The 72,089-nt window shown below is 32.7% G+C and overlaps 3 protein-coding genes across 5 annotated transcripts; 2 read left to right on the forward strand and 1 right to left on the reverse strand.

Moving 5' to 3' along the window:
- The first annotated feature begins 10,286 nt into the window (after positions 1-10,286).
- On the forward strand, positions 10,287-16,504 carry LOC114195860 (ferrochelatase-2, chloroplastic-like). Its single transcript, XM_028086278.1, has 10 exons — positions 10,287-10,752; positions 11,405-11,732; positions 11,863-12,006; positions 12,573-12,674; positions 13,245-13,348; positions 13,443-13,569; positions 14,521-14,673; positions 14,999-15,099; positions 15,179-15,380; positions 15,824-16,504. Exons 1-10 carry the CDS (start codon positions 10,634-10,636, stop codon positions 16,046-16,048), a joined length of 1,605 nt encoding a protein of 534 aa, XP_027942079.1. The 5' UTR covers positions 10,287-10,633; the 3' UTR covers positions 16,049-16,504.
- A 5,569-nt stretch (positions 16,505-22,073) lies between these two features.
- Positions 22,074-28,448, reverse strand: LOC114164626 (TOM1-like protein 5). Of its 3 annotated transcripts, none has more exons than XM_028049361.1 (11): positions 28,222-28,448; positions 27,659-27,746; positions 26,891-27,009; positions 25,766-25,844; positions 25,431-25,529; positions 25,227-25,340; positions 23,880-24,040; positions 23,499-23,574; positions 23,330-23,415; positions 22,926-23,087; positions 22,074-22,822 (listed from the first exon to the last, which is right to left on the reverse strand). In XM_028049361.1, exons 3-11 carry the CDS (start codon positions 26,989-26,991, stop codon positions 22,405-22,407), a joined length of 1,296 nt encoding a protein of 431 aa, XP_027905162.1. In that variant the 5' UTR covers positions 26,992-27,009; positions 27,659-27,746; positions 28,222-28,448; the 3' UTR covers positions 22,074-22,404. The 3 variants fall into 3 exon arrangements, with proteins under 3 accessions (XP_027905162.1, XP_027905163.1, XP_027905164.1); XM_028049362.1 differs by having other exon boundaries at positions 28,168-28,435; XM_028049363.1 differs by lacking the exon at positions 27,659-27,746 and having other exon boundaries at positions 28,222-28,431.
- Positions 28,449-54,879: 26,431 nt separating this feature from the next.
- On the forward strand, positions 54,880-60,509 carry LOC114162493 (DDT domain-containing protein DDB_G0282237-like). Its single transcript, XM_028046405.1, has 10 exons — positions 54,880-54,951; positions 55,587-55,738; positions 55,922-56,094; positions 57,262-57,680; positions 57,856-58,182; positions 58,340-58,782; positions 58,893-59,052; positions 59,135-59,296; positions 59,379-59,467; positions 60,075-60,509. The coding sequence occupies exons 2-10, from the start codon at positions 55,626-55,628 to the stop codon at positions 60,223-60,225; spliced, it is 2,037 nt and encodes a 678-aa protein (XP_027902206.1). The 5' UTR covers positions 54,880-54,951; positions 55,587-55,625; the 3' UTR covers positions 60,226-60,509.
- Positions 60,510-72,089: the final 11,580 nt, after the last annotated feature.

Here is a 72,089-nt window from a genome sequence, read left to right on the forward strand (position 1 = left end):
ACACATAATACATTACCAATAAATTTTCAGAAGTCGCGAGGACTCCTGCACCAAACACACAAAAATAGTGCAGTCCACGTTGCGCCGCCTGGCGGTAGTTCATCGCCGCCAAGCGGTTCATGCGCGAACCCAAAACACATGCAACACTTGATGCATCGCCTGGCGGACATGAAGGTGTCGCCAGGCGATTTCTGAGCAGAAACCTAGAATTTTGACAATAATGTAACATAATCCATTCAATATGAATAAAACATGCAAGGATAGCTCCCCTTATCTGGATTCCTTGCTCAATAATCGAATTTGGTATGTGTCCTTGAACCAAAAACTCTCTTAGCCTTTTCTTTCAGTCCCACAATGGCTTCCACCTCAATTCTTCTCTACATACAGCAATGACCCAATGACCCACATGAAATGCAATCCTCCTTTCCAATTCCTTTCTCTCTCTCAATTACTACCCTAATTAATTGTGATTAACCCTAAAACCGAAAATGTCCTTAAGTTCCATGTTAATGGCTAATCAATAACCATTATTTGGTTGTCTCTCGGCCCACTAGGTTGCCTTCCTTGGTAGCTAGGGTTACTCTGCCTTCTCATCTCCATGCTAAAAGAAATTTTGGCAAAAAGAAAGTTAAATTCGTTCTTAGCAAGGTTTGAACACACAACCCCTCAATTACAAAGTCAATGCGTAACCAATTCAACCAATTCATGTTTCATGATAATTACTATAATTTTAGGATTACATTATCACTAATCATGTTCAAACATAACACTAAAATAATACACATATTAAAATATCACCCAAGTCCTCTCACACAATCAAGTACTTTTAACCATTTGAACTAGTACTTTTTCACGTCATGACAATTTGCATTAAATGCCATAAAGGCTCCTAGTGCCCGCATTTATTAAATAATTATTTAAATTTCCCAGGTCTTACATCACCTAACAGTGTTCTTGAATCGCCAGGTGACACATGCATTATGTACATATTTTCTAGGTTCTGCCTAAAACTGCATGGCGACAATGAAGGCCCGCCAGGCGATACAAACTGGATTGGTTCATTTTTTGCAACTTTATGGGTTTTGTTTGAACGTACACCTTTGGTTTTAGGTAGTTTGATGCATGATAGATGAACCTTTGTTAAATTCTGCATGTTTGAGTCCTTTAAATTGATCAAAGTAGGTGCAAATACATTGTTTTTCGTATTTTTCACGCAACAGGGACCATTGGGAGGTGGTTTCCTACCGCCAGGTGCCAGGTCTATAGTTTTCTATTAGTGGGCAGTAGGATCTAGTCGCTGGGCGACTACATTTTTCTAGTTTCTGCAGTTTTTGTAAAACTATGTTTCCCGATTCGTTAACCATTCGATTTAGCTGAAATTTTAACAGGTGATCCATAATATATTGCTCTTTACTTTGAACGTTGGAGATTTGAATTGGAAGTTTGTAGCTAGAAATATATGTTACTTATGATTGTTGGTTTGATTTCCCTAAGAGTATGACTAATATTAGATGTGTAAATGTTAGGCCTTGATTGGTGAATGCATATACATGCATACATACATAAATACATCCATATATATATATATATATATATATATATATATATATATATATATATATATATATATATATATATATATATATATATATATGTGTGTGTGTGTGTGTGTGTGTGTGTGTGTGTGTGTGTGTGATTGATGAGTATGTTTTTTGGTAGTACTTGTTGAGCCATGTTGAATATATAAATCTATATATGTTAGCTTGAATGCATAATGTTATAGGTGCATGAAAAATGCCACTATTAATGATATCACAATGATCAAGTGTTGCATGATCATGATGGGTTTTGGGCAAGTATGAGAGCATGATGATTTTGGTTTCACTTAAGTGTTGGCATGGGAGTACATGGTTGTGCATACTACAAATTTATATTATTGAACTATATAATATGTTGAAGTGTAATCTTGAGTTAAGTTGCTAAATATAGACCTGTAAAATAGTAAACTACACTTATACATGGACTGTTTGAGGATATAAAATTGTGTTGGGATGCTAAACCAGTAGCTGGCACGTTACTGATATAGCGTCAAGCAGCGCGGGGAAGGTCGTCAGGCGATAGAAGTACCAGGGATGTTCCTAGAGCTAGTGGCGCCTGGTAGTGAGGTGCGAACCACCAAGCGATAGCCTTAAAATAGTGGCTCTGAAATTTGTCTAGCGCCTGGCGGCGAGAGAGTTCCGCCAAGCGGTCTACGTTGGGATGTCGCCTAGCGGCGCTTAGGCAGTGTCAAGTGATAACGTAGAGGGCAGTGGGCTCTTTTGGCTTATGTTTTTTGAGTTGGTGATGTTTGGACTTGGACCAAGAGATGCTTGACAGTGTCATGAGCAAGTAGGTTCATGACTGGTGATATACATGTGGTTAATATGAGCAGGGAGGTTCATATTAATGATGCTCTCGTGTGAGGATACGAGCGGGGAGGTTCGTATGTTCCGTGCTCACACTTGGGGGTTGTTGCGAGTGGGGAGGTTCGTAGCTGGATGGATCACATGTGTTGGACAACGGACGAGGAGGTCCGTAGACTTGGACTACGAGAGGAGAAGTTCATAGAGGTTGGACCACGAGCAGGCAGGTTCGTGAAAGCATGATATATCCTGGGTTCATGGTCAAATAATTGTGTTGAGTTCTTGTGTTAGTAGTTTCATTTGTATAATGAGGCGATAATGCAGGGGCAGGGCTTGTATGCTTTGGATGTGCGTAGTCTACAAGGCTTTGGGTGATACCTTAAGGATGGACTTTGCTGGAGCATTCCTTGAGTTGTTGCTCAGAATGTTATCCCTTGAGTTGTAGCTCGAGATAGAGGGTAAACACGTGACATTCCTTGAGTTGTGGTTTGGAAGACATCCCTTGAGTTATGGCTCGGGATGGAGGATGAACATTGGACATTCCTTAAGTTGTGTCTTGGAATGATGTGTGTTACCGGTGTGAGTGTGCGAGTTGTGGCTCATACTGAGGGTCTCCACTCGATTGAGCAATTGCAGGTTTTGGCCAGTGATGTGCTAATCTTGTGTCGAGAGTACGAACTATGGCTCGTATTGGAAACTCCACATGGTGTTGCAGAGTGTGGTCTGTAGCATGATTTCCCTCACATGTTCTACAAGTTGTGGCTTGTATGTGGTGGCAGCAAATGATATCTTAAGGTTATCATCTAAAGATGTAGAACGTGGATGAACATGGTGGTGACCATGGTTTATGGAATCAGAGGATAGTGTTCTCTGATGAGTGTGTGTGTGTGTACATTGATTTTGTGATCATATATATATATATATATATATATATATATATATATATATATATATGTTAGCTCACCTTATCTGCTTATGTTTGGCGATGATCGTGTAATTCGTTATACAGGAGCAGATGATGTTGCAGGTGGTGCTGGTGAGGCATAGAGCCGGAGAGAGGCTAGTGTGGGAAAGCTTTTACAGAGTTTATTGATATTTTATGATGTTGGAACCTCGGAGTTAATTTATGATTTTCTTATTCTATCACATTTTTATAAAGTTTTAACTTCCCGCATTTTGGGAAAGATAGTTAAATAAATGCAACCTTATTATTTCTTTTATTTTATTTGATTAAAATAGTAATATTCGACTAAGATGTTACAATAATAACCTCCAATAAATAATACATATGGTGGAGGTTTTGAAAACCCTCTCTAAGTACTAGGGGATTTTTTTATGAACCCCTAGAAAATTTGTATCTTTATTTTTTTATTTCTCTCCCTTTTTTCCTAATTTTTAATTAGATTATTTAGATTCTCTCCCTTTCTCACTGAGTTAACCAAGAGGAAAAAAATGTAGCCTTTGTGAGCCTCCATTGTTTTTGTTTCAAGTTCAAGGTAACCAAGATCTTCTTGCTTCTAATTTCGTCTCTTTATTTTTGTTGTTCTTTCAGTTTCATTTTCCTACTATCAATTTTGTCTCATTTCAATTTCAATTTCGTTTTTGTTTTCGTTTCCATGTTGCTATCAATTTTGTTTCCTTCTTTTCATTTCTTTTACTCATGCCCTAAGTCACTAATTATTTTTCCACCATCAAGTAGTAAAGTTGATCGTGCCACAGTTACCAGAATTAGAGTGTGATTCCACAGCCACCGTAACCATCGTAACAGTGTAATCCCTACTTTTGTTCAGTTACTCCTCTTTGGAGCTCCATCTTAGATTTTGTTCTTAAGTTTCACCACTTTGCCATTTTTTCTTTTCCATCTTTTCCTTTTTTTGCCGGGGTAACTTGGTAGGTTATTCGCTTTCTTTGTTGTATGCCTTCACACCTCTTTCTTGTCCCAACCGTGTCCCAACCACACCATGAACTAAGTGCAAATCCCTCAATACACAATACACAACCATACAAAGCCCACCATGTCGCTTACTCTACACTAAGGAACCCCTTAGTACACAGTAAGCAGCCATTAATACTCAGCAAACTGCTTACTCTATACTAAGGAACCCTTTAGTACATAGTAAGCAGCCACCAACACTCTACAAGTTGCTTACTCTATACTAAGGAACCCCTTAGTACATAGTAAGCGGCCATCAACACTCAATAAGCTACTTACTCTATACTAAGAAACCCCTTAATACACAACAAGCGACCATCAATACTCAACAAGCCGCTTACTTTATACTAAGGAACCCCTTAGTACACAATAAGCGACCATTAGCACTCAATAAGCCGCTTACTCTATACTAAGGAACCCCTTAGTACACAGTAAGCGACCATCAATATGCGACAATCAATATCCCACAAAGCCACGCACTGAACACTATGAAGCTTCATGATAAACAATGACCAACCCTATTTTACCCAACTGATCACCTAACACAAAGAACCTGACCTTCAAACCCCACATGACTGCCTACCGGGTACCAGGTACTAAGTACTCAAAACAACCCCCAAAATATGTGGTACCTGATCCAATCCATCCACAGGCCGCCTATAAGAGCCTATCAAGGGTTACTTTGGTAATTTCACCCATTTTTATTGGATCCAGAACAATTGAAGAGGTATTTTGGAATCCAAAGGCCCATTTCAGGTAGGATCCACAAGTAAAAAGGTATAAATAGCACAATGTTCTATGCATTCACTGTGCATTAAAATATTCTCTGAATCCCTGACATCACTAGTGTTAACTTAAGCATTGGAGTATCTTTTGCAGGCACACCTATACCGTCATCGAAGCTTCACCGGAATAAGAGAACGTCAAGTCAGCAGCTGGATACTAGAGCACCATAGGAGATTTGTGGACTACAACTTAGTCCTATAAGAACATTTCTCCCTAAATACTTATCATTCACATTTCTTCATATAAGTGATATTAAGAACATTTCTCCCTAAATACTTATCATTCACATTTCTTCATATAAGTGATATAAGTGAAACCAACACTTGTAAAAAATAATATTCCATTAATTTACTCTAGATTTTCCAGAATAATTAATCTTTATTATGTGTAGAGTAATTTTCCAGAAAAAAAAAATTGTGTAGAGTAATTTGTCTTTTATAAAAGTATCCCGAGAAAATGAAGTTATGGCTAATTCTGTTTTAATATTGTTTGGAGGAGAAGATGCCAAAATGAGGAAACTGAATGATCTACATATGTTTGATCTCAAGTCCTTGAAATGGCTTCCACCTCACTACACGTAATTGTGTTTATACTTTGTTATAATTGATTTTTGTTTTTTGCCAAGTTCAAAAACTAAAGATTCGAATTTTATGTGACAATCTATTGATAAAGACTTGATTTAAATATCTATTTGCTTTTGATAAGTAATGTTGTTATCTCACTTACAAGGGAGCAACACCTTGTCCAAGATTCAACCATGTGGCAGCTCTTTATGATGGTAAATTCTATTTATATTTATATAGATTTTGTTTCATGAACGTCAATGCAATAACGTGGAAGTTTTAATTTTTAGTATGAAAATTGGCCTTACAATGTTATTGCAAACAACTTTGGTAATCCTATTCCTATAGACCTAGTCTTAGAATATGGAGTGATAATGACTATTTCTTTCCATTAACAAAATGAATGGAAGTTGTTTGGTTCCTTAAGAAATACCTAAAATATTATTCTGAAAAATCTCATATAAGTGTATTATGAAAAAGACTATTCTTTCATTCGATTACCCATCCTTTCTCATCTACAGCTTTTAGTTTCCTCTGCTATAAGAACGGAACTATCAAATTCTTTACTAATTGTTTTATATGCTTGTTCCCATAATTTGATTGTTAATTGGTTTCTAGCAGAACCAACAATAAGAACTCTACTGGATCTAGATATTGATTTACTTTTATATAACAATAAGTTGTAGGAAATACAATAAGCATAGTTTTTTTTGTACTTAGAATTTGCCTCTGCCAAGCATAGTTTCTTTTTGTCCTTAGAATCTGACTTTGCCTTTTCTCACTATAGTTCAATGAACATGCCCAACTGGTATGCTCCTGCATTATTATTGTTCTCAACAATTCTGTGTAGTTAGTTTTCAGCCAAAATAATCTTTTGTTGTTATCCATATATATGCTATTTTATAATTATATTAATAACTACAGTATAACACTCTCCACCTTGTACTTTTTCTGTGCTTTGTAATCAATTAGCTCTATATCTTCGACTAATTTCAAAGATATATATAAATATCAACATAAGAATGAGAATCTGCTTGGACAGTGGTAGTCAAGTGCCAAAAGAAAAATTATTAACATGTGTTCTAACCTATACGTCCAAGTTTCTCATAACCATGACAAATTAGTTTTTCTTTTCTTGCACTTGGATTTAGTCCTGCAAATTTGGTTGTGTTGCAGGCACTTATAGGTATTCTTAGTTTGACGTGATAGAAGAATGTTACTTGATCAACCTGAAGATCCATGATTGAAGAACATTATTTGATTTTTATTTTGTCTAATTTTATGATTGTGAATAAAGATGTAATTTTTCTAGTTTCACCGAAACTGTGTTATTTTATATTATTTTACCTTCATATCGTAAACTTTGTACTTTTTTCCTGGAATGAATGTTATATTCACGATAATACCACATTTTTAGAATATTTGTATTTTTTCATTTTTTATTGTTTCATGTATTTATGTGCATTAGAAAAAAGTTAAATATGTTTTTGGTCCGTCAAGTTTAAGTACATTTTAGAATTAGTTTTTTTTTAAAATTTTTGATCAATTTAGTCATTTATTTTTAGAAATGCGTAAATTTAGTCCTTTTTTACCAAATTTTGTTAAGTTTATCTGACGTTTTAAGCAAATTTTATGATAGTATTTGAATTGTTTACACCGTTTGACACATTTTCGCTTTAATGTTAACTCAAATATTATCATAAAACGTTTTTGAAACGTCGAATAAACTTAACAAAATTTGGTTAAAAGGACTAAATCCATACATTTCTAAAGTTTGAGGACTAAATTAGGCCAAAATTTTGAAGGACTATATCCAATTTTCACTGGAAGTTAAGGGACAAAAAACATATTTAATCCTAAAAAAAATAATTCATATGCATTCAAAAAAAGCAAATGATGAAATTAACAAAGGTTTTGAAAACTCCTAACAGTAACGGGGGTTTTTGAAAACTCCAGCAGTAACAGGGGTTTTTGAAAACCCGGTAGTAACATGATTTTTGAAAACCTTCGGCAATAACAAGAGTTTTGAAAACCCCCGATAAGTTACGCTAGTTCAAGGAGTTGCTGAAAACTTGTAGTAATCTCTTAACTACGTTGGATCTTCCAAGGAAAGAGGGAACCTAAGTGAAATCATTAGTGGGAGTTAAAACCCCAAAAGCGCCAAAAATAACTCCAGCTAAAAAATAGAAAAAAATTAAAAAAAACCACGAAGTGACACTGCTAGTCATTGTTCATGACCGTTAACGATTTAAACGATGTTAGCAAAAAAGAACCAAATTAAACAAAATTAGCAAAAATTAGAACATATTAGAGCACAAAAAAGAAATTATGACTGATTTGACAAAACTTGATGAAAGTTAGGACCAAAAGGTATTTTAACCTATATTTTATTATAAATAATTATTTTAATTTTAAAGATAATTAAATTAAAAATAAAATAAAAAATAATTAAATTTTAAAAATATATCACTTAAAATAGAAAAATAAGGCTTAAATACCTTTTTGGTCCTCATTTTCGTAGTGTTTGTTGCGGATGGTCCTCATTTTCACAGAATGTTTAAAATGGTCCTCATTTTCACAGAATGTTTAAAATGGTCCTCATTTTTACCGAATGTTTAGAATGGTCCTCATTTTTGCAATTCGTGTTTTATTTGGTCCTTTTCTGTAACGCCGTTTAAATCATTAACGGAACATTGTACAGGTGGCACGGTTTGTATTAGGGTGTGTTACGTGTACTGTATAGGTGGCTAATTAACGTTAATTTTTCAATTTAGGGGAAATTTTGCAATTTCATCATTGGATTGCAGATTTGCAGAGGAAGCAGCTAATACTTGCCATTTCATCATTGGATTGCAGTTGCACTCTTCATTTCAATTTTCTAGTTAATCATCATCAACGAGGTAAATGGGTTCAGGGTTTTCTGGGTTGTGTTTGCTCGTGGGTTAGGGTTTTCGTAATTCTATTTTTGGGTTTGTTTGTCTTTCGATTGTTGTGATGTTCTGCATGGTTTCTAAATTACTTCCATGATTTTGTGTAGTTTGTGTCTATAGGTGGGGTTCAGTTGGGTATTATTTTAATTGGTTTGTTTGTCGGTTGTCGATGTTGGTGTAAGGTTCCCATTATTTTATTTGTAATTGATTGTAGCAGTGGTCCCCCATTGCGTTAAAGTAGGCTTAATAATACATCTTTTTTATCTGTTTAATTTACTTTAGGGCAATGAGTGATGATAGGTTCAATGTTATTGTCCACCACGGTGGTGAAGTAGAGACCCATGAAGAGGCTGCTGAAGTAGAGATTGGGGATGCCAGTGGTCTGAATAGTGATGTTGAAGTGGAAGGTGAAATTGAAGTGAACATCCTTTTCCAAATCATTAATCTGCCTCATTTGTGTCATGATGATGACATCCTTTTCATCAACACCACCATTTAAAAAAGTTGCAGCCCACATTATTAGAACCACCACTCTATAAATCAATAAACCAAAAATTAAAACCAATTTATTATTAACACAAAAATAAAAATAGATTGTACCCAAAATTTTCTACCAATATTCTTTGGAGTTCTTGCCATTCTCAAAGCAGCCATCTCTCTGCAACTACAAATCGGGGTTAATTCGTTGAACCACCAATAGTGCACGAAGTGATACAACACGGTTGCCTCCAACGATTACAACCAGAGGTAAAGGAAGAAGATTGGGACCGTAACATACCTATATAATGGGATTGCAGGAAGAAGAAGATTGCAGCAATACCAATTGGGAATGGAGGAACAAGATTGCCAAAACTCACCAACTGCCCAAACATTCCCTACCAAAACCCTAACTCACTTATTTATCCCCAAATATCTAATTAAGCCAATATACCCTAATACAAATCGTGCCACATGTACAATGCTTCGTTAATGATTTAAACAACGTTATAGAAAATGACCAAATAAAACACGAATTGCGAAAATGAGGACCATTCTAAACATTCGGTAAAATGAGGATCATTTTAAACATTCTGTAAAAATGAGGACCAATCACAACAAACACTACGGAAATGAGGACCAAACAGGTATTTAAGCCAAATAGAAAATTAGTAAAAAATTATTTTAATTAAAAGAACTGTTACGTGAAGAATAAAATTAGAAATTAAATATGTATATTAAATGAAGAATCTACTTTTTCTATATAATAGTGTAGAATAGTATAAATGTTATAGATTTTAAATCACTTTATTACAATTTAATAACTAAAATCCGACAAAAATTAAAAGTGCAGTTAAGATTTATTTTGGCATAAACAGTCTCTTTCTAACCATTTTATCTTCGATCACGATTTTATGTCCGACATAAGTAAGAAGCCAAATACAGAACAAACATCATCTTGCGCAGTATATCTTTCTCAGTTTGAAAGTAAGACATTCTCTCTCGGAGAAATCGTGTCTGTTGCAATTGACAAGCATAGTGTGTGCCTGAGAACTGAGAAAGTAAATTAAGAACTTCCCTTTATTTATAGATAAACATAATATATATATATATATATATATATTATAAATAAAAGTAAATAATTTGAAGTGAAGATTAAGATAAACCAAAAAGAAGTGGTCGGAATTGATTTCAGTTTCCTCACCTGCCTCTACCTCACAACTCCCAACATCAGCCATAACTTCAAGAGGGTCCCTTCTCTGCCTCAACATTCAGAGGCATTAATGTACCAATACTATACCAATACATTACAACAGTACAAATAACATTTTCTTCCTCTACCCTAAACCCATTGAAAAATGGAAAAAACAAACTTTCTCTCCAATCTCATTCTCACCCAACTACCCACTTGCTAGTTCTTTCAACCCTCTCCTCCAGATTATTTGGAATTGAGTAAAGTTATCATCTTTTCGCTATATTCATTTCTGGGTAGTTCTTGCTCATAGCATTGGACTGTGCTGATCTATCACTGTAATTGAAGCTATGAACTCTCCAATTCATGCCCCTTCATCGTCAGCATCTTCTTCTTCTTGTTCTTCGTCCCATGTGCTTCATCCTCCTCCATGCCTCACTCATGCTTCTCGTAACCTCAAGTATCCTCTGTAAGTGTTCCACTTTTCATGATTATGATGCTTTTGTATTTTTCTGTTCTGAGCTATGTTTTCGGAATCCAACACCTTTTTCCATTTCATCCCTGTAACGGATTCTTAGCGTGACTTGAATTGGAGTTAATTAATCAGAACCACAGTAAAGAGTGTCCGTTCTAAATTTTTAAGTTATTGATAGTGGCATTTATAAGAAGGATTATCGGACAATGTTTTTATAAATAATGAAAATGGCATTTCTCGGATAATAATGCAGGTATGCAAGATTATTATTTGCTTTTTGGATGGTAAGGTGGAGTTTAACTTTGCTTACATGATTGGTTTACCTGAGGAAATATCCTTAGAATCAAGCACTCTTTGTTCCCTTTTCAAGTTTATTGTCCATGAACACAAAAATTTTGCAGATTTAAATTTTGTTGCCCTTTTTTCCCTGAAGCTGCAAACTGCTAGACTTTTATCCGAACATTTTTATGTGTATAATTTCTTTGAGGCATTGAGTTGCACATCAAAGTCCAGCTTTTCTTGGTCTTCTAAACTTCAATATGATCATATTTGGCACCTATTACATAAGTGTGTAGCCTTTGGGTCAAAAATTTTGTTACTAAAAATGTCAAGATTAACATTATGTAATTTTTTTTTATGTTCATAGGTTGTTGCCACAGACAATCTGTACCTCTCAGAAGAAGTATCGCTGCTTTGGAGCTCATATAGAGGCTTCTTTTAATACTAATCCCTTGAAAAATTACAAATCGTTCAGAAGTTCTCCATGGTGGTCTGAAACACAATCCTTGGTTTCTAACCAATCACTCAACAAACAGTTGTTCTCAGTAGGATCTTTAGCAACTTCTACATCTCAAGATGTTTCTGATACAACTCGTATTGGTGATGATAAGATTGGAGTGTTACTATTAAACCTTGGAGGTCCGGAGACTCTAGAAGATGTGCAGCCTTTTTTGTTTAACCTTTTTGCCGACCCGGTAATACACTTGGTTTTACACACTTTGCATTTGAGCTGTCATTTTTTATCCTTCAGTTCCTTTAGGTTGAGAGTAACCTGAAACTATAATTTCTTTATTGTTTGATTTGATATTATGTACAATCACACAGGATATAATACGATTGCCAAGGATATTTAGTTTTCTTCAAAAGCCATTGGCCCAATTTGTATCGGTTGTAAGGGCCCCAAAGAGCAAAGAAGGCTATGCTTCCATCGGTGGTGGCTCTCCTCTCAGACGTATGACTGATGCACAGGCATGACTCTTCCTATCAATTTGTTTCTTTTCTGATATGACATATTTTATAGTCAAATTTGTAAGTAGGCATTGGATCTTCCAATTTCAATTTCTACAAATTGAACTGATTATATTTGAAATGGAGTTGAGCTGTGCATATTTACCATACATGAAATTTGTCTCTTTCCAATTTTTCTCAACTTCAGATTATGTAAAGCGAAAAAAACAGCACAAAAGTATATAAAAGAATTTCGAAAAGATTTCTAAAAATCAATGTCATGTGCATTTCAATTTCATTTAGCTATTGTATTTATAAATTATAACTAATATATGTGGCTACTATTAGAGTAGAATTTTTTTTCCAGTAGGTACTTTAAGTTACTAACTTGGACAATGTCACCTCATCCTTAATATTTTTCCAAGCAACTAAATCAAGGTTTTCAAATTTCAGTGATCCATTTAGATTTTACAATCAACTTATAATGCTATGGGATATATTACATAATCATTCCCTTAAATAGGTACTTTTGTTTGACTCTATTAGTTGCCTAGTAGTCCTGATTCATCTAATGAGCTCTTTCACAGGCTGAAGAGTTGAGAAAATCTCTTTGGGGAAAGAATGTCCCAGCTAAAGTATATGTTGGAATGCGTTACTGGCATCCTTTCACTGAAGAAGCTATTGAGCAGGTAGTCATGATGTAAACTTCAAAAGAATTTGTTTAAGATCATGCCATTGGTGGATTCTCTTCCCTGTTATTGTCCTTCAATCTGAGTTAAAAGATGTAGCTGTATGCTTCATATTCTAAAAGGAAGCTTGCAACATTTCAAAGGGTTGCTTGAAGCAATTGTCTTTGATATTGCATTATTGGGCAGCTTCCATGTAGCCAATGCGTTCTATCCTTGTGGAGTTATGCCTTGGCCAATACCAATTAAATCTGACTCCTAACCTTTTTCTAAGATTGTCAGTAATTAGCTTAATGTATGCAAGTGAGCACACATTCACATGCTTGTGTGAACAAAAGTGTTGAGCTCTGATTCTTAGAAAGATCACTGTGTTTATTGTAAGCAAATTTAAAACATTAAGCTTGATTAGCAAAGAAAGAATAAATGATAATAGTGTTGAAAATAAATATTAAGGAATCATGAAATTTTATTAAAATTGTGATAACTTTTGGAACGATATTTATCATTTATCTTTTTTGTGATTTCTGGCCTACCTGATTATAATTAATTTATCCCTTAAAATATATTGTGTAGATTAAAAGGGATGGAATTACAAAGCTTGTTGTTCTTCCACTTTATCCTCAATTCTCAATCTCAACCAGTGGATCAAGCCTACGTCTGCTGGAGAATATATTCCGGTGATTACTGAAAAAATATTATCTCATTCATTATACTTCAAATATATCAACTATCTAACGTTCTGTTATATTGTGAATTATTGTTTGTTCTCAGAGAGGATGAATATCTAGTCAACATGCAGCACACGGTAATACCATCATGGTATCAGCGTGAAGGATACATAAAGGCCATGGCAAATTTAATTGAAAAGGAGCTGAAGAGTTTTGACAGCCCTGACGAGGTTCAACATTTTGTTAATGTTTAAAATTTAAACGACTTTTAAAAAAGGGCATGGTTCCTTGACATTTTTTATAATTCAAATCTTGACCTTTTGGTAACAGATTGACAAACTAACTATGCTTGATTTCATCAGACTTTTAAGATATATTATATTTTGTTTTATTGAGATTGCTGTGTTGACAATTTTTGTCATTACTCTATGTCTTCGTTTGGCATTGCTGAGAAGTATATTTCCTGAAATTTAGTTTGATAGGGAAAAATATGGTTTAGGAAATTATAATTCTGTATTAGGAATTTATTAGGTAGTTGTTTTTATATTAATTCCAGATTAGGCAGTTATAGGTTATGATGTGACAGTTATAGTGACATAGACTCTCAAAAAGACTATAAAAATTAAGTCATCAGATTGTTATTATTGATGTTTTGGAGGAGGAAACTTCCTGTTAGTGTGCAACCTTGTATCTGATGATGTTTGTACTTAAATCTAGCTTAAAAACCTACTTATGGAACCAAACTAAAATGTTTAACTGCAAAGGACAGTTTCCTTATTTAAGCCTTAAGGATGAGGCTGCTTCTGTACTGGGAGGCATTGATAAGTCAAAATCTGATTTAAGCTGTTACAATTCTGCATTAATATGTTATGAGGCAATAATTTTAATATTGATTTCGGATTAGGAAGACATAGGTTATGATTTAGCAAATGTAGTGGTATATAAGTTGTGTAATAGACTTGTAAAGAGGAATTAAGGTGTCAGATTGTCATTTTCAGTGTTTTGAAGGAGGAAACTCGCTAGGGGGAAACCCTGTGTTTGTTGACAATGTACTCAAATTTAACTTAAAAACCAGATCATTTCTATACTTTAATCAGAATCCAGTGTTTGTTTATTCATTCCAGCAGAGTTGCTCTAGTTTCTGTGTTGGCATGAGTCCAAGTAATTCATGCTTGTTGCAGGTCATGATATTCTTCAGTGCACATGGGGTGCCTCTTGCATATGTGGAAGAGGCTGGTGATCCATACAAGGTTGAAATGGAGGAATGTGTGGACTTGATCATGGAAGAACTCGAGACTAGAAAGATAACTAATCCCTATACCCTTGCTTATCAGGTAACTCCTTTTTGTTTTCTCAGCAGTTGATTCTCTATAAGTTCTGATTTCTATTACTTATTCTTTGTTAGATTTTCTACTAAAATGCCAGTATATTTCCCTCACCCAAATAATAATTGGAAATTCTCTTAGTTGAGTGATTCATTAGGCAATAATATTCAAAATAGATCATCATGTTCACCAACGCTCCCATAAAGAAAGCTCCTTGGGAGAATTTCTTTACAATTAGTCCTTCCGCATGTCTTCAAACATGCCATCTTTTTATACCCTAGATTTAGAATTTCTGTTTCTGGACTTCTAACAGTTGACTATAATATTGTTACAGAGTAGAGTTGGACCTGTGGAATGGTTAAGACCCTATACAGACGAGACAATAATTGAACTTGGAAAAAAGGGAGTGAAAAGTCTGCTGGCTGTTCCAATTAGGTAAATGTTGTCTCTATCTTCTCCACCTCTTTTCCTTGTTTCTTCCCATGCACATTGTTAACCCCTGCTTAATTCACAGCTTTGTCAGTGAGCACATTGAAACACTAGAAGAAATTGATGTTGAATACAAAGAATTGGCTCTAGAATCCGGTATACAAAATTGGGGGCGTGTTCCTGCTCTAGGATGTGAACCTACTTTCATTTCTGATTTGGCAGATGCTGTCATTGAGAGTCTCCCATATGTCGGTGCCCTGGCAGCCTCAGACCTTGAAGCTCGACAGGTACTCTTTTGAACACCCATATAAATTTATGTTTCATATTCTAGATCAAATCTGCATGGCTTTTGGAAAAAAGGTAGATGTCACAGGAAGCACCACTGAAGAGAGTCACATAAGTTGTAGTCCTGTAAAAGGAGTTAAAGGAAGATTAAGAATAACATTATAAAATATTATTAAAAGTGACATCGTGGTAAATAGTATCCCCTCAGAATTTAGTTTTTAACTGAACCTCATGGCTTTTTGTGATTCACGTAATCAAAATAAGAAATGATTGTTGTTATTATTTTTATTTATTATTATATTCATGGTGGAAATATTTCATTCAGTGTTCTTTTAAGCATTATTGAAAACTGACAGAATTTTCCGTAGATTTGATGATGATGATATATTTTGTAGCTATATAGTTGCATCTTATGATCTGATTGAAAGTTTGCGGTCTTTGTCAGTCCCTTGTTCCACTGGGCAGTGTAGAAGAGTTATTGGCAGCATATGATACACAACGCAAGGAGTTGCCACCACCAGTTATAGTGTGGGAATGGGGTTGGACAAAAAGTGCTGAAACCTGGAATGGAAGAGTAGCAATGTTGGCTGTGCTTCTTCTTTTGTTTTTTGAAGTCACTACAGACAAGGGTTTGCTGCACCAATTCGGAATATGGCCCTCACTTAGGTGAATGAAGAATCACCATGTGCCCTCTAAAGACAGGATTTAGTTGAGTTAAGTTTTTGATTCTGTCAGTACATGGCTTTTTTATACTACAGTCAAATCATGTTCTTAACACAGTTTTCGAGTAGTTTTTATCATAGTCAAGCTGCACTTTACAATGTGTTAAGGCATGATTAGAGTAATGTAAAAAGGTCTTGACAGTGGATCAGTTTATATCCATTCAGTTTTGCTTGTATTTCCATAATTTAAGCATCATGTGCTTCTCAGATCAAGGCATGCACCCAAGAGTTCTCAAATGCAGTTTAGGCACTGTATTTGAGGATTGAGACGGGAGAGAAAATTTGTATACTACAGAATATTTTTGTATGTATTTAAACTGGAAAACTGGCTTTCATGAGTTGGAAAACTACTAAGCTGTTGTAGATGATGAGCAGTTGAGGCAATAACAAATTCTTGTTGTGAAGTGTGAACTCATCGGAGAACACTAGCAGTTTTACTGTTATGTTAGCCAAGATCTACACAGAAGAGATTCTGTAAAAGGTGATGAAACTCTTGTTCAGTTTCTTTGCACCTGGACCAGACACAAGCACTGATCTAGACATGTAGCAAAACTTACGAAGAAAGTTTAGGAAAAACGGATATCGCCTCATCTGAGCAAGTTTTACTACTAGATATATAATGTACAGTAACACCAAAAAAATGTTACTAAATCATGAAAAATGTTACTAATATAATTTAGTAACATTTTATCATATGTTACGTATTTTCTAAGTTATTATTAATTTTTTTGTCACATTTATACATATTAATAGAGACATTTAAATAAATGTTACTAAAATTTTTAAGTGACATTATTTTAATATAAGTGTAACATTTTTAAAATGTTACTAAAATTTTATAAAAATGTTACTAAAATCTGATAATAACATTTTTTTTAGAGAAAAGTAACAACTTTTACTAGAAATTTTTAGTAATTTTTTCTTAATAAAAAGGCTACATGTTAAAAATGTTACTAAAATTTTTTAACAATATTTATTTTATAGATACATTATAAATAAGTTATTAATTTAAAACTTTATAAAAATTTCATGTACATGTTCATCACTATATATATATATACAATAAACAAGTCAGATTTTTAGGATAAAAGTATTTGTACTTATTGATTACATTACTTCTAGATTTGTATACTAAATAAAGCATTTGGGAGCACCAGTCTCTAACACCAAGATGACATATCCTGCTAACAAAAAAGAAGTTTGTCATTACCTTCTAATAGAATTTAGCAATTTTCATTTTCTTTTATGTACTGCATCCACACATTTAACACTAGCACTCCCAAATTCATTTATTGTCAGTCTTATCATAAATTTGGGTGAAACTCTTCACTTAAAAACATCAAATATATCAATGATACCAAAACATAACAAGAACTATCACAAAAATTATTATTTTAAATGAAGAATTTTATCAGAAATGGTAAGAGGAAAAAAAATCAAGAATTTAGAATGGTGATTAATTTAATAACAAAGGAGCAACTTGATTCTATTCCCTATAAACATATAGAAAACACAACTTGAATCATTCATTTCTTTAGAATTTGATTTAATTGGGATACTAAAATCTCAAAAGTCATTTGTAAGCTTAACATGCTTCATTCTCATTCCTATAGACTTGGAAGAACAAGTCTTGATGTTGAAGTATGGAATGTACAGGGATGAGGCAAGGAAGCACCTCCAGAAACTAGGTAAAGCTCCGTTTTTAAGTATTTGTCTTGTGTACATGCAAGTAACCAATGCGAAGAACCATGAAAAAGGCATATAACAGAGCAATGAAATTCCTTCAAATAAAACACACAAACCAACCAATATGACAAGCCATATCACCGCACCAACAAAAGAAACAATCATCAACTTCCAAGCAATAACAAAAACCATAGTCTTAATTTTCCAACCACACATCACAAATTCATGCTCCAAGAATCTTACATTTTCAATATAGCACCTTCTTCCAACACTGTCTCTCCACTGGGTAGTGGAGAGAAATGGCAGACTACATTGTTTATTGATATACATTTGGGAAAACCAACTCCTCTCTCAATCTTCCTCTTCACATTCTCATATACATTTCTAGTTTGCCTACACAAACAACACCTATTAATAAAATTATGTAAACATAAAGACAAATAAAAAAAAAAAGATAACATGTACACAGGTTAAAATATTAGACAATGTCCCCTCTTATAGAAATAAATATAAGTTTACTCTCTAATATATGAATCGCATTTCTCACAGATGTCCACAATCATGGCCTTAGGTTTACATTCCAAAATAACAAGCTTACAATAAACCACAAATGTAAATAATTCTAGTTGTCGGGCATCCGAATTCGGGGTACATGGCTCCCCTGCCATGAACAATTGATGAAACTCCTTCACCATTGAGTTACGAGTCAATAATTTCCTTCATAATTGGTTTTCACTTACTACAACTCAACAATTGCTTCAATTTTTGTTGTTGTTGCTATGTCAATGCAAGTACCTATTCACGCGACTTAACTCTTGCATTAATTCTACATCTCACTCTCTTTCTCCACACATACTTTGACTCTCTTTTACAAGCATTGTATAAGAAAAGTCCCAAAATTATTTTGACAACAATTCCAAAGAAGAGATAATATATTTGTATTTTGATTAGCTTATTAGGTTAAAAAAGTGTTTACATTAAAGACAGAAAGCAAAGTAAAAATAGAATCGTTGCAAATCAATTGTGAGCCCTAATTATCCAATCGATCTAAGTTCTCAAAATTAACACATAAACTCGCATCCTAAATCCATTGCATAATGTAAAGAGAAGGAGATCGAGAGATTGGAGAGAGCAAGAGATCGAAGAGAGGGGCAACCTAGCTGGACTTCATCTATAACTGAGAATAAACCTTGTCAAAACTGCAACAAAGATTCAAAAAATCTCTACTAGCCTCATCGGAGATGAGAAGCTTCGTCATTAAATCCCAAAGTAAAGCACGTAATAGCCTGAAGAAAACGACAAGCGGAACTGAATAAGGAAATAATCTAAAACTGATAAACTTATGTTCTGGATTTGGTAAGTAAGACCCATTTTTTTCTTTCTTTCTATCTCCAACGTTTTGGCCTTGGTTTTTATTTGGGAGCCCTGAGTCAGTCCACTTAGTACCCCCAAGACCCCCTTCCAGCCCCTAACTCTCTCATTTTATCTCATTCACCAAAAAAAGTTCTCACTCTTCCTCTTAGTGTTGAAATAAGAGTTATGCTAGGGCAGCTGCAAAATTCTCCTTCCAGTTAGCTGAAACCATCTTTCACCATGTAAGTTGAGCTCTAAAACTCTATCCCTTCATTCTTCTCTATTTGGTAGCTCTAGTTCCATGTGAGTCTCAATCGTGGTCTCATTCTTATCTCCCATAGTTCTATTTTTCAGCTTCTTAAATCTGCTCAAGGTCTTGGTGCTCCTCCCTGAAGGGTTTCTTGTGTTAGTTCTCAGTTTTGAGGTAAGGGAAGCTAAACTTTAAAACCTTTTTTTTAGTGTCTTGCATGTTTTTGGTTTTGAATCATGCTTAAAATGGTGGTTTGATGTTCGTGGTTGTGTTTCTTAAGTTTTGTTGTTTAGATTTTGGGTTTTTTGCATGTTGAAACCTGTGGAAATCTGCTATTCTAACTTAAGCGAGAATTTCTAGCTTAAGCGAGATCAGTCTAGCTTAAGCAAGAGCAGTAAAATTTCACTTTGCTCTTTGTTAGAATTTTAGCTTAAGCGAGACCAGTCTAGCTTAAGCGAGAATTTCTAGCTTAAGCGAGATCAATCTAGCTTAAGCGAGAATTGTTGCAGAATTTTAATTCCTTACTTTAACTTGTGATTGACTGAGTTAATGTTAAAAATATGATGTATGAAGCTATGCATGAATGAGGTGACATTTATATTTTCTTGTAATTGATGTGTTTGGTGTGAAACGAAACATGACTTGATTGGTTGGTTGGGCATTGACATGAGATTATAATGCTTGAGATAAAATGTGGATTTGGTGTGAGAAACATGGACATGGCATGAGTGGACGTAATTCCATGAAACTCTTGGCGAGATTTCATGGTGGTGTGGTTATATAGGAGATGTTTAGATCAAAGAAGGTATTCTAAACTCTGATAATTGTTCACGCTCATATAGAGTAGAATGATTTATGTGGTGAGAGTGGCAGGAGGTCCTAGTTTCTGGCAGGATAATGGCCTTAGATAATCATGGATTAACCTTGTGTGTGGTTGTGTGATAACTCCTTGTGTCTAGACTCTGCAGAGTTTAGAAACCAACACACGTGCATACTTCCTTTAGAATTCTATATCAATGCATAATCTGGATAATTGAGTTTGAGAGTCTTGCATTGTTTGCCTTCACATGCCATGTGTGTTTATTGAAAAGCCTGTTTAAAAATTTGCTTGTATACTTATATGATGAAAATTATTTTTATCTCTAGCTTACCATTTTTTCTTTGTGTCTGTTCTCTTGTTTGACTTTTTCCTTTTTGCGATGATCGCCAAATCTTTTATGTGAGCAAATGTGGAGACTCTTGGTGATTGTGATGTTGGCGGGGGAGTTGTTGTGTAGTTAGGCTTCTTGGATCCTTTATAGCTCATTATTAAACATTTCTCTTTGTGTATTGTTATTTTGTAATTTCTTGCTCTGTGAGCAAATTTTCAATTTAATCTAATATGTGATTAGTCTATGGTTAGGACATTGTGATGTGCCTTTGGAGTATTCCTTTGAGTATACTATGAATGACCGCAATGGTTGATTCTTATATACTTTATGTCGATTTCCCTTTTTTTTATATATACCATATACATGCGGCATTCGTTAGAATTATTCTATTCAATTGGGACGCTACATTATAAATTAGAAAATAAAGCACCACGTGAATAAATAGTCTGAATCATTCTAACCGTTAAAATATTAAAATAATATATAAACAATTATAGTGGTTAAAATAAACAATCATAAATAACAATTTTTTGAGCAGCTTATTGGAAAAAAAAGTTAACCGTTAATAAAAATTAGTTTTTTTAGTGATTATTTATAATCATATATTTTAAAAAAATGTTACTACAATAAATATAATTTATATATAATAAGAATTTTAATAAATGTAAAAAATATGTTTACTAAAACTAATAAATCTCGCAGGGAATGTTATTATATAATTATTAATATAAATTAATAATTTATAATAACATTTATTCAACATATAATTTAATATAATTCATAATAGTATTTATTTGAAAAACATCATAATAATTTATAAAATTATCTACGGTAACACTTTTAATAATTATGATAATAGAATGTTACTAAAAGTAGGGAAAGTGTAATAATCTTCAGTGACCTTTTTAAAAATGTTATAACATTATTGTTAATATTATATATAGTAACATTTTTAAGAAAATGTAACTATAATAGATATATAGTAACATTTTTAATAAATGTAACTAAGCAAATATTACTGTACCTCACATATGTTGTAGTGTAAGTCTCCATGAGTTCAACTAAAAAAGATACTAGTTAAGAGTGATGCTAAAGTTATTATATAGTAAGATTGGACGATATCAAATGGAAACCAAGGAACAAAGTAGAGTGCAAACGGAAATAAAAATAATGGAGAAATTTTCCTCGCTTTTCTTTCACTGCATATCACAATAAGGGTGTATTAAGAGAAAATCACTTTTTCAAAAGTGTTTATTTTGTTATAATATAAAACTTCAATGTTATCTTGCAATGTTTTCAGTATTTTATTACTACTTAATCAATTAAAAAGAATTAACTTCAGTTTCCATTTCATTTTGCCTTTCACTTCGATTTAATCAGTCACAATTATCATAGTTAGTTTCTACATGAATTTTAAAATATCTATGATGAAACAACACATCAAATCAAAAGACAAATCTACAACCTAAGCAAGCAATTGTAGCTAGTTTTGAATGTAGATTTCGCTGTAGTCAAATAAAAAAGCAAAACACGTACGAACAAGTAAATGTGGTATTTAAAGGTTTTTAGAAGGTTCCATGGGAAGAAAAACTGTGGTTTCTAGAAACCAAGTTAAAAAGAAAAAATGTTATGACACTTGCACCTGAAACTCACAAACCTCAGGTCATGACACATAATCTGATAACATAATTACAAGTAATTTGTAAACTGAAGCAGATGTGGTTTCCTTTTTTTCCCTCCCATCTCCATACTCACAAAGACTGAATGAGAAATCACCAATTCCTCACAACAGCTTCTTCAATAATACCAACTCCAAATGTAGACAAAAATGAAAAGAAAAGATAAAGATCCGGTTGTGAAGAGATCATTCACTAAAATCAAAGCTTCCACTGTGAGAGCTGCTGCCATTACGACTATGCAAGGAGAGGCCTCTCATGTGGCCAGACAAATTAGAACCATCCTTGTTTTCCTGAAAAAACTTCTCCCTCTCGACATGCTTTGCAGGTGGTGGTGGAATTGCCACATGATTAGAAACATCACCGTTCTGTTTCGGCCGTGGTGGTGGTGGTGGGATCACGACAGGTGGAGATCGAGTGTCGGCTTCAGGTGATGGCAGGATGACAACAGGTGGAGATCGAGTTTCAGCATGTCGAGATTGTGGCTCTATTGAGAGTGGTCTTATTAGTGGACGATTGAGTCTCTCCCCAAGTAAACCCAAGGGAGGGTTGTCTGTTTCTGTCTCCTCATCTTCAGGTCTTGCACAAGCCTTTCCCTTACGTAATCTGCAAGGAATTAGCCATACAGAGATTAAAGAATTTGGAAAATTCAGTATCATCCTACATTACAAAAGTGTAAGAAATTGAATTCCAAAAGCAGGGAAGGCACCTTCGGACTAACTGTTCAGGCTCCTCTTCTTCCTCTGCTTCCTCATGGTTGAACCGAGTTGCTGTTGCTGTAGTTCTGCCAGCAAGAAGGTCATCATGTCTTGTGAGAACTTTCTGAAGTTGCTCATTCAATTCAATTGCCCGAGAAACTATCCTTTCATCTCTGCAAAAGATCAATGCAAAACCAGTTTAAGAAACAGATTAACCATATAATGCTAATAAATAACTGGGTTGTGCATGCACAAATATATAAACATTAGGAAAATTACAAGGAAAAAACTTCTTGCTAAAGGTTATTCCAATCTAGGATGAATGTCAAACGAAAAATCTTAGATTAGAGCTACCAATAAACTAGAAGCAAAGGCATCGAAAGAAATTAATAAAGAGAAAGTTGAAGCAGCCTACCGAGAAGCCATCACAAGATGCATAACCCTTTGCTTTTGAAAAGAACATTGTTCTACAAGGTCAAGGGTGAATTCATCCCTTGCTCCCTACAAAAGAAAACATTTACAAAGCAATAGTTAGAATGGAATTACTTTTAGATTCTAAAACTCACTCTCGGGTTGGGAGTCACCTGAGGATTTTGAGCATCAACAGCATCCAGGACCTCTTTTAGTACTTCTAATGCATTGCTAGCCTTTTGAATAATGCTACAAAAGACATGTAAATTTAAATGAGATGTGAAGAAAGAGTTTCAGAAAGAACTTATCAAAAAAACATTAAGGAAAAAAAATCACCCAAAAGAAGATTTTGAAACTACTACCTCTCATCATTCATTTCATTTGACGACATAAATATTCATATTTGGATAAATCTTTTTTATCCCATTTTCCATCTATATAACTAAAGCAAATAATCCCTCTTGCTATAATAAATCATTTGAAATATTCATCTACAGAAGGAATTTTAAAGCTATGATCAATCACAAATTTACTAAAACTGAAGCAAAAGTCACCTAGATTCAGGGACAGTCTGGGACTCAGCTTGCGGAGCAACTGCTTCATGTCTAGGTGCAGCCTGCTCCCTGTTTGGTACATTATTAGTCCTGCTAGGTTGTGAACTAGGATGGTTTGATTGGACCACTTGATCCCTTTGAGAAAACTGCACTCCGGCACTCTGAAAAGAATAAAACCAATGTCATGATTTTGTTTGTGTTGTTCAAAGAGCACATTAATTATAATGACAGGTACAGGAAAAACAAATAAATTAACCGAGCGACCATTTTTTTTATAGCAACTACTTGTATTATGTACAAAAGGACCAGAAAAATGACAGCAGTCAATACTTTAGGAAACAAATAAAGAGAAGTTAATTAGCAATGGGTGACACTGGAAATGCTTACTATCCACCATATCATGCCTCGAGCTCTAATATATAATAATATCACGATCAATCATGCCCCTTTTGATACGACCAAGAGTGTTTACCATCATGTCAAAAGCTTAAACTGCAAATAGAAGTGCAAATCTAGACCTTAAGCTTGACCACAGTTCGCCCTCAAACTTTGAGATAATTACAAACATGTATGAACCTAGGATTTGAACCATCATTAGCTCTAAGACAAAACTATTGACATGTTGTAACACTTTGGATCAGATGCAATCCAGTACTTATTTAAGCTATTGAATATGGATCTCAGCATTGAGCTTTACTCGAAATTAAACATATACCTGTGCTACCTTCTACACATGCCATTCCCTCCCTCTAAGAAACAGTTTGCCTAAGAACCTTGAAATGAGTAGAACATATCAAACTTGAAATTTGTATGTGTGAGCTCTAATACCAAATGATATGATCAATAGTCCTTACCACCATACTAAAAGTTTAAGTTGTTAGCTAAGGCACAACTCTCACATATAGTCAGAGGCAGACTTGTTCTATTTATACCGTCGAAGATGGGCCCAAAGGCTGAACCTGATGTACAAACCCAACATGTACTCTTGCGACCCTTTGGGCATATCACCATGGCACAAAGTTCCTTTCCCATTTAGTCATCACAATGCACTCTAAACTATATAAGCAACTACCATACTATAACCTGATCATAATTACCGGGAGTCATCACTTAGCCTCATATATCCAGTTTAAATATGAACACAAAAATTACCCTTCAAATAAGCAAGTAAAACTTCAATTGCTGCCAATTGAAAAATGACTGCTAGTCTCTTCTTATACTTTTAAAATCAGAGTTAAAATAAACTTTCTTTGCCTAGTCAACAGCCTAACTACAGCTTATTAATCAAATGAATCCAGATCAAAACATAAGACTGTCCTAGGGTTTTGTACGCAAATTTGTACCTACCACCAACTCATAATATGCATTATAATACTGTGGAAACTTTCCAGACGCACCACCAAGGGATGTTTGTGTGGCATCTAATAGGAGAAAGATCCTCTCCCTCACAGGCAAATCAGACTGCAAACAAAGAGCAAGAGAGAATAAAAAAGTGAGGTTAAGAAAAAATGACAATGCTAGATAACAGAAGTCTTTGCAGTGAAAACTAACCTTTTTCTTCACAATTTTTACTAGAATGGGAATGATTCCAGTATCAATCACCTGCTCATGAATATGCTCTCCAATATTGTTCATCAACATTTCCAGCAACTAGAAAAGCAAAATAGATCAAAGATGGTTAAGTACAACACTACAGAACAGGAAAGCAAGAAATGTAAATATTTAACTCAAGAATGTCAAATAACCAAGATTTTCTGCATCAGATACAATGGAAACTATGTGGTTTCAAACTGTCTCTATACAAGTTTTTCAGCATAGGTTAAAACTTTTAGAAATTCACACAGAATAACGAGAAACTAAATTCATGATAAAGTCATTATACTCACCATGACAGCATAAAGTTGAGTATCAGGGTGTTTACTTCCTAGTCTCTTTTTTATAGCTTTGACAACATCTCTAGCTTGCCTGCATATTCAAAAGACGTGATAGTTAAAAACAGAAACAATGGATGGATTATCCTGACAATCCTACATGTTCATCTATGTTCATAATCAAGCCCAGATAGGGTGAACAAGAACCATGAACTTAATTTGAATTGTAAATTAAGAGCTCATTTGGATTTGATCATTCTTTTTAAGACTTAGTTGATTCTTTTTCTCAAAACCTCTCCAAGATTTCAATCATAAGTACTAGTAGGTTTCTTGATAGAAGAAACCGATTCAAAGATGTTTTCACTCACAGAAAACACAAAAAAACACCCTCTCAGAACTGTATATGCCTCGTTTATTTGTTTCTCAACAGTCATACAACAAGAACACTGTCAAGGGATGATGTTTCCCTTCTCACAGGACACTAAGAATCCTGTTTATACTCTCAACATACCAAAAAACGTCCCCCACAAAAATAAAACCCACCAATATATAGTCTTCTTATTAGGAAGACTATAACCTCCTAAGCTCCTAACCAACCAACTATTTGTTTTATTCCTTCTTACACAGACATTTAGTTTCCTTACAGATACTTTGAACACAATGTAAGCAAATGTAACCACACACTACTATGGCGGGCATAAAATATCAGTCATTAGCCAACTAATTGAAGGGTTACAACTTTTCCTTTTGAGAAAAAAAAAATCGAATATAAAAAGGTGCACCTAGAATGAAAAATAACTTATTCCTAAGAACCCAGCAATCAATTTCACCAAGACCAAAGAAAAATGATCATTCATAAGGATTATCCTCCAACATCAAACACACAGTTAGCCACTTGGCAAAGCTCAGGTGGCAGTGGTAAAGATCATAGGTTCGTTTCCTAAGCAAAGAAAGAAAAAACACACACATTCACAAAGTTTCCTTAGTCAAAATCTGAAACATAAAAGGTTATATATTAACAAATTTAAATGAGTTTAGTCTCATGTGATACAAATATACCATTGGCACCAACTGTTCATTCACATTGTTCAATCAGAAACAAGCAACATTGAATAAGGTTATAAAAAGCATTTTGGTTACCTTCTATCATGAGCAACTAGCTCACAGATTTCAATATTTTTTGCCCAATCAGTTTCAGCTAGTTTCTCGCTTGTTGCACCATTGACTAGCTCAGCTGCCATCTTTTTCTAGATTTTAATCTAAAAATAAATAGAATATAAAACGTTAAAGGTATTTCAGAAGCAGAGGCAATCAGGCAGCAAAAAGTTAACAAAGTTTGACAATTTACCAGCTATTGCTAGAGAAAAATAAACAAAGCCGTCTGATAGAATTTCCAAAGGATACCGTAAAATTCAGATTTAAGACATACAAATACAAATATAAAGACAAAAAAAAGGATGGCTTTAAATAATGAATAACAACAGTTGAAGACAAAATGATGAACCAACTCTTTTTCCATATGAACAGCTAGACAGGAGAGCAGAAAAACTATAGTCAAAACATTCAGAAGAATTTAGAGGCCAATGGTTTTTCCATATATATAATTTACAAGAGAACATTATAGTGTCATTTGATCTCTTGCAGTGGAAAAAAAGCTTGGCTTGTTGTCGCTGTATGAATAACAAGATAGAATGTAGAGTATCTCTCAGATCTTTGAGAAGCCTATATCACATAGTTTTAGTTAAAAATTAGAGATTCATATCAAAAATTAAACAACTCAAAAATTACAGATTCATATCAATCAGACCGTTAACTATCATATCATCATTTACAACATATTTGCAGAGAAAAACATACAGACAATAACTGCTATGTCAACACTCATAATTTGAAACAGTATCAAATCACCTTCAAGAAAATTAACCTCAGTCCAAAGTGAAAAATGTCATCATGTCACAATAGCAATTGAAGTCTGAAAGGGTATGTCATGAACTACCTGCAAAAAATAAAAAAACATCAAGAGGACGAAAATTCAGAATACATGACTCAATTTCGGTTTCATAAAAAAAAATGCATTGAAGAAAATAAGCCAAAACTACAATCTGTATAACCCTTACTAACCAAAGAAAGAAAGAAAAAAAAAAGAAAAAGTTTATAGTCCAGAAGGGGCAAAAAACAGGAAAGGATGAAATGAGACAGTGAACTATGAAATTAAAATTACTGTCCATTGCTCCCATCTTTTTTCCCTCGTAAGCATGAACATAATGGGTATCATAATTAAGCACAAAAAACAATAATTGCTGCAGCATCCAACTGAATCGCGATACAACTTAAACTGGTCTCAGATCTGAATTAAGGCACAACAACAAAACCCACAACTCGAAGAAACACAAACGAAACTCAAGAAGAGTGAAAACCTTCTAAAAATGAAAACTTTGGGGAGTTCGATCTTATGGGGTGAGAGTTAGCACCTGTGAAGACGGACACAACGATAGAGATGACGAGGAAGAAGGCGAGGAAACACTGATAGGCCCTAAAGAGCTTCAGCATTTGATTTCACAGAAGATCAAGTGCCAATTCTCTTACTTTTTCTCTTTTTTTCTTAACTTTAACCTTTTCTGGAATATGATGATAGTGAAATTCGCATGTGGGGTACTGTATTTTAAGGTTGTGAACAAATTGTTAGCTTGCAGAAAATGAGGTAAATGTATGTAAGAGAGGGAATTTACGTATGAAGTTCAAGCAATTATTACTTACTAGTGAGGAATTAAATTAATTAAACATATAAAAAAATTAAGTGAAGAAATATTATTATTATTATTATTTTTAATTATTATGGGAATTGAAAATAGGTAGGAAAAGAATCTAAGATTGGCTGTTACGACGGTTTACTTCTTTGAAGAGACAGCACCGCCACGACAGAGCTGTCTGTCCCAAAAGCTAAATCTTCTCTTTCCAACCAATCCTTCAAATTAATAATGATTGTTAAGGGTTTTTTTTTTTCATTGAGTTTATATATAACTCAATAAAATTACTTTATAATATAAAATTTTTATTAATGTATAATATTTAATTATTTTTAAAAAAATAAATATTTCGAACGTAAAATTAACCACAATTTAATATCAATGACTCAATAACTTTGAACAAATCACATTATAATAATTTTTAATATTATTTTAATAACTAAATCTATATCAACTCGACTTTTCTTTTAAAAGTTTGTAATATAAAATTTGTATTTCGCATCATTTAGTATCAAATAATTATATACATAAAACATCAAATTGAAGCTTTACTTAATAAATCTAAACTGAGGATTACTCGGTCCATTTGATGTGTCATATTACTTTCGGTGCTTATGATAACTGATTCTTCGATTTGCATCATATATTTATTTATGGTAGACATGTACATGTACTTGTTAATGGTATTTTAAAATAATTTACTAATACTTATTAATAAAATATTTAGTCTATTCAATAGTAACATTTTCATAATTATAATAATTTATAATTTTTTATATTAACAATTTTAATATATATTATTTAAATTTAAATTCACACATACAATAACAATTATATGTATTTTTTTAAGAATTATTATATATCTTTTAAGAATTATTATATAAATGTATTGACGTATCAGTGTGGTATTTGATACATATATTATATTCGTACTGTACATATATTATTCGTACATCATAAGTTTTGGGTATGTCAGTCATTTACTTCTATTTGTAATAGAATAATTCTAAGCTCTTCAACATTTTTGCTATATTTTTATTTATTAAACAAATAAATGTTGAATAATTTTAAAATTTAAAATATTCAATATATTTCTTTTTTTTTGATAAAAACACTAATAAGGTTTATACAGGTTGATATAACTCCATTGATTTGCATCCACTCACTCTTCCATGGATATTTTTTTCCTATCGTTTTCTTTCTCTTTTAACGAAATTTTTATTATTTATTCAGTCAATAAAGATTAATATTTAAGAGAGACGGAATTAGTTTCCAGTAAGATTGTATTTTGATGGAAGGGTTATCAATTTCATGCAGTTAAATAATATACTAACCATTTCAAAGTACATAACTAATTGCAGCAATTACTTTTTATGAAATTGTTTCGTCTTATTTTCTTTTAGCGTAATTTAAACAACTCTTGTATTATATATGTCAATCTTATTAATAATTTATTCTTATTGGGAAATTGGTTTACCAATTTTAGTGTACTCTTTATTCTAAACTACTTTTTTCATTATAAAATTCAAATACATAACACCACTTATTGTTTAACCTTTGAATATAAATGAGTATGAAAATGGGTTGAGAAAAAGTATTGATGGGGACAAAAGTCGACCACCAAACATGATGATGCTTCGTTGCTCTCAGATTCCGCTCCTTCTTCCACCTGTCACTCCTTTCCAACCTCACCACGATAGATAAATAAATAAATTCAAATCTTCATTTCTCGATTCTTTTCCGTACACATACCATCCCTTTATTGTGAAGAAAATCACGTTACAAGTGTTTGAGCAATTTACTTTGAATTAGTCAATTTTTAGGTTTTGTTTTGTTGGAGAAAAAGGGACAATTTAAGAAGTTCTAGGATAAGAAGGCAACCTTGAAAGCTTAAAAGTTGCATATAGAATTTAAAACTACAGGTTCGTGCTTTTAACCAAGGAGAAGTTTAATATCATAATACATTAATTTCATCATAAAATGGGTCGATCAAATAAAAAGAAGATTCTTTAAATGTTTTCGATACTTCCAATATTTTAACATCTAGAAACAACACGACCACAATACTCACATTATAATAAAGTGTGTTGTAATTAGAGTGTTAAAGACATTCGGGTCGGAGGAAATGCAAGACAACATCTTCAATCAAACAGTAATTGAATTGACAAAAATCATTTATTGAAGACACACACACCTTTAATAAACATTCCATGATCTCAAACATGGAAGCATTGTAGGTCCAGACCATAACCAAATCAATTAACGCACATTTCTTATGATCAAGTTTTTTTTTTTTACTTCCCTCATATAACATGAAACTTGAACTTCCTAAACAGAACTTGGTTTCAACCGTCAATTTTCAACATTCATCTTCAAGATATTACACTTTCTAATTCCCATTTTAATCATGATTGTAATTAAACTGGAATTCAACAAAATCGAACTCACTAAGTTATGCTACCATGAATTTCTTCCGCTAGATACCGAGGTAGTTATATATTCTTTTTACATTTTATTTGGGATTGTCTATGTGTTATTTATTGATGTGTGACTTTTATATGTGTAATAGTTGGTTTGCAAAAAAGTTGTTTGAGATAAGACACATTATAATGATCGGAGAGAAATTTATAATTAACTTAGACAAAAAAAATGGATGATCGTTGACATTCCTTGTTATTATTCATTGTCTCCATTTATGTTTTTAAATTTGAATGGAGTTAGCTACATCCCTTAATGGTTAAAAACCAATATATGAAGAAGCATATAACCCAATCATCTACCCATTATTACTTCTTATTGTCACTATGTTCTTCAACAGAACCATACCACAAAATGAATATTTATTACAAATAAATTTTCACAAAAATAAAATTTAACTAAACAAAATTTCATAAATATAACCTTGTAGTTAGGACAACTTCAAAATTGTTTCCCATCATTCTTAGTAGTTCTAAGTGTTATCAAAACTCCATCATCTCTACATTTGCATATGGGTGTTACCCCTAAACCCTTATTCCCACCACCATGAGGGAACTACAATTGTTTTGCATCCTCCAACCATTATAGTTGCAAAAGGAAGACGATTGGAATCAGGACATATATGAAGAATAGAAATAATATATGGTAAAAAGCAAAAGAGAACAATCTAAGGATGAATAAAAGCAAACCATGTGAACATAATAGGGGAAATGAGGAGTACAAACACAACAATGTCCATAAAAAGAAGCAATGTTGCCACATGTTCCTCTACAATTCAAGTTCAATGTTAACTAATATGTTATGTGTCTATTTTAGCCTGCAAAGTCATTATGATTTAACATTGTGTTTGTTTCTACATTTGCCATTGTTCATGAGTGAGTGGGAGAACGGATATGCAAATGGGTTACATGTTTGTTTCAAATGATTTAATTAGATTTGAGAACGATGATACCCGGCCCATCCGCACAAATTAGAGAGATGTGTGGGTACTTATTGTTCATGCATAGTAGAAAGACAAAAATAACTCTCCTTTATTTTGAATAAATCTAGCCAACATATTCTTGAACCATGCAATGTAACCACAAGTAGAGATTCCATGTGCATGAATATGGAAGATTCTTATGCATTATGTTGCTTTGACTACAGAGGAGGGGGAGAGATGAGTAGGTGGTTATATTAAAATGCCATGAATGTGGACATTGAGTGCATTAATTTACCATAGAAAACTCCTATATAAGCTTAGTACATAGGTCATTTTCGAAGAGAAGTGGTGTTGGAGTGCAACATTGCTAAGGTAAGAAGTTTGATCTCCCATTTCTTCCACTATTGTTCTTCGTACTCGCGAAGCATGCATACCATGCATGTATTGATTTTGTTTGTTTCCATGGGTGGGAGGGAATGTAGGAGGGTTTAAATACATTTTAGGGAGAAGGAATCCAATCTTTGCTAAGAAAAAATAGAGGGAGAAAAGGATTTTATGTGTGATAATGGGATTGGGTGCTTGGGTTGGAAAACGTCTTTTGGTTTGTGTGTGCATGCGATGTTTGTGGTTGAAGGTTTTTCATCTTTCCTTAATATGTGTTGTGCTTTCATGTAGGGTGTGTGTCGTGCTTGTTCCTTGTGGTTGTTGTTCGTGTTGGTTAGTGATGTTGAATGGGTTGTGGTGGTCGTTGACGATGAGGTGCTGATTTGGGGTGTTGATTTGAGGTGGTTGTTGTTGGTTTCAAGTTCTAGTGAAAAGGTTAGTGCTACTTGTGAGACCCAGGAAGAATTTGGAATATCTTAGGTAAAATTTAAAAGTGATTGATAATTTAGTATGGATCTATAACAAGTTATTTTAGTCATGAGGAAAGACTAATTTAATTAAAGGAGTGATTAAAGTTGTTATTTATCTAATTTAACGAATTATGGTTTGTGGAGTATTTAGTGTTTTAATACTTATAATGCATGTTATATCATGTGATGGCATGTAGCCTAGTGGTGGAAATTGTGTGCAATGTGTTCAGGTGCGGGGTTTGAACTTGGTTGGTCGAATTTTGCCTTGTGTGTTGGTTTTAAATTCAAATTTTTTCTCCTTTAAGGAGTAGGGCCCACATAACATGAATTGGTTTTCTTTTTTTCAGTCATGTATATGCACGCTGCATGATATATTGTTTAAATGCTGCACCATTTTTTTTTACGCTGCATCATATTTTGTTCAATCTTTTATTTTTATTTTTCTATCTTTTGAATTGTGATTTAAATAATACAAAGGGCGAGAGAAATAAATTCAAATTTAGAGAATCTTAACTGAAATATTTGGTGGGATTAGATAAGGCCAAACCCTATAAGGTTTTAGGGGGAAGAATTAGGAAGGAGAGAGAGAGAGAGAGCAGTGAACAAGGGTGCAGTTTCGGGAGTGGCTATGGTAGAGAAGGAAAACGCTGCAAAGAGATACCTTAGGTAGGGGAAGCTTTACCTTATTTCTTCTCTTTATTTTGTATTGATTTGTGCATGGTTTTGAACCTATATTGAATCATTTGTGTATGGTGGTGGTGTGTTTTATTTTCTGATGCATAAATCTATATCATTGTTGTTTTTCGTGCTTGGCCTGGTTTGGGGTGTGTTATGTGTGTGCTGCAGGCGCTTTGTGATGGGTTCTGAATGTATTCTCCCATATATCATGCTGCAATAGTTTTTGTTCATGGAGTCGTTGACATCACGGGTATGTTTTCACGTTGCAGGGTGTAGGGTTTTAAGGGTTCACAGGGTTATTCTTTTTCTTTCTTCTTTTGGCTTGGCCTTTTCCCGTAAATGCTAGAGAATTAAATATTGAATGCGGGTGGCACAGACCCACATATTTACTTTTGTTTTATTACTCCAGACATGCAGTGCAGTATGTATTCCGCTCTTTCTTCGTGTTGGAGTGTTTGGTTTCCCTCACAATTTTGATCATGCATGTTTTTCATGCACATGGATATGTATATGCTTAGTGGTTGTGTAAAGGAGCCAAGGTCATGTGAGGTTCTTGTTTGGAACGAGGTACAACGAGATGGGTGTTTCTACAAATGTTAACACTGCCAAGGATTTATGAACCAAGGATTTATGAACCCATGTAACATTCTCTTTTTTGTGTATTTTGATTAGATGATTGGGGTAGGTTTTATTTGACTTTCTTCACTATGATAGTTCACTGGTTTTGGATGATGCCTGGTAGAAGTCTTAACTCTTTAACAATTTCACATCTCATGTTAGTCAACTTGGTGGAAGGCTCTTTAAGGTCACGTGTGATATTGTGCATGAATCGTGGGGATGTTGTAGTGGTAAGCGTGAGGATTCCAAAAGGCCATGGACCATATATGTTTTTTTTTTCTTTCCATTTACGATGCAACCCACTTTAGGGTGGTAAATTGCCAAGTTTCCTATTTCGTTGTTTTGGTGCAACAATTATTATATTGTTTTTCTTCACTTTTGCTACCTTAAATGGGTTCACGAGTTAGCTTATTTGGTTTTTTTATCTTTCTATTCTCTTTCACGTGAACATAAGCTGTGAGTTTTCTCTTTCTTCCTTTCCATTATTTTTCACATAAAGGCATGTGCTTCTTTTTCATTCACGTTGCTGCAGTGGTTTTCTGTCATGGATTAGTTTTTCTCTTCCATCCTTTTTCTTAGTTCTTTCACGTCAAGATGAATGTAGTGCAGGTTTAACCATTGTTTATTTAGTGTAGCATGTGAGATGATGCATGAGTGGGGTCCACATGTAAATACACTTACTTTCTCCTATTGTAAGGTTTATTTTGGCATTTTTTTTTGTGGACCACGGTGCAGCCCATGAGGTTTAACTTTGGAATAGGTGTTGTTGGAATATTTGGTTAGTGCATGTTTTCTATTTTTCTTTCACGAAAATGCATGGGTTACGTGAATTCAGGGGTACATGATTTCTTGGCTATATTCATACATTGATGTGATGGTGTGTATGTGTTATGGAACTATTGCTATGCATAATGTGGTGGTGTGTATTTTGTTGGCAATCTATAACTATGATGTGGTGCATGTTGAGAGTGTTTTGCCTTTCTTAAAGACTCTTGGTGGAACTAAGTGTTGTGTGAGGTTTTCCGTACCTAGGAACTCAGTGGTGACTCTTTCGTTTGTGTGAAGTAGTGAAAAAGGGTCCTCTTCGCCTGTGTGAAACAGTGGTAGAGGATTGGTTCGAGTGTTGTACTCTCTCACCTGTGTGAAGCAGTGGAGAAGGGAAAGATGTTTCACCTCATTTCAGCTCGTTGCAAGTATAGTGTCCAATGTGCGATGCATCGACGTTTTTACTCATAATTCCTTGAGGAATAAGGGAAACAATCTGGTTGCGATAGTGGGACACATCGAACCATCTGTTCTAGGAAACTAGATGTTGTTGTGGGGTGAGAGGACGCGAAAAATCAAAGCTTAATTATAATCACTATGTTTGAAGATTTTAGATGAAAATGATGTTATGTTTGTTTGGTATGATTGTTTGGATTTTGGGGTTTGTGTGTTCAAACCAATGATTGATTGTGATCATAATTCTTACGTACTTGAATTTGACGTTGAGTATTATTGGACATGTTTTATTTATGAATTTCTTTTGTGAATATCATTGTTTATGGTTAGTTTACCCCTATTTGTTTGTTTGTGTGTTTGTTGCATGTGCGATGATTGTATAATGTGTGCGTTATACGGGAGTAGATGGTAATGTAGATGTTTCTGATATGAAGTAGATTGTAGAGAGAATGGAATGGACTCGGGGGTTTATTATTTCTTTAGTTGATTTCAATCAAACAATGAAGACTGTGGAAATTTCTTTTGTTTTCTAGTATTTAATTGGAACTTTGTTTTTTATTATTACTATTATCAATGAAAGCTTTGGATTACCTATTTACATTAAAAATTATAAGTTTTTTTAGTATCTTTTTGTGATATAATTGTTTCACTTTTAAACAAAAGGAGCGATGATAGCTTCTTGTGAAATCCTAAATTTGGAGTGTTACACTACTTTCAGTCAACAAATAAACTTTGTATGTGAATTCATTTGGTATATCTGTGGAGAGTAAAATATGTTGATTTTAATTGTTTAATATGGCATGATAATATTTAGTTTGTTGGTTGGTTTGACGATATGCTTATATTGTATCAAGAAAGATAGAAAGAGAAAATAGAAAATGTGTTATGTGGTATTAATTCTATTTCTATTGTATCAGAAACAGTTTTATAATTTTATAAATTGGCAGAATTTAATTTAATTTCATTTAGGTTTAAGAATATATGGTATTTTTAATTTAGTTAAATTAATTTTAAACAACGGAAAAAGTTCATATTAATGTTTATATATAGTTGCATTTTATTAGAATTAAATTTAAGTATTTTATTATTTGTAATGTGAATAATTATATTTTAGATTAGTTGCGTGGGTGTGGGTGTGGGTGGGTGAATTAAGGATGTTGACATGGAAGGAGAAACAAAGTTTTCATCTATCAATGATGATGATTTCATAGACGATATTGTAGGTGTAGATTTTAATATTATTCTACACTTAAAAGAATAATTACAATTGAGGACAAAAGTTAACATGATGATAATGGGTTGCATTATTAGGTATGCATTACATATACTTAATTTGAGTTTAGTAACTACAAATACAATTAGAGACTTAGTGCTTGAGAAAGAGCGTCATTGCGAGCAATTAATGTCATATTTAGTTCATACTAATCAATGTTGCAACATCATTTGCATGGGATTGAAGGCGTTTATTAATTTATGCCATCGGTTAAGGGCAACTGGGTTTGTTAAGGATGCCTTTCGATCAACGGTGGAGGAACAAGTTGCTAAATTTATGCACATCATTGGACATAATGTGAAGAATCGAAATGTATCATTTTTCTTTCATTGATCGGGGAGAAACTATTGGTAGGCACTTTCACAATGTGTTGAATGCAGTCTTAATGTTGGAATCAGAAATTTTAGTTCAATCACAAGGCAACACTACAAAAAAAGTGAACATTTGTGACGGTTAAAATTACAAATTTTAACGGTTATAAACCGTCACAAATGAAATTTTTGACGGTTTAAAAAACCTTCAAAATTATGCATGTCAAAAATAGATTTTGACAAGAAAAATCTAACCGCTGGTATTACTGTCAAAAACGAAAAAGAAATTACTAGCGGTCAAAAACCGCTACAAAATTTACTTCTATTTTTTTATATTTTATCATATTTTGACGGTTAACAACCGCCACAAAACATATCAGATTTTGACGGTTAAAAACCGTCACAAAATATATATCACATTTTTTACAGTTAAAAACTGCTACAAAATATATCACATTTTGACAATTAAAAACTGCCACAAATCAGATAACATAAATCAGAAGCTCATCTTTCAAGCATTCCATTTTAGAACTTTTTTAATCTCTTTCAACTATGTTACTATTTTTCTTTATATAAGTCATACATAAAGGGATAACCAACCACATGACCATTTGAGATTCTCATTTCACACATGAATCAAAATTTCCTTACATAAAACTAACTAAAAAATAAAGATAATCACACAAAGGGTTGTTCTGATATATATCGTATATAATGTGTACTTTACAACTATTGTAGGATAATCATGTTGATATATAACCTATACAAGAGGATAAGTATAAAGTGTGATTGAAGAACTTGATACAAGCTGACGAAATGAAATGATAACTTTCTTTCCTATATATGTCTATAAACAGTAGATGGTGTTTATAGAAAAAAGGCCACATGCATTTAAATTTGAAGTATTTTCCTATTTACATACTGTTGGTTCATCGATTTCGCATCTCTACAAAAGCACATCTACTGCGATATTCATGAAGTTCTCTGTAAAGGTACTCATTAGTGGCCTCAAGCCAAGCAATCCTTTCCTTAAGACATCATCTGCATAATTAAATTGCTCTCAGTTTTCGTTACAAATGATGATAGTATATTATCATGCAGAGCTAATATGTATGGTATGGATACTATATGATATATAATATAACCAATAGATATAGTATATCGGTGATAAATAGAGAGACACTATTGTAAAACAAGCTTACACTTCAATCAATAACCCTAAAATCTTCATCTAAGTGAAATAATTCCAAATACAACCTTTTTGGCTATGTAAATCACCATGCAGCTTTCACTTTTCAGTAATAATGAAAAGTCTATTACTTTGTTTTTCCATCCTAATTTTTCTTGCCTTTCCTCCTTAATCCTTTTCTAAGCTTGACGAGATTTTATAAATTATGGACATAGGAAAATTAACCATCACCAATTAGAAAGCTCATTCAATATTTTATTATATATATATATATATATATATATATATATATATATATAAAAGATTTACCTGCACTTGTAATTGTAGTGACTTCAAATATTCAATTGCTTCATCCAACATTGAAGCTTTGTCAAACTATCAAATTTAGAAAACAAATAAAGCTTAGAATAGTATGCTAAACACAAGCAATACAAAGCTCAGAATCCAAAAAAAAAATTAAAGAACTTACTTTTTTTGTCATCAAATTCAGAACATCGGTCCTTAAAGGTACATTTTTTATTTGAAGTCCTTCTTTTGGAACGCCATCTAAAGACACATTATAATCAGTATTTAGAGTTATAAATTACTTTGTATCATCATATAATTGTACATAGATGGTTAAGATTATTTTTCATCAAAACTCATGTTAATAACTAGTGGTAACCGGCCGAAAAACTGTAAGAATTGAGTACAATCAAATATCAAGGATTTGAAAAAAGTCTTATCTTTCTCATGAAATCTCAAGAGCAAAGATGTAGACATTCAGACATAAGAGTAATTCTTGACACATCTAACAACATTATATAAAAATAAAAATAAAAATAATTCTTGAATCAAAATAACCAAAAGGTTTCAAATCACAAATAAAAATAAATAAATTTTATTTGTTGTTCAAGTTATTCATACTCTTATAGGATATACACAAACTATATTACAAGCAATTAGCAGGATATCAAAACAGGATGATTAATTTCTAATATGGTAATCAAAGTTGTGATTTGCATTACCTGAAAAAGCTTTTGCCCAACATGAATCACAAATTGTTATCGTGGGTTTAAGTCCATATGGTTAATATTTTTACTCAATGGTTGAAGCAGGTTGATAGCACCAAGAAAAGTTAATGTTGAAACCTGAACAAAGACTAAATGGATTTATATTTCAATTATGGCAATCTTGTAGTTTGTAAAACAACAGTAGTAGAATTAGAATGTTTACCAAATAAAGAGTACTCTTCATCCTTGAAGCTGGTGTAGATTGTGTTGCAATGGTTGAACCAAGCAAGCTCTCTTGTATTGAATCTAAAGCGGTAATAGATGCCATTTTCAATGCTAAGATGGATCTCGTTGTTGGAGTGTGACTCTTAGACAAATATCTTGCTGACCTATGAACTCAAAATAAAGAGTACACTAAATTACAGATTATAAATTTCTTTGGTTGGGAAAGAAAAGCCAACTAGAACTCATTGTGGGAAAAAATTGTGCTTATTCACTTCACATTAACACAAAAGAAACCATGCATAAAGACCAAGCCAAAGAGAAAGAAGACAAATATCAATGAATCCTCAGCATTTTGTTCAGGAAATTCTTTAAAAGAAAAGATAATAAATCATTCAATCAAAAGAAATTTAGAGCTCATAGTGGTTAACAACCTGTTGGAACCAGATATTTGAATTTCAAACTAAGAAATCTTAGATAAAATGTCTAGCACTTTTCAAACACAACCCAAGAGTAAGGGAATCCAATATGTTTCTTTAAACTGAACACATCAGGAGAATGAAGTTGACCATGAAGATAGAGCATTTTGCATTTTTTTAATAGATTTTATTGAGAAAGATTAGTTACTTGTAGAATAATTCCCTTCCGGTACCAATTCTTTAAGGACATGCTGGAAGAGGAATAGGAGAACTCGAGTGGCACTTCTATTTAAATTTTCAAATTTAATACTCTGTTGTTCAGCATCACCAGCCTTTTCCCCTTGTCCAGTTTTTGTGAATGTCTCAACCTGTTCATGTTTAGAATGCTAAAATACAATACAATACCAAAATGATAGAGTATCTAAACTTGTCTAGAGTTTCTCAAAATCTTGTCTTGAGTTTGATAAACTCGTCTAACCTCACAAACAATTAGAGAAAATAAACTTCAATTTTAACATGGTACTAAGAAAATGATAAAACTTTATTTTGTCATCTACATGATGTGGTTCAATAAAAGGGTTGACAGGGCACATTTAATAAAGTTACTCACAACAGCCTATTATTCCTCATTAAGTTATTATGACTCCCACAGATCCATAAACATGCTTCCTGTTATATTGTTAAAAGAGAACTAAAACTCTAATTTCTCCTACTTTTTATATTGTTACTATTGAAAAATTTTGAGACATGCATCATGGGATTCCCCTAACAAGTTTAAAAGGCTGCTAGACTTAAATTGGAAATCTGCAAGGTTCATAGAATGAATTTCATTAACCAACATTTATAAAAATTACTTTGCTTCTCAATGAAAATGCAATGACATGTTTAAGACTTTAGTGAACTTAATTTAAATCACATGAGGGATGAACACATACTAGTAGCATAATGAGATGAGGTATTCAAACTTACAAGTAATCGAATCCACTTTATGTTTCTAAAATCTCGTCAGAGCAAATCTGCATTCTTTCCTTCATGTATATAGTCAATTTCTTAACATAGAATACTACAAAGTAGCATGTGAAACACTATAAATTATAGAAAGCATTGAAATAATAGAGTAATGAAGAGAAGGTGAAATTACTTATATGAAAGAACATAATTATAAGATGAATTATAATTTATTGGACAAATGAATTATAAGACTAATGAAAAAACTTTGAGCTTCAAATAAAAAAAATGAGAAATCCACTCATGATGTGTTAAGATAATAACTACACTATAATGTAAACTACAAAGAGTAACATCAAGCTTTCAAGGATTCACATGTCCACATTCATGATTCACACTTGAGGGGGTCTGTGACTTCTTTCATCATGGTGTGTGATTTTTTAAGACTTTAGAAACACCATAATAGCTAGAAATGAAGATTAATCATAGTTTTGGTGGCTTGTTGAGTTCTCTGCAAAAAACTCAATGCAAGTTTGTTTCAAAACAAGCACAGGTTATCATGGCAAATTCAAATAAAACATTGTTACATTCAAATATTCTTCAAGCTGGTATTAGACCTCTTTTACAAAGAACTTGCCATAGTAGTATAAGCTCAATTTTTTAAACCGTATAAGAATCCAGACATGAAGTAACATAGATAATAAAATGATATCATAATTTTCAAATACTTCATCAAGAATAATATCAACTTGATCTTCAAGAGCCTCAATTTCTTCGATGGCATAAGGGTCCATACATGAACTAGGAGATGTAGCGGTGAGGGAGACTGGGCGGTGAGTGGTGTCGCCGTTGTGGTGAAGATCTTGATCTTGTTGGCGATAGTAGAAGTGGTGATCGACGAGTGAGGAAGATTACGGTGAAAAAGAAGCTTTGAAAAATAAAACACCCACTAATTAAGTTTAAAATAATATAATTGACAGATTGTGATGGTTAAAGAAAAATATCAGAAATAAAAATATTTTTAGCGGTTTATTTAACCGCTACAAATTGATCGTCAATAAAAAATATTTTTTTTGTAGTGCAACCAAGTTTATCCATATGTCCAAAACAATAGTCATTTTTATCCATACTTTAAGGTAACATTTTATGACCAAATAAAATTGTTATTGTATGATAGAAACTACCATTAGTTTAAGCATTATTTTTGTTAAATATGATTGTTCATTGATGGAACTCATGTACGAGTAAATATTCCAAGATCGGAAGCAATAAGATATAAAGGTAAGAAAAATTGGCACACCCAAAATGTATTTGTGACTTGTGATTTTAACACGAAGTTCACATATGTACTAGTTAGGTGGTAGGGAACAACTTATGATTCAAGAATTTTGACGGATGCATTGATTACAGAGGACCCATTGGTCATTCCAAGAGGTAAATGATTTACATTAGCTAATATCATCACTGGTTACACATCATGTAAAAATTAGTTGTACTACATACAATTGGACTTTTATGTAGAAAAATATTACCTTGGAGATGCAAGATTTATGTTGAAACGAAACATAACTACACCATATAGGGGTGTTAGGTACTACTTGAAAGAGTACAACAGAATGGGTCCCCAAAATCCTCGCGAGTTGTTCAATCATCGTCATTCATCTTTGAGAAATGTTATAGAAAGGACATTTGGTATGTTAAAAAATGATTTGCCATTATAGTTAGTGGAACATAACCTCATTATTCTTTCGATACAATGAAAAAAATAGTGTTGGCATGTTGCATTCTTCATAACTTCCTACGAGGGGTAGACAATGATGAATCATCACTTGAAGAAGTCGACCGAGAGTTGATGGAAGAAGATGAAGATGACTCAATTAATCAAGTTCATGAAGTTGACTATAGACGTGATTGTAACATTAGGGATGAAATAGCAAATCAAATGTGGAGAGATTATGAGGTTAATTGATGTGTTTGAAAACTTTTTGTAGTAATGGAATTGTATGAACATTAAGTATTTTATCATGAATATGCATTTGGTTTCCCATGGCTATATGTTTATTTTGTTTATATCATTGCACAATTTCTTTTCTTTACATAGGTGATGATGAATAGGGGAAAAGGTATTGCAACAAACTTATTTCTTGTCTTTCGTGAATTCACTAAATGGACGGAGGATATGGACCTTTGATTGTTGTCAGCTATGGTGGATGAAGCTCAATTGGGTAATAAGGTGGATGGCAGTTGGATGTCACAAGCATACAATAACATTCTCGACCATCTGCACGAATCTGGTTTAGTTGGATTAAACAAAAATAATATAAAAAACAATCAAAAGGTTTGTAAGGATAAATCACGTGAGGTTCATGACTTATTTAGTAGATTAAGTGGATTCGCTTAGAATGACTTTACATAGCGTTTTGATGCTAAAGATGAAGTTTGAAGTGATTTGATCAAGGTAATCATTGTCATATTAACCTAAGACTAAAGTCAAACTAAATGAAACATTAAGGATGCATGTTGTCCTTGACATTATTATGTGCCATATTTAATTTTAGGCTAAGCCCAGCGTTGAAAAATGGAAGGTTAATTCAATCAAGCATTATGATTTAATGGAGGAGTTATGAGGATCTGATTCTACAATAGGACACAAATGTTGCACCGCCCATAGAGTACGACAATAAGTTTAAAGGCAAATGGAAGATGTGGACCTCAATAATTAGATGGATTACATCCCTAAGTCACCTCTAGTTTAAGAAGCTCCTCAACCAACACCTTTATCACCTCTTCATAGGTGCCATCAGCACCTTCAATTCTATCTGGTGGTACATCATCAAGTGGAAGGTATAAAAGAAAATCTCCCATGGTTGATGTCGCTGATTCACAATTTGTGTCACTCACACTAGACTAGATGGATTCATGGAACATTGTGGGAGGATAAATGCTCACTGTAAAAAATTATCTACTTGCGTTGAATGACAAGTGGTGGCATATGAAGAACAGGTGGTTGTAGTTAAACAATGAAATGAAATTTTTTGTCGATCTTCCACATTCCAATATGTAGAGAACGATATCTGAGAAATGTTAGTAGCCATGAACATACCAAATGATCAGGTCATGGAAAAGTGTTATGACTTCGTGTGTGTGAACCCTTCCCTTGTTAAACGTCTCAAGGGAATGAAAGCCTCATGTCACTGGAACAAGTTGTATAAGATCATGACAGCTAGGGTTGTGGTTTAGGAGGTGGTGCTTAAAATTTGTCTTTGTACCGATTAACTATATGTAGTATTTTATGGTCTTCATTCGTACCTTGACAATTTAGTACTATGGTTATGTTGCATGAATTGTTTTATTTTGTTTTTATTTAACATGCTTGACACAGTATACATGTTTTAATGCATATGTACTTGTCAACACCCAATTTCATCCAGGTGAATAGATTTCTTTTCAAAAAATAAAAATAAAAGTAAAAAATAAGGTGAAACAAAATTTTCTTTAAATATTTTCAAACTTTAATTTTAGAAAAAAAAAGAAAAAAGAAAAAAAAAGAAAAAAAGAAGAAGAAAAAAAGGAGGAAGAGCCCAATTTGTTATTAATTTTCATAAGCCCAATAACTCAAATATTTTCTACATTTGTTCCTGATAAAGAAATTAATTATATAATAATAATTAGAAGCAATATCTCTTCAAATGGTAAGAATCAATATTATTAATTGGGATTAATTTTGTGCTCTGATTTTTTATTGATGAAAATTGATTTTATGTTCTGATTTGCTACGATTTAATACTCATAATTTGCTACTATCATGATCAATTCCTTCCTTATATTGTTCGTTACAATTAAGGCTGAGATTGCATTGACATTGCAAGTTGTGAATATAAATACGCACTCTGTCATGACCAGAAAAAAATAATTCTCTACAGTTCTCTAGTTCTTTCCCATCACCACTCTCACATACACACTTCATTTTTTATCTCTCTTTCAAACAAAAAAAAAAACATATTGAAGGAGGTAGAAACAAAAAAGAAGAAAACATTCTCTACCCTCTCTTTCTTTCATTACCACCCACATAGACACCTTTCATCTTTATCTCTATTAGAAAAACAAACACAAAAATATTAGAAAAGGAAGAAAAAAAAAGGAAAAGAGAGAAGGTGAGGAGATATTGAATATTTTTTAAGGTATGTCACTCTCAATTCTTTCATCTTTAGATTTAATTTTTTTCAATTTTCATTCTTTTATTTTAATCATAAAAAACATTTTTTCACCTTTCTTCATTGTCTGCCCGGACGCTCGCGTCGCATGACATCCAATTTAGACTTTTGTTTTTTCTAAAAATATATGCAAATGATCTAAAAATAAAAAATAGCTTTCTTTGTTTACTCTTTTATATCTATTTGGTTTCTCACGTCGCAATGACATCCACAACTACTTTAAGATAACTTTTTAAAAGATATTAAAATTTATAAATGATTAAAAAATAATAAAATAAAATAAAAGATTAGAAAAAAAGAATTTATTTCAAGTGTTTATCCAGCCGCTCGCGTCGCGTGACACCAATTTTAAAATAATACTAAAATTTAAATTAAAAGGTTTTCAAAATTATAAAACAAATTAAATCATTTTTAAAATAATTTTCCAAATAGTTTTTTCGCAAAGAACTACGTAACCCTAATTCTCCATTCACATGGAAATACGTAGGAGCGATGATTAATTCTCGTCGGGCCCAAAAAATCAAAAAATAGTTTTGTTGTTTTTTGTACATTCTTTTATTAATATTTTTGGGGAAAATTAAATATTTTGAAAACACCACATAACTTTTGCACATTTAATTAAAGGTACCGTCTTAGGACGGACGTTGTGGGGTGCTAATACCTTCCCCACGTGTAACCGACTCCCGGACCCAAAATCTGGTTTTTCGCAGATCTTGCTCTTTTTTATGGTTTTCCATAGTTTCCTATAATAACTATGGTGGCGACTCCAAACTCTGTTTTTACAAATTTTAATTTTTGGTTTGCCGTCCCGTTGCGATTTCGGTTGAGACAGATGGCGACTCAACTGGGGATGCTAGAGAGTCAGACCATTTATTTGGATGTGCAAAATTGATGTGGTTTTTCTTCCAATTTTTTCTTTCTCATTTTTTTAGGTATGTGTTTTTTATCTTTTTTTTTTATATTTAGAATAATTGTATGTGTATATTCTTCTTTATTTTTGTATTTGGAATAATTGTTAGTTGTGGGTTTGGGTATACATTGTGTTCTCCCTTCACACACACATTTTATTCATTACATGAGTGAGGCCCTATACCCGGATCTGAGTTTCTTAGAATTAGAGGGGATTGTGTAGCAATGTCACAGTGGATGTACTTCCCAAATGGTCATTGTGAGAACCCCAACTAGAGTTTGTTTGCTTCATCGGTACTCTCACTTCTTGTTGTTTACCAACCGTCGTGGGAAATTCCATGAAGTGGGCCATAGCTTTAGTGACATTGATATTTAGGTATTAGGGAACTATCCTTGTGAGCACATATACTTTCCCTTAGAACTTTAAGCATCAAACCCATGTTAAATAAAGGCACTAAAGGAAGACTATTTGCGTCATTTACCCTCACCTTTCCTTGTATATAATAATAAATTCATCACAATCTTACATATCATGTGAATAAGTGCCCTGCGAGGCACACATGCATTGCATTCCATTATGTGGCCATCCATGGTACCATGTTCATAGTTTCAACATGCATATGCATAAACAAAAAAAAATATACTCTACAATAAATTCAAATTGTTTCCCACTTCTCTTATCACCAAATTCTAGGAATCTTTCCTATGAAAAATGTGAAAAATAATAAAACATTCTTTGGTCAAATCAGTGGATTGAATAAAGAAATAAAATTTTGTTTGTTATCATGTCTTTTGAAGCATCATATAGTCTTGCATACATGAAATTGCTCAAATCTATCTTCCTTTCCATCTCTCTTCCACCATAAACCTTGTTTTCTTTTCCATGGAGAATTATCATAAAGGGGACACATATCTTAAAAAGGATTACCATAAATTCTCTAAACACACAGAAAAAACAAAAAAAGAAGAAAAGTTCGTTGACTAACAACTTTAAAGGACAGTCTAGGCAAAAAATAAGGCAAAAAAAAAGTGAAAAAAAAGAACAAAATAATGGACATCCTGTTACATGAACTAAATTATTTTCCTATGAATTAAAGTTTTTGTTGAGAAAAACAACCATGATTTGAAATGATGTGTGGCCATGTTTCTTTATCAAAAAAAAATAAAATAAAAGTAATTATCCTTTGCTACCTAATTTGAGCCTTCCAAAAAATTTCTTTCAAATTACCCTAAACAAGGATCATCCTTCCACTGAGGGTTGACATAATGTTTGCATTTGTTTCATCTGACTAGTAGTTCACCAATACAAAAATATCAAAATAAAAAGAAAAAGAAAAAGAAAGAAATGATATGGTTATATAGAAAAAAAAAACAAAAGTTTGAAGAATAAGAATAAAAGGTCAAAATATAGAAAAAAAGGTGAACAAGAAGAAGTTAAACAAATTCTGAATGAAACATTATTCAAAGATCCTTGTTGAAACAATCCTCACATCACTTGTTTGGGCCTTTACTATTATTTACTTTCATACCACTAGCCTTGGCCACAATACAAGCCTAATAAATTCCACATAGATCAAAGATTGGTTGTCATCTTTCGAAGGTTTTAATTTAGAAGAAAAATTTGATTTGCTAACAGGTTTGTTCTATGAAAAAGGTAAAAAAAAAAAAGATTGAAAAAGTGTGTTCAGAGATTTTCTTTTAAACACTGGGGCAGTTTATGTTTGGTTGACATGTTTTCAAAACTCCAAAATTAGCATGGGCAATCAGGCAATTAAGCTAAACTTTGGTTGTTCCCTATCAATTCATTCTTCATGAAATTCCATTTTTGCTCACACAGTATCCTCCGCTCTAAGCCTAAACCTTGACAAACCTTAACATAGTCCATCTTTATCAATCCCAAACCCAAACTTGGGCAGTCACTTTGTTTGTGATTCATATATTCCCATCACTCATTCTGAATGGGGCATTTATTTACATTGAAGATTGTGATCACATCAGGGGCATCTTGTGAAGACCCCGTCATTTTTTAATCTCCTCGTTTGGGAAAAGTCAAACACGCTTTTGCACCCTAAGACCATCCTAGGCTCTCACACCAGGGGCAATTTCTTTTCCCATCATTTTCTTCATACCATCCACAACTGGAAAAGCCCAAACACATTTTGTGTCCCGAGACCAATTCAAATTGGGGAAACTCCCTAGTTAATCTTCATCACCTCATTCAAACCTTTTCAAACCCTTGACAATTTCATACATGTCATTCAAATAATGTTTCAAAAGAAATGATTAAAAAATGATTTGTTAGTAGCTGATTAGATCAAAGAAATGATTTGGAAAAGTAAAAAAATATCAAAGTAGAATGATTCCATGAATTCGAAATAACAATGAAATGGGAAACAATTCGAATGTTTTTTAAAAAAAATGCAAAAGAAAATTCATATATAAGGTAATTCATACATCATACCAAGCCATGCATACATGACTCATTCATCTTTCTGAATAAAATAGTTTTCACCTTTCCAATCAAAACCCTCTTCTCTCATATGAATGGTTATTGAATCCTTTCATTTTAGAAGGAAAAAAAATACACAATTTGGTTTCTATGATGTTTCTCAAATTTTGGTCCTTTTCATTTATATGAATGACCAATATACCCTAAGCCCAATTTCCATTGGCCCCTGAGTCCAATTCCCACACTAGTTCCTAAGCTCAGATTTCACACTAAACTCAAGCTCAGTTTCCACACTGCCCCTCCAAGCCCAATTTCCACTGACCCCCAAGTCCAATTCCCACACTAGTTTCTAAGCCCAGATTTCACACTAACCTCAAGCCCAATTTCCACACTGGGCCCCAAGCCCAGTTTCCACATTGGCCCCTAAATCCAGTTTTGTCTGGCCTCACAGTTTTATTCCTAGCCTTTAAGCCTAGTTTTCTTTGCTCTCAAATTAAAATAAAGGAAAATGAAAAAAAGCAAATTCCACCCATGCATCCACGCATCCATGTATGCATCATCATATAGGTTTAAAAAGAAAATCATAACATGTCATGCATAATCAAATCATCCATCATACTCCACCAAATCATTGAAAATCATTTCAAAAAAAAGTCAACAATGATAGTTTTTTGTGTAAGTCTCACCAATGTTAGACATTCACGCAATGTTTGTCGACACTTCAAAAGCAAAATTTAAGTTCTTTTTTATACATCAAGACCCTCTGCAAGGCAATGGTCATTGATTTCTTATGTCACATCAAGGCTCTCTGCGAGGCAATGGTCATCAATCTCTTTACATCAAGACCCTCTGCAAAACAATGGTCATTGATTTCTTATGTCACATCGAGGCCCTCTGCGAGGCAATGGTCATCGATCTCTTTACATCAAGACCCTTTGCGAGGCAATGATCATTGATTTCTTATGTCACATCGAGGCCCTCTGTGAGGCAATGGTCATCAATCTCTTTACATCAAGACCCTCTGCGATGCAATGGTCATTTATTTCTTATGTCACATCGAGGCCCTTTGCAAGGCAATGGTCATCAATCTCTTTACATCAAGACCCTCTGCGAGGCAATGGTCATTGATTTCTTATGTCACATCGAGGCCACCTGCGAGGCAATGGTCATTGATTTTCGGATCGAGACCCTCTACATGGTAATGGTTATCGAATCCTTTAGATATAGACTCTCTCCTCGGGATTGGTCTAATCTCTTTTTCAAAAAATCAAAGTACAAAAAGAATATGGTTTGTCGAATCGTGACCCTCTACGCGGTAATGGTCACTAAATCTTTTAGATATAGACCCTTTCCTCGGGATTGGTCTAATCTTTTCTCAAAAAATATAAAAAAAAGAAAATTTTCAAATTGAGGCCCTCTACATGGTAATGGTCACCGAATCTTTTGAATAAACCCTCTCAATGGGATTTGTCTAATTTGGTTTTTTCAATAAATAAAAAAAAAACAACAAAAAGAATTAGTGTGTCAAATCGATACCCTTTACTTGGTATGGTCAAGTTTGTCTTCAAATTTATCTTCTTTTGAAACCCGAACGAAATTAGTGTTTTTATCTTTACTTATCTTTTATTACGATAAAATTAAAAAGTCAAGTTTTCATATTATCTAATAAAATCTAAGTAAAGAGGGGCAGCTGTCAACACCCAATTTCATCTGGGTGAATAGATTTATTTTCAAAAAATAAAAATAAAAGTAAAAAATAAGGTGAAACAAAATTTTCTTTAAATATTTTCAAACTTTAATTTTAGAAAAAAAAAAAAAAAAGAAAAAAAAGAGAAAAAAAAAAAGAAGAAAAAAAAGGAGGAAGAACACAATTTATTATTAATTTTCATGAGCCCAATAACTCAAATATTTTCCACCTTTGTTCCTGATAAAGAAATTAATTATATAATAATAATTAGAAGCAATATCTCTTCAAATGGTAAGAATCAATATTATTAATTGGGATTAATTTTGTGCTCTGACTTGTTATTGATGATGATTGATTTTGTGCTCCGATTTGCTGCGATTTAATACTCATAATTTGCTACTATCATGACCAATTCCTTCCTTATATTGTTCGTTACAATTAAGGCTGAGATTGCATTGACATTGCAAGTTGTGAATATAAATACGCACTCTGTCATGACCAGAAAAAAAATAATTCTCTACACTTCTCTATTTCTTTCCCATAACCACTCCCACATACACACTTCATTTTTATCTCTCTTTCAAACAAAAAAAAAACATATTGAAGGGGGTAGAAACAAAAAAGAAGAAAACATTCTCTACCCTCTCTTTCTCTCATTACCACCCACATAGACACCTTTCATCTTTATCTCTATTAGAAAAACAAACACATAAATATTAGAAAAGGAAGAAAAAAAAAGGAAAAGAGAGAAGGTGAGGAGATATAGAATATTTGTTAAGGTATGTCACTCTCAATTCTTTCATCTTTAGATTTAATTTTTTTCAATTTTCATTCTTTTATTTTAATCATAAAAAAACATTTTTCCCCTTTCTTCATTATCTGCCCGGCCGCTCGCGCCGCATGACATCCAATTTAGACTTTTGTTTTTTCTAAAAATATATGCAAATGATCTAAAAATAAAAAATAGCTTTCTTTGTTTACTCTTTTATATCTATTTGGTTTCTCACGTCGCAATGACATCCACAACTACTTTAAGATAACTTTTAAAAAGATATTAAAATTTATAAATGATTAAAAAAATAAAAAAAATAAAAGATTAGAAAAAAAGAATTTATTTCAAGTGTCTATCCGGTCGCTCGCGTCGCATGACACCAATTTTAAAATAATACTAAAATTTAAATTAAAAGGTTTTCAAAATTATAAAACAAATTAAATTATTTTTCAAATAGTTTTCCAAATAGTTTTTTCATAAAGAACTACATAACCCTAATTCTCCATTCACATGGAGATACGTAGGAGCGATGATTAATTCTCGTCGGGCCCAAAAAATAGTTTTGTTGTTTTTTTGTACATTCTTTTATTAATATTTTTGGGGAAAATTAAATATTTTGAAAAAACCACATAACTTTTGCACATTTAATTAAAGGTACCGTCTTAGGACGGACGTTGTGGGGTGCTAATACCTTCCCCACGCGTAACCGACTCCTGGACCCAAAATCTGGTTTTTCGCAGACCTTGCTCTTTTTTATGGTTTTCCATAGTTTCCTATAATAACTTTGGTGGCGACTCCAAACTCTGTTTTTACACATTTTAATTTTTGGTTCGCCATCCCGTTACGATTTCGGTTGCGACAGTGCTTCAAATGTTATAACATCTTATTTAATAGTTTTAAACTACTAAACAAGATATTAGATAATGATAAACCAAACAAGATAGTGAAAAGACAAATATATAGATATTAATATAGTCATCCCAGATCAACCATAAAAATATAAATATATACAAAACTACTACTGAATGAACTAAGAGCCTTCTATCTCTTAGACAAAATAAAGCTACTTCTATGCTACCAAATCCCACTCCATAGTAGAGGTGGTAATTAGGGCCAGGCTAGTCGGGCCGGCTCGCAGGCCTGCGGAAAAACGCCGGACGAGCTAGGGTAGTGAGCCTGTAGGCTCGCATAAAATAAAAAAAAAACTTGCACTTGTGTATGTTAATTACTTTTTTTATGAACTCTTGCATTAACGTGTTTCAAATTCTTGTATAGCTAGAAAAGACAAGTATTATGTATTTTTTAATGTGCTAAAATTTAAAGAATACATTGTGTATGTCATAGTATGAATATGATGAAAATGTTAAATTATCAATTTATCATCCAATTCCCCAAATTCTTTACTTAATTTTGTGAACTTCTTAAAGTTTCCCAATTTTTAAACATTGAAAGTTTTATCATAAAAATAAAAATAAAAAATAAAAAATAAAAAACGAGTCAGCCTGCGGGCCAAGGAATATGCGGGGCGGGCTAGTGTTTGCAGCCCGCATAAAGTGTGCGGGGCGGGGCGGGCCTTATGCGGGTCGAGCCTAAATGGGTCGGGTCGGCCCGCATTGCCACCCCTACTCCATAGTCTCATCACTAGAGATGGCAAATAAACCCGTCCCCATGGTTATTGGCTGAACCCGTCCCCGTTTTGACGAGGAATCCCTGCATTGACTGGGTTTGGGTTTGGGTATGGGGAATCCTCGAATTTTTCAATTGGGTATGGGGATGGGTATGGAGATGTACATATCCCCGCCATAATACCTATCACCGCCATATCTCCCTCCTTGTTTAAATTATTAATTAAAATATTCACAATTAGTTAAGTAAGCCTATATATATATATATATATATATATATATATATATACTTTCTATTTTTTATTTCTTCTAATTATTTGGTTTGTCATAAAATTCATTCGCATCTCCAATATATTTTTCATCTTATTATATTCTTTATGTAATTATGTTAAAATGATGTATGTTAATTAAAAAATTTGTATGCCTAACATTTGAATATTTCTATTATTTTTTAATATTTTTATTTATTGTATATTTTCATTTCACATGAGAATTTTATACTCTCAATTTAAGGTAATATAAAAAAATCTATTTACTTATTATTAGTAATTTTTGTTTAATTTGAAGAACTCTTTTGCTTTGTTAAAATAATTTTCGTTATTTTTCAACCATTGAGTATATATGTTGATATTTAAAAAGTTTTCTTATATCTCCAAGGTATTTTTCATCTTATTATACCCTTAATTATACATTTGATTTCCTTTGTGCGATTTCTTTCCATAGTTCCTCAAATTATTTTTGAAACACACATTTGTTAATTTTTTAATATTTTTATTTATTATTTATTTTCATCATGTAGAATAATATTTCGATATATTCTATCTAATTATTTTTTATTTTCTAACTCATTATTAATCATACTGTAATTTTTTCACTTTAATTGTATAAATAAATTTTATTTACTACAATATAAAAATTTAATGTAATTGCTATGATTTTTTTTTGTCACCAACATATATTAGAGTTCAAAAGATACAAAATCTATGTCAAAATTTTATTATTATTTTTATTAGTTGTTCTTTGTGTTATTTTGATCAAGTGATGTATTATAACTTTTATTAGTGTATAAAAAAGAGATTCATTAGAATTTAAAAAAATTGAAGTAAACAAACATTTAAAATATATTTTAATTTGAATATTTGTTTTCCTTTTATATTTTTTTAAAATATTTTTTTAATTTTATCAACTAAGTTTCATTAATGTTTGTAGTTTGCGAATTTAATAAATGTTTTGGTTCTCAAGAAATTTTATTTGGTCTTCTAATCTAAAATGTTAACAATTATAATTTATTTCATAGTATTTGATATGGAAGAAACAATCATCCTCCTAATATTGAATATTTGATAATATTATGTTTTCTTTACCGTAATTTTTTTTATAAAAATTAATATTGAAGTAGTTAGAACACGGGTACGGGTATGGGTACGAGATTATACATGTTACCTGATGGGGATGGAAATGGGACAAAAGTTTGATACCCGTTAAGTTTGGGTATGAGGATAGGGATGAATTTTTTCTATGGGGATGGGTATGGGATAACGAAATTCATCCCCACCCCGCCCCGTTGCCATCCTTACTCATCATTGGTCACCCCTGCACTCTCCTCTACTCACCCAATTAAGTGATCATAGCAAAAGAGATAACCAACACAAGCAATACAAACAACGCAAGGTAAGCTAATGTAAACAAAGGTATTCATATACATTCACAATCATGTTATAGAATAATACACAAAGATATACTTATAACATAGAAGCAATTGACACTTAACTCGATCACCTGGATACATGCACTTGACATCAGACTCATGGTGGTGTGCACCTGTAGTGGTTCCCAAACTGTACAAAGTTTGGCCTCAAAGGGTTATCACCCAACCCCTCATAGGGTAAGCCCCATTTGTGCCTAGAACTTGATCAAGTCCAGTGACTAGGACCTCCTTCATCTCTTCACGACATAACCTACTCTAATCTACTTAAGTGTGAGCAGTTATTAGAGAAAGGATACCTTCATATTGAATCCTTATATTAATGCATACACTGAAATAGTACCACCTAGGATTTCTCCTTGAAATTCTTTCATCAACAACATAATTCATTCTCATAACCATATATTCATTTCAATTTATAACAACAAGGACCGTAGAATCCAGTTCAGACATACAATAAAGTAAAAGAGTGTACTTTATAAAATAAAGTGTAAAAATATATTTTTATATATTTTTTAAATGAGGTGTGTTTAAGAAAACATTTCTTTAGTTTTTTTTTACATTCTATAAAATATATAAGACTAGCAAAATTTCATAATTTTTCTATCAATTTTAGCTAATAATAGAGAATATTTAATATAGAATGTTAAGTAATATATCGTCATAATTTTCCTAAAATCCTAAAATGCATTTAAAAGTATAATTTATAGGTAAACCTTATTAAATAAGGAATGATTTTATAATGTTAATATATTATTACAGTTAACAATCAGACTATATTTATTTATACTTAAAATAGTGTTCTTAACATTTTCGAAATAAATACTATTTGGTGGGAGGGAGAAGAGAAGCCGCTATATAAGAGTTTCGCTCACAAACTTCGAATATTCAGAAACAGAAGACCGAAGGAAGAGTGAGTGAAGACGCTTCTTCTCCATACTCTCTCTTCTTTGCTTCCCACCTTCTCTGTAAGATATTTTTTTTTTCTCACTCTCTCTCTTTCTCTCACTTCCCAATTCTCTCTCTCTTGCTCTCTTTCTCTTCTTCCCACTTTCTCTCTAACTCAGTATCTGTTGCTGATTCGTTTATGGCGGGAACTCACTGTTTTCCGCCGTTTTCCTCCATTCCTGTCGTTTCCTTTTCTCCTTTCTCGTTAACGCTCATGTCACGCCGTCAGTTCCTCCGATATTCTTTTCTTTCTTTTTTTCTCGACATTCCCATGGCTGCATCGCCTACGTGTTTCATTACCCAAACTTCGCTTGTTCCTAAATCGCCAAAATACCACATGCTAGGGTTTCCCTTTTTTCACCCCCAATGCCCTATTGGGACCCTGCAAAAAGCTGGCCGTTTCGATTTTCAATGTATCGCCATTTAGTCGAGGTTAAATATCAAATTAAGAGTAACAAGCATTATTATTTTAATTGTTGTTATTCGATCATTTTGTTTTAACCAAGAAAAGACTAAAATTCAAAACTTTTCCATGCATTTTTTTCCTATGACATGCAACCGCAACCTGAGTAGTGCTGTTTCAAGTGGTTTCTGTATTGCGGTTTCTTATATGGCTGAAAGAATATTGTTGTGTTGTGTTGAATTCTCGATGCAGGGTTTCTCTATTTGACAGGACCTGAGGCTTTATATCCCAATGCCGCTTTTAAGGAGAAAGCCTTTTGCCCTTGTTGAGCCACCGATTGATTTGGAGCCAAGCGAGAGTCTTTTTCAAATTCGATTTACTAAAGAAGTATTTCGAGATTATAAGTATCTTTTTGTCGTTCATTTATTTCTATAACGTTTTACCTGTCTCGCTCAATCACTTGGAATACACCAAAAGTAGAGCGTGATTTTTGAGTTAGAAGAGGTTGAACAATGTAACGAATTTTTGCACTTTTTTCGCATTTTTGACTATTTGTTTAATGGTTGGTATTCCTTGACACGAACAAGTGATTATTTAAACCGCTTAAATCAATACCGCAAGAGGGTTTGGACGTGCAAAGTAACGGGAAAAACTGGCTTAACTTATGAAGAGGCTTTGGTGTCAGAGAAGCATGGTGCTGAGAAAGTTCAACAGATTCCGGAAGAATTAATAGCACCGGCACTTAGGATTATTCAGTACAGTAAGTTCTATTTTGGTCCAAAATGAAAAGAAAAAGTTTATGTTGAAGGAAATTGAACTCTGTTTCTTTTTTCTGTGGCTTATTATTGGTTATGCCCATTTGTTTTGCATGGGTAATTTGAAATTTTTTGAATTTTTTCTGCATTTGTTGAAATTAAAGTATATGGTTTAAAGAGCCGTGTTTTAATTTGCTTTGTTTACAAGGGTTTGTTATTGTTAAAAGCTTATAATATACAGTATTATAAGCACCTGCGGAAGAAAGTAAGATGATTGTGAAGAAGCACATGTAATGAGATGTGCACATTGAATCCCACAGTAGGGGCGGTGACTTTAAGATGGGACGTTAGTAATTGAATGATCGAACAAAAGGTATACCATGCTAGCATCCACAATGTTATTTAAGAGAGAATGGTTCCTTTGTTGTTTAGGAGTTGTTTTTAAGGGTCTACAAAATGGTTTTAAATTTCTGGTTCCATTGTTCATTACAGGAATTAGTCTACCAAGTTAGCAGTTCAATGCAAGTATTGCTTTTTACTGTTTATTCTATAAATTCTCCAAAGCCTCATGTCTATCTCCTATGTTGGTTAGGTTGAAGATGAATCAATTTTGGCTAATTAGCTGGTATAATAGATTAAATTATTGCTGGTTAAAGCAAGCCATGCCAAGTATGATTTTAAGTTGCTTGTATATATCTCGTGGGGAACTCTTCAATTTGTTTTGGTAGACAGAAGTTTATGGGAGAACTTGCCTCATTCCAAGGTCTGGACACAAGACTCAGGGAGATCTTGAAATGGTAGCGAAGAGTTATAATGATCCACTAATGAAGGATTAGCTAAGTATATACGTCTGCAGCCTAACATCTTGTGACTTTGAGGCCATCAATTCGTGTGACTCTGACTTTTCATCAAACAATGCTATATACATCAATTGAAGGAGTTTGCTAAATTCATCTTATGTATTATTACGAGTGTTTATGACAATTTCTCTTAGAAAAATTCGTAGATTTTGATTCTTTAAAAGCTATGCTTGTTTAAGAATTGCTATGAAAAATGTCTTTAGGATATATATCAGGTGTGGTTTCAAGTTATAGTATGCTTTTACCCTTTCCCTGATATAAATGCTTCACTATTTTAATTTTGTACTTTTAAGTGGTCTAATGCTATTACAGGCATGCTCCCTTTGAAGGACCTTGTTGATTATATTGCTGATAAGTTGAAGGAGCAGTTGGTTGTGGGCTCTCAATTGTACGGAAAAAAGAATGAAAGAGTGTGTCCTTGCAAAATATTGAAAGTGATGCAGGAAGATGCTGAAAATGTCAGCTATGTGGTGGCTTGGCTAGATGGAAGCAATAATGTTATTGAAAGAGCAGAAGTCAGTTCTCAAGATTTGGTGCAGAAGAAGTCACCTTTTAGTAGAAATATTTTGAAGTCTTTTGTCCGTGAATGTACATATCGAAATGCTCCTTGGGTTTTACACGATAAACTTGCAAAAAAACATGAAATCTCAACTGACATTCCAGAGGAGTTAAGAGGAAAGGTTTCCTTTAACAATGGACTCGTGGTATTCACCAAAAAAAGAAAGCATGGGGTAGGTAGACACAAGGAGGTGGTAGTTTCAGCTTCTATTTTGTTTCCTACAAAATTAAAAAGAAAAGAGTACAAGATCGTCCAAATGTCAAAATTTATAGATTTATGCCTTACAGACTTCTGATTGGCTTCTTAAATAAACTTATGATTTGTTGTTTCAAATCTATCTTGTTCAGGAAGAGTTAATCAAATATCCAATTGATGATCTATTAGTGAAGCCTAGTCCAGATGATCCAGTTTTCAGTAGTCGTCCTTCTCCATCAAGAGACTTTAATATTCCAATTCATTGTGTAGGGGATCTCTTAATGGTTTGGGATTTTTTTATGTCTTTTGGTAAACTTTTACAATTGTCTCCGTACACTCTCAAAGATTTTGAAAAGGCAATCAGTCACAAGGATAGCAATGTTGCTCTCCTGGTGGAATCTCATGCAGTACTCTTCCGTGTGCTCATCAAAGGTGACGATGAATACTATGCAGCTGTTCATGATAAATTACCGAAAAAGGTTTGTGTCTGTCAAATATATTCTTTATGTTAGTGCTGTGATGGATAAAGACAGTTGGTCTCAATTATGTGTTATTTTTAGTATTCATATATCATCCTTGACTTATCCCGTTACTGTTTTTCATATGTAAATGTCTCATGCAATTTCTTTTTTTCAGATTACAATGATTAGTTGGAAAGACTATTTATGCGAGTTTTTAGAAATGATCAAGATTCCCAAGCTGCGGCAGTATGAAGCAACAATTAAACGGGGACGTTATAGTTATGTAGATGTGAATGCTAAATTAGAAATCTTTCGGGAATTAGTCAATCGAGCCCTTGATACAACTATTGTCAGGGAAAAATTGCATGAGTTTATTGAACAAAGGCGGGCACTAGGGGCTGCTAAAAGGGAAGAAGCAATTGAAGCTTCTGCAAAGAGAAGAAAAGTAAAGGAGCAGTTGAAAGCTGATTCTGGAAGCAACTGTAGTGAGAATGGGCATGATCTTGATCAGGATGCAAATGTGTCAGCAGATAATAATCACAGAATACAGAATGGTAGTATTAGAAAGAATAGAAACAGTAAGATAGAATCATCTAGGCAAAAAGATGCATTGGATAGGTTAGACTTGTGTGCTGTATCTTCTTGTCGTTATGGAAATCTGCAACACATTTTTCTCTATTTCTGGGTTATTTTTGTGTCTAACCTTTTTTTTTAAAATATATTAACAGTGGTATCAAGCATTCAAACCTTGCTTCAAAAATGTCAGCTGAAAAGTTTGATTCTGAGCTGAATCGATCTGCAGAATTCGGAAAAGTGTACAACAGAAAGGAATCACAGAAGCAACCAATGGGCGATAAGGATCAATCAGAAGACAGCTACGAACAAAGGGTGCAGATTGTTTTCCTTATTCAACTGTTTTAATATGTTACTTATGTTTAAGTTCATGTTTTAATGAGGTTATTTATTACAGAGACAATATTTTGATCGGGAGATAGAGAAATGGTGTGTTCGTACAAGTTTCCTAGGTATGGACAGATATTATAATAGGTATTGGTGGTTTTACCGTGATGGAAGGATATTTGTTGAAAGTCCTGAATCCAATGAGTGGGGATACTACAGTAGCAAAGGAGAGGTACTTCGTCACATAAGCTATACATGCATTTTCTACAAATAAATCTTTTCTAATTTCAGTTGGCATGCTTGAATTTGAATAGCTTGATGGATTGACGAGTTCACTGAATTGCAAAGGCGAGAGGGAAAAGGCACTTCTAAAACAACTGAAAAAATATTATGGTAGAATATGGTGAGTTAGATTTGCTTCAGTTGATTTTCATTGAAATGCACATTTGGCTCTTACCCCTCCTTGATTTCTTTTCGCACAATGCTTAAGTCATTTCATGATGATTCTCCAGGAAAAGCCTTACATAAGGATTTTGTGGTCCTAGCCCAATATTAACATTTGCTTAATAGACGCTGTTTGCAAATAAAATAAACAGAAGGAATAATTCAGATTCTTAAAGTTCTATTATGTACAAAGATCTTCAAGTTTTGCTAATATAATGGAATTATTGGCTGACTGTAGCAGATTTTAACATGAATACAGTTAAAATAAAATTATAATCTTTTTTTGAATATGTAACAAACTAAACTATAGATAAATATACATATACTTGATTTGGAAACTGAGAAATGGGGAGTAAATGGGTATTATCTTCAACGAATAATTTTATTACATAATTATCTTTTATTAGTATTTCGACAAAATTTTGAAATAATTAAGATTATTTTAAAAAAATTGGAAGAAAATGAAGATTAATTATGTTCACACTTCTATAATGAAGGATTTATATTTTATCAACATTTCTCCCTTGACTTGTGAGGTTCTTTCCTTTTTCATTGTATGTTTACAGCTTAGAATTGCAGAAAAATTCAAAGGATTTGTTGCATAAGATTACCCGGGATGATTCTGTGGTCAGAAGGTCTACCCGTGTTCGCGCACCACCTAGGAAAAATCCTGCCAAAGCTTTCCTTAGATATGTAAACAAGTGGAAAGAAGAGTAAGTGAATCAATGTGGTTTGACATTTGGTGAAGCTCTTCAAACTTATGGTGTTTGAAACTTTTGAGGGACTTCTGGGTTTTATACATTAGTGAATACATTTTTGGGGAGGTTCAGTCAATCCGTAGTTCATAGGTACTAGGTTCGTAGTCTTAGGGAATAGGGATTGTTTTTCAATCCATTTTTGGAAGATGGACAAGCATTCATTCATGCTTTTTGTTGAAATTTTGTACACAACATTGCAGGATAGTAGAATCTAGTATAAAAGTGTCGTTTTACTCTAGTTTATTTATGTGCCTAGTTTCGCCGTTTTGGTTCTAGAATTGCTTATATCTTAATCTTAGAGTGAACATAGAGATAACTTAATCTTAGGTACCATTTTGTGATTGTTTGAAGGAATGTGGGATGGTTTTAGAATTGCTTATACATTTTCTACAAATAGCAAAACTTATGTTGTTTTTGTTTATTCTGATTTCTTTTCGTAGTCTGTTTTCAATTTTGGGCATATAGAAGCTTGAAAGGAAGTTATCTTCAATATGTTGTTTGTGCGTCTTTCCATTATATAAATTTAATGACCTCCAACATCATTATTTGAGTTTAACCCTTCATTAAGAATGACATTTTTGAAAGTCTCGCTCATATTATTTACAATTGTGTCGCACATAGCATTACCATCCTTGGCCACTACAATTAACAATTCACATCTGTAGTAGCCTTTAAAAACACAACAATCCAAACCATGGATGGGCCAACATGACATAAAATTATCTCTGCATACCTTCGAACATTTGTAAAATCTCTTGAATATTTTCATACCGTCATTTTCTTTGACTCATGAATTTCTCGAATTTGATCTCAACAACTCAAGTATAATTATAAATTCTTTGCTCTTTAAATAATCCTGCACATGCTTGAATGTCATTGTCATTGCCTTCTAAATCATATATTTGGAAATATTTGTAATACATTTGTTGACAATTTTATTACGAATGTGAACAATCTTGACATTTGGATTTTTTCTTATACAAGACTCCAATGTACCACTTAACTATTTAGAACTAATTAAATGAATTTTAAATTCTCTACTACAACTATAGTTGTCTAATTTTTCCTTGATTACCAAGAATTGTTTGATGGCAATTGGCCACAATACGCATACCACAATATGTCTCCAAGCATCTTACTTTACCTTCAACTATCATTCTTATGAATTTTCAAATTCTTATGGATTCTATAAATTGTTTCTTATTTTTGAAATATGTTCGTAATTTTCACTTATAGTTACCCATATTTTTTGACATCGTAAAAGTCCCAAATTGACCACAACTTTCTTGCTCATTATACACTATGTCACTTTTCTCGATTGTCAAAATCTTTTGGGTCCCATTTGCTGTTAAACAATCTTTTATCCTTTAACTTTGTGTTTTTTCTTTTGGGATATTCATCATCAACCAAGGATTGCAAATTCTCATCACAATCTGGTTCATACTTTTCTACAGGTGATTCTTTTGCCCTTCCGCTTCTTTTCCTTTTTCCTTTGAAAGTATTTTTCTCCACAATTTCATCAAATACCACATCAACTTTCACATTACCCTTTAATAACGTTGTCGCGATCAAATTAACAATACCTAACTATATTAACTTCAATATTGTCAAGTTAGTAGTTAACAAACTAGATAGAGTTAAATTAACCTTAAGTCGAATCCTAACGACTACGGAATTGATTTCCAACAATGAATTCTTAAAAAATCTTATAAAAAGGTTAATGCAAAAGACAATGCGAATAAATGCGAATAAGAAAAGATAAATATAAAAATCTAACCTAATACAACTAGTTACTATGAATGATATGCAAAAATATGTAGAAGATAATATAAAAATATGTAGAAGATAATATGTCTAAAAATCTATAAAAAAACACTTAAAACAATTAATATGCAAATGCTTATGATATACTATTATATAGAAAAGATGGGGTTTTGATATGAAAAAAATAAGTAGCAAGTAAATAAAAGTAGGGGTGACAATTCGGGATGGACTGGCCCATAGAAAAAAAAAACGCAGGGCATTGAGAAGTTGAACTCGCTAGCCAGCTTATGAGTTCATATTTATGGCTTCATTTAATGTTTAAGTTTGGAGATTTAATTGAAATTTTGTAATTTAAAGATTGATTTAATTAAGATTTGTGATAATTGGGCTGATTGAGTTTGTAAGTATAAAAATGGGTTAAAAAGTGATTTTTATTGCATAAAATATTATTGAATATTCTAACATTTGTTGATATAGCTGAAGTTAAATTTGATTCATTAAAAATGTGAAATTGAATTTTTCGAATTACAAGCCAAAGTTAGTAAATTCTGGAAAGAAGTATACAAGGAGCTTAATGCACCCCTAGTTTTTACATGTACACTCCCCTTTTTCAGAAATAGGTCACACAATTAGCTTTCATTGTTATACTCCCTAAATTACTAATTTTCACCCCTCATATCACTTAAACTCAACGCAACCAAATCATGCCATGTGACAATCCTCCACTAATTAAACTACCTAACCAAAACATGCCATGTCATTTATCCACCACTAAACAAGTTGAACCAATGACAGCATGCCACGTCATCTCATCTTCTTTCCCTCAAACCCTAAACACCAACAGAAACTTTTCACCCACACATCACCCCCATCTCAACACTGACAGCCATTGCGCCACCACCACGTTCACGTCGCACAATGAAAGCAAACATGCGTCCATGTCGTTCCTGCACTTCACTGTTGCAACTCCTGGCACACTAGAAAATGCGAGCTAAGAAGTTTCACCATGAATGTAGAACGCATTCCAGAGGCAACCATCCAAGCTTCATTCATGCATCCAAACAACATACACATTCACGAACCAATAGATCTTCTGTTGCAACACTTGTTCGAACCAAAGCAGCAACCCGCTACCACACTATTTTTGCAGGCCTCCATCCACGAATTTCATAGCAGAATGAAGGACGCGAGGAAGCCATTAGACCTCCACGCAGAATCACCAACACAGATCTATAGCATTCACCTACGCATAGCCTTCAAATCAAACACCATTCCACCACCCATTGAGAAAAACGTGAATTGGCAGAAACCCTAAGGGAGGAGAGAGAAGTGTCCTGATGTGAGGCAAGGAATAGCTTGCCATGTGGCAACCTATCAATGGACAATAAAAAAGGAGTTATTTGTCATTGTTTTTCCACTATTTTTTCCCATGCGTGCAACGCACAGGAATTTTTTAGATGTAATTTTTTTGGTAATGACAATGAATAATCAGTGCTATCCAATAATATCTATGATGAAAAAATGATGTCTTTATCAATTTATCAAGTGTATGATACATAAAAGAAAATGTCATCAATGTTATGTAATTAATTAAGAACCTAATAAAAAACATATTGTTGTATATTCTTATATTATGTAAAAATAGTTTGCTTTTATAATCTTCACCATTTAACATAACTTGAAGCAAATGAGGTGGTTTTCTTAATAGTGGAAGTTCCACTTTTTCCTTTTGACCACACAATGAGAATTGTACTTGCCTTGATGTGTTAGATTTTTCTGCTCTTTCTTCATACCAAAGTTGAGATTGGTAGTATTGGCATTCCAACCAAGGTTGTCCAATATTGAGAAATTCTAAACATAATAAAAAAGCATTAGATCAAATGCATGTATTTCATGGCAAGTTATGTAGAATTGGTATCTTTGCTTTCGAATACCATTCCTTTGTATTTGTAGTATCTGCTTAAATTGTAGTGGAATGAAATTCAGGAAATTAATGATACAAATTATGAAGTTATTTACATGACTTAGTTTTGCACTAAATTTGTGAATTATCTTCATCTATTATTGTTGTTGAAGAATGATTTGTTGTTGTTAAACCATTTCATTGTGTTATTGTTTCATCATCAAGACTGAACCTGTTTTAAATGATTGTATGACTCCAAAAGTGCAGACATATAAACATTATATAAATCAATCTTTGATATAAGAAGAATTAGCTTATAAACAGAAGACTTACTAAAGTCCAACTCAGTTAATGACTTTCTCTGTATAACATTTTGCAATAAGTTATCATATTGATTTCTTTTGTCTTTCACTACTAAACAAAACATATTTCATTATGCATGTTCATTGTGAAGTTCTAGTAAAAAACATATACATAGTAAAATTCAAGTTAATTCAGTCCAATGAAACCGGATATGTTGGTACTTTCAGAAGCATTGTTGTTATATTTCATTTATTTGCTTCTGTTGTCTTCTTTTTTATCTGCAACAAAAAAAATGATTGATACAAATGAGCACTTTATAACGAAGTGTTACAAAATTACACCTCTTTGTTCAAGTTGTTTTCCACCTACATTTGTACAATGAGATGTTAAAAACTTACATTAATGTTTATTACTTCTTGCATGCAACCTTTCTTGTAGCACCATCTTCCTTCTAAGCCTTGCATTTTGACAATCATTTTGCTCTAGTCCAGAACACAACTTGGAATACTTTGAAAGATAACAATTGAAGAAGAAGCAAAAATATAAATAAGTTCACTCTAGGGCTGGAAAAGTGTTTGCTTATTTATTGCTATATTCATGAATGTATTTCTTAAACTTTTTCTTTGACATTGTATCTCATATTACTATTGTGAATGAATAAGAGAAATATGTAATAATGTCCAATTTGAATAACACAACCACCATGAAGAGGACAATATGCAAATGTCATCATTTTAGTTAGTTTAAGTAAGTTCATCTATGTTTATACAAATGAATAAAAAGTTAGTACTAATTTTTAGTTACATAAAACTATGTATTAAGATGTATTAATATTTTGATTTTATTGTATTGAAGTATTATGCATGTGATTAGGGATGGCAACGGGGCGGGGCGGGGACGGGTTTCGTTATCCCATACCCATCCCCGTAGAAAAAATCTATCTCCATCCCCATCCCCATCCCCAAACCCAACGGGTATCAAACTTTTGTCCCATCCCCATCCCCACCGGGTAACGGGTATAATCTCGTACCCATACCCGTCCCATTTTCTTACTATTCCAATATTAATTTTAATTAATTTGTATAAAATAATAAAAAATAACGGTAAAGGAAACATAATATTATCAAATATTCAATATTAGAGGATGTTTGTTTCTTAGATATCAAATACTTTAAAATAAATTATAATTGATTACATTTTATATTGGAATACCAAATAAAATTTCATGAGAACCAAAACATTTATTAAATTTGCAAACTGCAAACATTAATGATACCTATTTGATAAAATTTAAAAATATAAATGGAAAAAAATATTCAAATTAAAATATATTTTAAATGTTTGTTTACTTCAATTTTTAAATTCTAATGAATTTCTTTTTAATAAAAGTTATAATACATCACTTGATCAAAATAATGCAAAGAACAAATAATAAACATAGTAATAAAATATTGACATAGATCTTGTATCTTTTGACTTCAATGTATGTTGGATGGTGATAAAAAAAATTCATGGCAATTACATTAAATTTGTATATTATAGTAAATAATTTTTTTATACAATTATAGTGAAAAATTATAGTATGATTGATAATGAGTTAGAAAATAAAAAATAATTAAATAAAATATATCGAAATAATATTGTACATAATGAAAATAAACAACAACAAAAATATTAAAAAATTAACAAATGTGTGTCTTAGAAACAATTTGAGAGACTATTGAAAGAAATCGTACAAAGGAAAATAAATATATTATTAAGGGTATGATAAGATGAAAAATACCTAAGAGATCTAAGAAAACTTTTCAAATATCAACATATAAACTCAATGGTTGAGAAATAACGAAAATTATTTTAGCGAAACAAAAGTTCTTCAAATGAAACACAAATTAATAATAATAAGTAAAGAATTTTTTTATATTACCTTGTAAATGAAAGGTTTATGCTATTAAACACTTAAATTGAGAGTATTAAACATTTTCACTTGAAAGAAAAATATATAATAAATAAAAATATTAAAAAATAATAAAAATATTCAAATGCGAGACATAAATTTTTTTTAATTCACATACATCATTTTAACATAATTACATAAAATTTATGATAAGATGAAAAATATATTGCAGATGCGAATGAGTTTCATGACAAACCAAATAATTAGAAAAAAAAATAGAAAAAGAATAATATATATATATATATATATATATATATATATATATATGGTTACTTAATTACTTATGAATATTTTAATAATTTAAACAAAGATGGAGATATGGCGAGGACGGGTATTATGGCGGGGATATGTACATCCACATACCCAATTGAAAAAGTCGGGGATTCCCCATACCCATTCAATGTGGGGATTCCCCGTCAAAACGGGGACGAGTTCGGACAATATCCACGGGGACGGGTTTATTTGTCATCTCTACATGTGATGTTGGTTTTGTTGAGAAATGCATGGCCTTGCTTGTCTTCAATAGGTTTCCTAAAATACAAAGTTTGCTCATGTTGTGTAAGATCTTGTAGTTTCCTAAGTACTTTCAAGTATTATTTCCTAAAAACTTGTAAATTATAAAAGTTAGATTATTATTGCATAGTTCAACCATATACAATAAAATTAGTGCAGTTTGGTTCAAAAATAATATAATTCAATTCAAAATTAGTGCAGTTCGGTTCAAAAATAATACAGTTCAGTTCAAAGTAGTTCAGAAAATAGTTCAATTTATAGTAGTTCTGCTCATATTACAATGTAGTTTAGTTCATTGCATTTAAGTTAGTTTAGTTTGTTAGAACAAAAAACATTTCAGTTTGTCTAACTATTTCTCAGTTAAACTCAATTCAGGTGAACTATTTTATAGTTTAGTGTAGTGTTTAACAATGCAGTTAAATGTTTTTTGACCAACCATACATACATACATACATATATATATATATATATATATATATATATATATATATATATATATATATATATTGAAAACTAAGGTTTTTGTTTGTTTTATGTAACTCACCCACTTGTTTGTGGTTGTGGTTTCCACCTTGATGATCATATTTTATACAGGAGCAAATGGTCATACAAGTTTAAGGAATATGCACGACTCTAGGAAAAGTGGTCAATATCATGATACTTTAGGGATAGTCTTTTAGTCTTAGGTGTTTCTTTTCCAATAAGGTCAGATTGTAATTGAGAATTTCAATAAAATAGGAATATTTTTTTTAATTAATATTGATTATAATGTTTAGGAAGCGAAAATTGGGGTGTTACATATTATGGTTCTTAGGAGTAGAAGTTCCTTATATACAAAGTGAAATTATAAATTTGAAGGTCCTAAAAACGATGAAAAACAAAATTACTAGAAATTTTGGAGCCACCCACTCAGGCTCAAAATAAAATTAAGAAATTTACACACTTATGGAAGACGTGGAACTTTGAAGTGAAAGTGCAACCTACAAAATATTAATATAATGACCACTTTGTTGAAATAAAATTACATCTATCCAGACCTACATGCAGAAAGAACCTACTAAACCAGATAATTTGCTTGACAAAAATTGCTTCCTTACAACACACCTTGAAAAAGCACATTATCGCCACCCCAAGACCGACTGTCATCAAACAATTGACAAGATAAGTTCCTAAGAAGAAGACCTTGATTTGTGATGGATTAACTTTTTTTTTTCAATCCACTAAGCCCAAGTTGTTAGTGATTCATGTCTTTGAAAATCTATTATCCACCTCAAGATAATCCCACCTGTCATCAATTTTTACAAATCAGTGTCACTAATCAACCATTGAAACTGGATAACTACAATGAGAGAATGATCATATGTGTGTGCGTCCACCAATGCCACATGTTTAAGATCAGCCTATCCATCCCTATCCATGAGTAGGGATGTCAAAAAAATTTGTACCCGCGAGTATCTGAGGATAAAACCCACAACGGGTAGAAAACAAATATTAAAAATGGATACCCGCTACCGTGAGTACGGGTATTTTTTATACCCGCATGTTAACGGGGCAGGTACATGTATCATAGTATCCGTACCCATGGATACCCATACCTGCTAAACTTTAATTCACAAAAATACTCTTATACATATATATATATATATATATATATATATATATATTAGTAAAACATTTTGACCTAATTTTTTCTAAGTTGCACATCTTGTCTTCATTCTTCTAGCTTCAAGTATTGGTACGTTGTCTTCTTACAGGTATACCCCACATTCTTCTCTTTCCTTTCTTTGAAATTGGGCATATACATCAAACCCTATATAGACAATTACGTTTATGGTATGCGTGTTGTCAAATGATGGAATCAAAATAAGAATACTTGGCACCTGGCAATTGAGATTTATTATTTGTTTATTTTGTTTATTTTGCAGGAATCAATCGGAGAAAGTGAGCTTGTTGATCAAAACACTAGTTAAAGGATTTTCATTTTGTTGAACGTCATTTTATATTTTCTTTTATAATTATTTAGACTTGTATGAACTTGAGTTTATTTGAACTTTATTTAAAATTTATGTGAGTGATGTATTTTATTTTATTTTATTTGAATTTATGATTAAATATTTATTTTTTAAATAATTTCGTAAATACCCACGGGTACCCGTGGATACCTACATATATAAAAAAAATAGGCGGGTACCCGCATAACGGATATCCGACGGATATGGGTACGAATACGAGGTGGATATTTATCCAGCATGTAGGGTACGGGGGAGCTACTACCCGTATCCTACCCGCTCCGTTGACATCCCTATACATGAGTCACCGTTCTTGATAAAGTCAAGCTTAAAAGAAAATTTTAAACATTTAAATTCAAAATTATTTTATTTTTTTTATTTAGTATAATTTTAATTGAGAACTATATTCATCAATTCAGTAAGTGGCTTTTACCGCATGCACTATATAAATTGGGCACTATAGCCGACCACTAACATTAATTGATTGGAATGAAATTGAAGATTTTGGGTGTGTTTGATTTTTCTTTTTAATTTTTTTTAGTTTTTAAAAGGCTTGTATGAGATTGTTGAGACAACTGGTAGATGATGGTAGAAGACATAGAGAGCAAGAGAAGTTGAACATGATGGGAAGAAAAGAGGAGGAGAAAACAACTTCTATCATTTTTTTTTGTTTCTTTAGGTTTTAAAGCACTTGTTTTGGAAATAATTTTCAAAATATAAGTAGATTTTGAATTAGAAATTGATTGTTGAATAGCGGGGAATTTCTTTAGAAAATAATTTTTAGAATTGGAAAGTGAGAAGAGAATCAAAGATACCCTAATCTCTCATAGTCTAACCCATGTTATCTCTTACAATTTGCCACGCGAGCCTTGTGCAAGATTATATGTAAAAGATAGTTCAGTTTCCATTAGCAATGTGTTGGTCTCTTGCCAAACGTACCGAAAGCAAAATCCAGTTGTAGTATAATTATTTTGAAGTAAGTGTGTTGATCCCACGAGGAACGGATTCAATTAAAATAAATAATTATCTCAATCGGCATATATAGAAAGATATTCATTTGATTCTTCATCGATTGTAATACTAAATTTGCATAAAAGGAATATAGTAAAAGTAGAAAGTTTAGAAAAAGTTCAATAAGAGAAACCGGGATTTAATTTCATTTATCTTACTTGTTTGTTATCTAGATGAATATAAATATATAGCATATGAAAATACCAATATTGATGCAACATCCAAAAATCATTTATACTAATTCCTCACGTATAAAATTCATAAGATTAGTCTCATGAATATTGATTCCTCACATATTCAACAAACTATCCAACATTATGTTCAAGTGTTATAAGAAATTGATATATTGAAATCTATTCCTACCATTGCAATACATCAAGTATCATTGTTCAAATCAGATTTTTAAAATACTTTCCAGTTAGATAAAAAATCACGATCAAGAATCTATTGATCAAATAGAATCAAGCATTAAGAATTGAACAATAATACCAATATTGAGTAAAAACAGAAATGTTATATATAAATATCATCATATTACATCCAAGTTTGAATCGATTACATTCAATCCTAAGAGAAAAAGTTAGCCACTCATGGTAGCCATTGAAGTCCTAAGAGTTAAAGAAGAAAATCTAGAAAAGATGTTTCCTCTACCTTTTCCATGGTTCTCCGACGCCTGATGCAAAATTTCAAGCTCCTTTGAATTTCTGACTCATGAAATATTTATACTAGACGAGTTTTCGCCTAAGCCAGCTGATTCTCACTTGGACGAGAAAGTACTTCAAGCTGAAGAAAGGTTCTCCTGTTTGAGCTAAAATATTCTCACTTGGGCGAGAATGATTCCCAACTTGATTGTCTTCTTCATGAATACTCGCATAGGCGAGGTCATTCTCGCTTGGGCGAGAATGGTGACAAGAGATGATTTTCCTCTAAGAAGCTCTCACTTAGGCGAGGTCATTGTTGCTTAAGCGAGTTGTGGCAAAATTTCTTCCTTTCTTCTCTTTTTCTTGATTTCTTCTTACTCTTTTAAGTTCTTTCCTTAATTTACCTGAAAAATGCACAAAATGGGGATCAACTGATTTCCTTTAAGTAGAAACTTGGAAACATATGATTGAAGTTCATTTTTCTTAAATTAGGGGGAATCAATATCAAATGTACACAATTTAAGAATAGAAGTGCCAAAATTATGTATGAAATGTTAATGGTTTTTGGCACTTATCATAGTGTTTGTGCTAATTTAGTTGACAAGTTAGTCAGTCAATAGGAAAAAGTTAGAGATAAGTGAATAATTAGTTTAATTGATATTGTTATATTTGTTCATTTTAATTCATCAGGAATTGGATCGAGAATTGCAATTTTCCATGGTTGAGGGAGACTTTAAGAATTTTAATGGCAAATGGTCCGTAAAATCTAGAACAAGGTATATGTAATCTGTAAGAGTCGAGAAATTTAAATAATTAAATAAATAATTATTTAATAAATATGGGTAGTGGGAACCTTTATGTCATTTAATGCTGAGGTTTATGATGTGGAATAATGTTAGCTTAAGTGGTTGAGAATTCTTGCTATGTTGAGAGGACATGGGTTCAAGTCCTATGTATGCCAATTGTTTGTTAATTTAATTGTTTTATTGTTTTGCGTGTATGCTTGTGACTAGAGCAGGGAATTCCACTATGTTATTTAAATTTTAATTATATGATTGCGTGCTATTCTTGATGATTCGGATGTATTTTAATGTCATTTTGTTTTGAGTTTCTTCGCGTTTCTAGAAACTCCAGAAACCGCTTGACGATGTGGATGACCCGTTACGCGACTTATGCCTCAAGAACCCAATTTCTAGGTTTTTCTCTATGAACTGCCTGGCAGTTGTGTGCTGTCCGCCAAGCGATGAGAACTGGTTTTCCCAGTTTACTATTTTCTTAAGTATTTTGTGATGTTGATGTTGTCTAGATGAAGGCCTGATGTATGCTCAAGTGAATTTTTATGTGACTAGATATCTGCGAGTAAATTTCTTTATGATGATAGGATGAACCATTGCATAATTGGGGGTTAGAGTTCCTGTTGGGTTGGGGATAACGAAATATGATTACGTCTATGATTAGTGTTCTATTGCATGAAAAGGATCCTAATTTTAATAAATCTGAACTATATAAGTTGATTTCACACTAAGGGAGTACCAAAATGCATGCCAGAATAAAGAATTGGGGTTTTAGGGTTCGTATAGGTGCGGGAAAATCAAAGACTGTTCCCATAATTGTATGCACTGCCTGGCGGTACATGAACATCCGCCAGGCTACACATCAGTGTAGAAAGACACTGATTCTATTCTGTGATGGGCATTCTTGGGTAATTATCTGGAAATTTGGTGC

Source organism: Vigna unguiculata, chromosome 9, assembly GCF_004118075.2.
Source record: "Vigna unguiculata cultivar IT97K-499-35 chromosome 9, ASM411807v1, whole genome shotgun sequence".
NCBI classification, from domain to species: domain Eukaryota; kingdom Viridiplantae; phylum Streptophyta; class Magnoliopsida; order Fabales; family Fabaceae; genus Vigna; species Vigna unguiculata.

Bases quoted from the DNA above. Each gene is read 5' to 3' on its own strand.
- LOC114195860 (XM_028086278.1), top strand. From the start codon at position 10,634: ATGAACTCTCCAATTCATGCCCCTTCATCGTCAGCATCTTCTTCTTCT. The intron at 12,007-12,572 runs GCATGACTCTTC...GCTCTTTCACAG, and splicing joins GACGTATGACTGATGCACAG to GCTGAAGAGTTGAGAAAATC. The intron at 15,100-15,178 runs GTAAATGTTGTC...CTTAATTCACAG, and splicing joins CTGCTGGCTGTTCCAATTAG to CTTTGTCAGTGAGCACATTG.
- LOC114164626 (XM_028049361.1), bottom strand. From the start codon at position 26,991: ATGGCAGCTGAGCTAGTCAATGGTGCAACAAGCGAGAAACTAGCTGAA. The intron at 24,041-25,226 runs GTAGGTACAAAT...TATTCTTTTCAG, and splicing joins ATGCATATTATGAGTTGGTG to AGTGCCGGAGTGCAGTTTTC. The intron at 23,575-23,879 runs GTGACTTTTGCT...TGTCTTTTGTAG, and splicing joins CAGACTGTCCCTGAATCTAG to CATTATTCAAAAGGCTAGCA.
- LOC114162493 (XM_028046405.1), top strand. From the start codon at position 55,626: ATGCCGCTTTTAAGGAGAAAGCCTTTTGCCCTTGTTGAGCCACCGATT. The intron at 55,739-55,921 runs GTATCTTTTTGT...GACACGAACAAG, and splicing joins GAAGTATTTCGAGATTATAA to TGATTATTTAAACCGCTTAA. The intron at 59,297-59,378 runs GTACTTCGTCAC...GAATTTGAATAG, and splicing joins ACTACAGTAGCAAAGGAGAG to CTTGATGGATTGACGAGTTC.